This window comes from Petromyzon marinus, unplaced genomic scaffold (assembly GCF_048934315.1).
Source record: "Petromyzon marinus isolate PM22_M1 ecotype Great Lakes invasive population unplaced genomic scaffold, UKy_Petmar_22M1.pri1.0 PM_G_Scaffold_15, whole genome shotgun sequence".
NCBI classification, from domain to species: Eukaryota; Metazoa; Chordata; class Hyperoartia; order Petromyzontiformes; family Petromyzontidae; genus Petromyzon; species Petromyzon marinus.
Window position 1 is genome coordinate 472,899 of NW_027422706.1, and position 71,160 is coordinate 544,058.

At 51.8% G+C, this 71,160-nt stretch overlaps 1 protein-coding gene, 1 long non-coding RNA gene and 1 pseudogene across 3 annotated transcripts; 2 read left to right on the forward strand and 1 right to left on the reverse strand.

Moving 5' to 3' along the window:
* Positions 1 to 1,082, forward strand: part of LOC142910735 (putative RNA-binding protein 46 pseudogene) — a 5,278-nt pseudogene extending 4,196 nt beyond the window's left edge.
* Positions 1,083 to 27,353: 26,271 nt separating this feature from the next.
* LOC142910656 (uncharacterized) lies at positions 27,354 to 40,652 on the reverse strand. 2 transcript variants are annotated; one of them, XM_076060015.1, is made up of 7 exons: positions 40,501 to 40,652; positions 39,614 to 39,734; positions 39,045 to 39,235; positions 36,577 to 36,959; positions 34,521 to 34,683; positions 29,734 to 30,159; positions 27,354 to 28,417 (listed from the first exon to the last, which is right to left on the reverse strand). In XM_076060015.1, exons 1-7 carry the CDS (start codon positions 40,589 to 40,591, stop codon positions 28,170 to 28,172), a joined length of 1,623 nt encoding a protein of 540 aa, XP_075916130.1. In that variant the 5' UTR covers positions 40,592 to 40,652; the 3' UTR covers positions 27,354 to 28,169. The 2 variants fall into 2 exon arrangements, with proteins under 2 accessions (XP_075916130.1, XP_075916131.1); XM_076060016.1 differs by having other exon boundaries at positions 29,734 to 29,892; positions 40,501 to 40,649.
* Positions 40,653 to 53,882: 13,230 nt separating this feature from the next.
* On the forward strand, positions 53,883 to 59,048 carry LOC142910657 (uncharacterized). The gene is made up of 3 exons (XR_012933056.1): positions 53,883 to 54,444; positions 55,378 to 55,719; positions 58,344 to 59,048. It is a non-coding gene; the product is annotated as an uncharacterized LOC142910657 (long non-coding RNA).
* Positions 59,049 to 71,160: the final 12,112 nt, after the last annotated feature.

The window sequence follows — 71,160 nt, forward strand, 5'->3', positions numbered from 1 at the left end:
CCTCTACGAGGATGAGCTGGTGCCCGTGCTGGAGACGGTGGGGAATCTCTACCAGCTCCACCTCATGATGGAGCATAGCGGAGAGAACCACGGCTATGCGTTCGCTACCTACGCCACGCGCGCCGAAGCCACGGATGCCGTCAAGAAACTCAACAAGTTCGAGATCCGTCCCGGACGCCGCATTGGAGTCCGCTTCAGCGTGGACAATCGCCACCTCTTCATTGGGGGGCTGCCAGAGGACAAGAAGCTAGCGGAGGTGATGATGGCGATGAGCGGTGCCACGGAGGGCGTGGTGGATGTCACGATGAGCGTCTGTTGCTGGGACAAAACCCTCAACCGAGGCTACGCGTTCATCGAGTACGGGAGCCATCACGCGGCCGCCATGGCCAGGAAGAAGCTCCTTCGAATCAACTTGCAGCTATGGGGCCGGACCATCAAGGTGGACTGGGCCATCCCGGAACGGGTGGCTCCGGCCCCGGCGGTGGAGATGGAGGCGGCCGTGCCAGACCTGCTGCAGCCGGAGTGCACGGGCACCGGCAAAGCCGCACACAGCCTGTTTGAGGGCTGGGGGGCACGCACGTGGCTGTGGTGGGTACCTCACCAGCTGCGGCCCATGCCCGTAGCTCTCGAGGCGCTGCCGGAGGCGGCCATGCTGTCGTGGGAGGTGCGGCTGCGGATGCTGTGCCGGACCGCCGGCATCAGCTACCCAATCTTCGAGCTGCACGCTCACTCGGAGCCCGGGATACCCGCGGGCCTCCTCTATAAGATGTCGATTCCCGGGGTGGGAGAAGGCGCCGACATCTTCCCCGAATTTCTGAGCTCCAGCGAGGAGGGAGCACGGGAGGTTGCATGTCAGCTCGCCTACAACATCCTCAGCAAGGCGAATCCTCTGAGAATGTGGCCAGAGGCGTGGCTAGGCCCCGCCTCCGGCCACACCCTCTCGTGGAACCTTTCGCAAAGGTTACCGGAGTAACTCGGCTAGCCCCACCTGTTGCCTTTGCCCCAGATGCGCCTCCTTCCCTGATTGGTTGTTACCTCTGTGGCCGTACCCGTGAAGCCCTTGCCAGGCCAGCGGGTGTCACCCTGTCATGTCAGCAGGTGTCACCCTGTGATGTCAGCAGGTGTCACCCTGTGATGTCAGCAGGTGTCACCCTGTGATGTCAGCAGGTGTCACCCTGTGATGTCAGCAGGTGTCACCCTGTGATGTCAGCAGGTGTCACCCTGTGATGTCAGCAGGTGTCACCCTGTCATTGCACTTTAATGAAAACCGACAACAGAATCCTTGAAGAAAAAAACGAATTCAGGTGTTTGACATGTCGACGCCATTTCGTTTTGAAAATGTAGCGGAGAAAAATATATATTGTTCACATCGCATTCTGTTTTGTCAATAATCTCTGTAACGTGCGCCTGCTCTGCAAGGCATGCATTAACCCCTTTCTGTCTCAATTTAATTCCCAGCATGCAATTCTCCCAGCCTCAGATTTACTAACATATTTCGCACAACTTTAATCCTGGTAAATATATTATTTTCTTTAAAAACACAAGCATTATATTTAGTCTATTGCATGGCTAAAGTCTTCTAAGTAAAAATATAAATTGTATTAAACCAATATTAGATCATCGCTATGATAAATATATTTCTAACCTACAATATACAAATCTACATTGTGCTAATTTTTCAATTCTACTTTTATTAACTTACAAATATAGTGTCTAGGACACATTTTCAAAGAAATATTTTCATGTACCCAGACAATATTTGCACGTGGCCACATAAAAAACTTGCAGACTGCATACGTAGCTACGACAACAGAATCCTTGAAGAAATAACGAATTCAGGTGTTTGACATGTCAACGCCATTTCGTTTTGAAAATGTAGGGGAGAAAAATATATATTGTGCACATCGCATTCTGATGTCAAAACATTTGATTCTTTATAAAATTGAAAAACCCTTGAACAACTTTGCTGCACACGGAGATGTCCGTGCACCGCCTCGTTTCCACAGCCTCTATCCCGGTGCCATTTGTATTTCATGCACATACCGCTGTTAAGAGTTTGATGTTTTATTGATTTTGAATTTAGGTGTTTTTTTCCCGTAATGTTTTTTTGTTACTTTTTTAGTGGAAATAAAGTCCTGAAAAGTCTCTTCCTCTCTCTCTCTCTCTCCACTCTCTCGGCCGAGTCTCTACCACTTTTGGTTCTGAGTGTCGCATGCTTGGGATCCTTCTTTCCCTCCTCTTTGGATTTAATTTGATGAATTACACGCCAACATATTTCAGACTTCCCTGTTTTGTTAGGGCATTTTCCTGATCATTACCAACGTTCCCAATGTCTCAATTTAATTCCCAGCATGCAATTCTCCAAGCCTCAGATTTTATTACATATTTCGCTCAACTTTAATCCTGGTAAATATATTATTTTCTGATTTGAAGCTTTCGTGACTGCAGTAATTCAACATGACTTTACCGAAAGAGCTAAGAATATATATTATTTTCTTTAAAAACACAAGCATTATATTTAGTCTATTGCATTGCAAAGTATTCTAATTAAAAATATAAATTGTATTAAACCAATATTAGATCATAAAGACATTTCTACCCTACAATATACAAATCTACATTGTGCTAATGTTTAAATTCTACTTTTATTAACCCACACACTTACAAATATACTATCTAGGACACATTTTCAAAGAAATATTTTCATGTACCCAGACAATATTTGCACGTGCCCACATTAAAAAAAACTTGCAGACTGCATACGTAGCTACGACAATGCAAAGCAGCACACACAGCCATGCATTCAATAGCTTTTTACGTTTTGCGGGTTTCTCTCTAAGTTTATTCGGTTTCTATTTCAGCTTATTGGGGTTTTCTCCTAGCGAATGGGCAGTGATGAGTCTATGGGCAGTGCTGATTCTACGGGCATTGCTTATCAGTTCTACGGAATCTGAGCCTCGCTCGCCCCACGTGATCGCCTATCCGCGCTACGTTTTCTGAAAGCGTCAAGCTAAGGCCTTTGACGGCACGCGCGCAAGTCACCCGTCCGTGGCAGTGACACGGAACGTCGGACATAAGCGACCTCCTCTTCCACCAGCGCACTAGGAAACAGTTTCGTGTGTAACCTCATCAAGACCCCCTCCCCCAGACACCTACAGGAGCTTTGCGCCGGTAAGTGCCGTAGTGAGGCCTGGTCCCCGGGAGTGTCGCCGGTCTCGGCTAGATTGCTCACCCGGCCCAGGGTGGCGATGTTGGCCGCCTGGGGCTCGCTGGGGAGACAAAGGCGGCCGCGCGCTCAGGCGCTTGGTCACCCCATCGTGCGCCACACGGCGGCTGCTGCTGCTGCTGCTGGAGACTGAACAGCGGCTCGCCCCCCAAGGGTCTCGTTCCAGGGCTCGTACGGTGGTGGGGGGGGGAACTCTATAGTTTGTCTTTGATGGTGGTGGTGGTGTTGGTGGTGATGTTGGTGGTGCTGTTGGTGGTGTTGTTGTTGGTGATGGTGATGTTGGTGGTGGTGGTGATGGTGGTGGTGATGTTGGTAGTGGTGGTGTTGTTGGTGGTGGTGGTGATGTTGGTGGTGGTGATGTTGGTGGTGGTGTTGGTGATGGTGGTGATGTTGGTGGTGGTGATGTTGGTGGTGGTGGTGATGGTGGTGGTGATGTTGGTGGTGGTGGTGATGTTGGTGGTGGTGATGTTGGTGGTGGTGTTGGTGGTGGTGATGTTGGTGGTGGTGGTGATGTTGGTGGTGGTGGTGATGTTGGTGGTGGTGATGTTGTTAGTGATGGTGATGTTGGTGGTGGTGGTGATGTTGGTGGTGGTGATGGTGGTAGTGATGGTGGTGGTGATGTTGGTGATGGTGGTGGTGGTGATGGTGGTGATGTTGGTGGTGATGTTGGTGGTAGTGGTGATGGTGGTGGTGATGTTGGTGGTGGTGATGTTGGTGGTGGTGATGTTGGTAGTGGTGATGTTGGTGGTGGTGGTGATGTTGGGGGTGGTGATGTTGGTGGTGGTGATGTTGGTGGTGATGTTGGTGGTGGTGATGTTGGTGGTGGTGGGGATGTTGGTGGTAATGTTGGTGGTGGTGATGGTGGTGGTGATGTTGGTGGTTGTGGTGGTGGTGTTGGTGGTGGTGGTGATGTTCGTGGTGGTGGTGGTGATGTTGGTGGTGATGTTGGTGGTGGTGATGGTGGTGGTGATGGTGGTGATGTTGGTGGTGATGTTGGTGGTGGTGGTGATGTTGGTGGTGGTGCGGATGTTAGTGGTGGTGATGTTGGTGGTGGTGGTGAGTTTGGTGGTGGTGATGGTGATGTTGGTGGTGGTGATGGTGCTCTTGGTGGTGGTGGTGATGTTGGTGGTGGTGATGTTGGTGGTGGTGATGTTGGTGGTGATGGTGATGTTTGTGGTGGTGATGTTGGTGGTGGTGGTGATGTTGGTGGTGGTGATGTTGTTGGTGGTGGTGATGCCGGTGGTGGTGATGGTGGTGGTGATGTTGGTGGTGATGGTGGTGGATGGAGCGTTTGCGTGAACTAAATATAAATGACGGTGTCAAAAATCATTACATGAAAGTATTTGGCCTTTAACAGGTAGCAAAGCGTTTATTTGCAAGTCAATTTAACAAATTGCACGAACGTGAACGACACAAAAACGTGTCGTAACGTGACTGATCAAACATCACGAAACGTCTGAGGCCTGCGCCAAAAACAATGTCCACACTCCCGGTCAATGTGCGCCGTCTAATCTGGGAAACGGGGGCATTACAGGAGAAAGGTAAAATTTAATTTAACAACAACAACAATAATAATATATGGACAAGTTCGGCAGGCCGGATTAAGAAGCCCAACGGGCCGTCCTTTTCCCACGTCTGGCCCAGCCCGTGTAGAGACGGAGCTACGGGATCGCTTCGTGACGCAGGAGTGAAGTGTAACGTGGCCCTGGCAGTACCGAGAGCGACTAACGAGGGGGGTGCCCTTCACCCCGCAGCGGATAGACCACGGCTGAGGCTGATGACGGACCGGTTGAGGCTCACGGCATTCCTCTGAGGCCGAATGAATCAGCCTCACCCCCCTCCGCTGCACTCCGGGCTCTCACGTAATGTATCCTGTACACGTGAGACTGTGCACAATATCGAATCGAACGTCTCTGAATGTGGATTCAACTGTTGCCGGTTCCAACGTGCAAGCCTCATCTCCCCTCTTACACCAGGCACTGCCTCCGTGCGCTCTGCGCCGCAGGAGCCGAAGCTTTCTGATCGAAGCAGCGAGTTGACCTTCTCCTTGTGTAGAGGTCAACCCTCGATTCGTCATTTGCTTCGCCTTCTCCTCTTGCTGCCTCCAAGATCTGGAACTTACTTCCCTCAACCATCTGTCCACGTCCAAGCTAAATATATTTCCTCCTCTTCTCTGCCTATGGCCGTCTCTCTCTTAAAATACCGGACAAATATCACGCCTCGTTGTTACCGGTTAGGTGCACGCGTCTGTTGTGGTATAGCGTCGTGAGATTCGGTTGCATGTAGATGCTCTCTAAATTAAAAATCGTGTTAACTTATTCTGTACAAGCTACACCACTGTCGTCATGTATAATTATCACACACACACACCACTCGCGCTATTCGCCACGGCAGAGTTAATCGTGTAGGCAATGTCACAACAGTAGCGCAGCTACCGACCTACTCACCTACAAAGAGTGCAATATAGCTAGGAGCTGATATGATTAGTCGATTAAGTGAATTGACTAAACTTATAACTTTTGTGTGCATGTATGTTGTTGAACTTCTTTCACGCTGTACGGTAGTTAACCGTGCCAATCAGAGGTGTGGGGGAAGGACAAAAGACTAAACACAAAAAGCAGTTAAATTTTGATTTAAAGCTTCCGTGACTGCAGTAATTCATATTCTTAGCTCTTTCGGTAAAGTCACGTTGAAGGGAAACAATAAAATAATAAAATATAGCTAGGAGCTGATATGCAACGGTCGTTGGTTTTTCACACCTGATGATGACCGTTTGCGTTATGGTCGAAATGTCGTGAGAATTTTTATTGTTTTATATATATTTTATTATTTTATTGTTTCCCTTCAACGTGACTTTACCGAAAGAGCTAAGAATACGAAAAGCAGTTCTAAAGAAATGAGTTTTAAATCTATATTTGATTAAAAAACAGCGACCATTTCAGCATCACGCTTCCCGAAGGTAGGAAACCCCCTACAAGCCACGCCCAGCATGATACAACAGATTATGCCGCGCCCATAACCTCCCATCCAGTGGCACATATGCGGACAATTTTTAAAAAAACTAATTGCTATCCAATTTGTCGAGTAATGAAACCGATATATTTGGTTGAGTGATCGACGACTTGAGAAATATGATGATATCCCAGCTCATTATAACTGCGGTCATTTAAGAGATGGTCAAAGCAAAATTCATCACCAATTCATGACACAAATTTATAAATTCTTATATATATGAAATATTTTACTTAATTAAAACCATGCGATATTATTTCTTTCGTTATTGAGCTGCGTGAATTGTAAAACATGCACTCCATTGATTTAAAATATCCGTTTAAAAATTGTATCCTTTTAGCAACTTGATCAAAACCTATTTACGATTTCGCATCTTCATGAGATCAAAGATGAATCGGCCCACTCTGAAACACAAGCAAAATGAATATCTGAATATGAATGGCGTGACCAAATAAAACATATGCTGGATCGTTTTGGTGAATGCTACACTAACAACAATAATAATTTCTATACAACGTCTGGCTCGCGTAATTACTCTGTGTGGTTCATAAGGTGGGGCGTGTGCTGCTTTGATGATGGCAATTCAACCCCCGACCCACCACCCTCCCCAACAACTCGCTCCAACCATTCTGCGGTCATGATTTGGGACTGTGATTCCATTTGCAAGTAAACTCACATTTCAACAATGAGGATTTGAAAGCATTAAGCATTAGATCTGTCTGCATGTTTGCTCTGTTGTAAAGATGATCCAATATGAACACAATTGTAGTACAACAGCTCTGTTGCTGTTAGGGACCTAACAATGTTGAAAACTGGCCAAAATTGATTAAACGGCCCACTCATGGTCCAGAGTAGAACTCGGTACCACCTAAGGTAGCAAGACTTCAGTCGTACCCATTTATTTGGATGGAAAATGAAAGTAAATTACTTGATAGTCTCACTCATTGCATTTGTTTATCACTGGCCACGTAGAGAAATTGAAACTGCTCAATGTAGGCCACCTCACGTGGTACCGACAAAGGAGACATCTCATGGGCTATGAAAAAATAAGAATAGGTTGTATCCTTTCTGGCAATAAAACAGATCTTAAGATTCATTGAAGAAGGTTTCTGTTTGGTGTTTGAACATCTAAACACTCGTTTTGTTGCCAAAAAAGGATCAAATCTATTCTTATTTTGTCATACTTTGATACCGACAAAACGGTCTCATTTTGAAGCGTCTCATGGACTATTGGATGGGGAGTAAAAAACCGGCGCTAAAAGTCAGTGCCGACCTCTCCTGTCGTGCCCAGTGACGTCATCACGGGCGAAGTTCACCGCGCGAAGTCAAACGCCGCTCGAAACGCAAAATCATCGCTCGGTGAACATTTCCGAGGACAAACAAACGCATGCCGGGAACCGTGTGGGTTTGTGTTTCTTGTCTCCTCTGTGCAATGTGGGGGAGGGCTTGATCCAGGAGTGGATTGACAAAAGCGCTGTATGCATACTGCACAGGCTACGCTAACGTCACATTTAGGCCCATGGACCGAACAAACGCGTCTCTCCTTCTCCATCCGTCTCCACTCTCTCTCTCTTCCTCTCTTCACTGCTGGCCTGTAGGTTTGGGCCGAGCGAGTTCCTGCCGGGGATTTGGCTTTTCAGGAGCTGATTCCCCCCGTGGCTTTGTCGGCACGAGGCGACCGCGCGGAGTGTCAAGGGCTCCACCGGGCCCCAAGCCGCTGCCCCAGCACCACGGTAGTAGCCAAACCACCGGTGCTCGGCATGGCCTGCATGAAGGTCCTGCTGGACCTCATGTTGCGCACGGGGTACAACTTTGTGCAGGAGAACGGACAGAGGAAGTTCGGACCACCGCCCGACTGGCAGGGGCCCCCTCCCGCCCATGGCTGCGAGGTGTTTCTGGGGAGGATCCCGCACGACCTCTACGAGGATGAGCTGGTGCCCGTGCTTGAGACGGTGGGGAAGCTCTACCAGCTCCGCCTCATGATGGGTTATAGCGGAGAGACCCGCGGCTATGCGTTCGCTACCTACGCGACGCTCGCCCAAGCCACGGATGCCATCAAGAAACTCGACAAGGTAGAGATCCGTCCCGGACGCCGCATTGCAGTCTGCATCAGCGTGGACAATCGCCGCCTCTTCATTGGGGGGCTGCCAATGGACAAGAAGCGAGCGGAGGTGATGATGGCGATGAGCGGTGCCACGAAGGGCGTGGTGGACGTCAAAATGAGCGTTTGTCGCTGGGACAAAACCCTCAACCGAGGCTACGCGTTCATCGAGTACGGGAGCCATCGCGCAGCCGCCATGGCCCGGAAGAAGCTCCTTCGAATCAACTTCCGGCCATGGGGCCGGACCATCAAGGCGGAGTGGGACACGGCGGCTGCGGCCGCGGCGGCGGCAATGGAAGACGAGGACGAGATGGAGGCGGCGGTGCCAGACCTGCTGCAGCCGGAGTGCACGGGCACCGGCAAAGCCGCACACAGCCAATTTGAGGGCTGGGGGGCACGCACGCGGCTGTGGTGGGTACCTTTTCCACCTGCGGCCCATGCCCATTGCTCTCGAGGCGCTGCCGGAGGCGGCCATGCTGTCGTGGGAGGTGCGGCTGCGGATGCTGTGCCGGACCGCTGGCGTCAGCTACCCAATCTTCGAGCTGCACGCTCACTCGGAGCCCGGGATGCCCGTGGGCCTCCTCTATAAGGTGTCGGTTCCCGGGGTGGGAGAAGGCGCCATCATCTTCCCCAAATTTCTGAGCTCAAGCGTGGAGGGAGCACGGGAGGTGGCGTGCCAGCTCGCCTACAACATCCTCACCAAGGCGAATCCTCCTGGCGGTGGTGGTGATTGGCGGTGGTGGTGATGGTGGTGGTGGTGATGGCGGTGGTGCCGGGCTGCACTGTGGTCACCGGACAACGTCGAGCGGCGGCAGCATCAGCGGCGTCGTCGTCCCACGGCCGCTGCTGTCCCGTGAGCGACAGGGCGCTTCCGTGGCCGCTGGCGGTGGCGGCACCATAAAGGGCGAGGAGGAGGAGGTGGTGGTGATGGAGGGGGAGGGCGATGAAAAGGAGGAGGTGGATGAGAAGGAGGAGGTGGATGAGAAGATGGATGAGAAGGAGGCGGTGGATGAAAAGGAGGAGGTGGATGAGAAGGAGGAGGTTGATGAGAAGGTGGATGAGAATGTGGATGAGGAGGCGGTGGATGAGAAGGATGAGGGGAAGGTGGTTGAGTAGAAGGACGAGGTGGAGGGTGACTTTGTGTGGTGGTTTATAACCACCACCCCCTGCTCCGATGCCATTCCCACACGGGAGGGGGGCAGCCGTGGCTCCCCCTCACACTTGGAACCAGGTACATACACAAATACATACACACATACACAATATACATGCACACATATAAACACATACACAAATACATGCACACATAAACACATACACAATATACATACACACATATAAACACAAACACAAATACATACACACAAACACATACACAATATACATACACACACATAAACACATACACAAATACATACACACATAAACACATACACAATATACATACACACATATAAACACATACACAAATACATACACATATAAACATACACACATATACATACACATATATACATACACACATATACATACACACATATATACATACGCATATATACATACACACATATACATACACACACAAATACATACACACATAAACACATACACAATATACATACACACATATAAACACACATATACATACATATACATACACATATATACATACGCACATATATACATACACACATATATACATACACAACAACAACCGCCATTCGCCACTAAGTGGCGGTGACGTCACCACGACGCTTGTGCCAGGCTATGTGCACCCTGAGGCCACGTGAAGTGTCGAACGCCCGCTGGCAGGAGGTCATGGGGCAGACCCAGGTGCCACGGGTCGACTGACTGAGATGACTGGCTGATGCACCACCTGTGCCCCCTACTGTGCCAACCTGCTGTGCTTTAGCCACCCGGCACTCCGCTCGTTGTTCTGAGCGTCGCTCCTCCGTCCTCCGTTGTTGTTGGAGGGCGACTGCCTCCAACTGCCCAGTAGCATCCTTCACGAACCTCCTCCACAGAGGCCGATCTTGACACCGCTGGTACCAGTCATCGGCAAGTCCACTCAGCTCCACGTCCTCCTGTACCGCATCACTCCATCTCTTCTCTAGCCCGTGCCGCGCCCGCTTAGCCCCCTCAATCCGGCCAAACAAAAGCTGTTTTGGCATGCGGTGGCTGGGCATGCGGGCTACATGACCCAGCCATCGCAGCCTTGCCTGCCGGAGGAGCTCACCGATGGGACCCTGCCCAGATCTTTCAAGGATTTGTGAGCTCCTCACACAATCCAGTCTGGTTAAACCCAGGATGGATCGTAGGCAGGCCAGCCTAAATGTTTCTAACCGGCGAAGATGTTCCATTAGAGGGGTCCATGTTTCGCAAGCGTAGAGAAGGGAGGGAATGACCGTGGCCGAGAAGACCTGAAGCTTAGTGCGGAGCGACAGACCAGGTAGCTTCCACACAGCGTTACGCAACCGATGAAAAGATATTGCCGCTCGACTGATTCGGAGTGAGACCTCTGCTGTTAAACTGGAGCCAGTCATAAGCACACTGCCCAGGTATGGGAAACTCTCCACTCTCTCCACAACTGCCCCATCATCGATTGGGAGTTGTGGGGATGGAGTGTCCGATGGTACAAAATACCCAGGCAGGTGCTTAGTTTTGGTGGGGCTGATGGTAAGGCCCCACCTCTTAGTGGCACGTTCCAGTCTCAGCAGCAGCGTCTCCAACTCCTCCTCTGACTGTGCAGCTATTACCAAATCATCAGCATACATAACGTGGTTGAGCAATAGGGAGCCATCCCTTGACCGCACCCGGGCATCGATTAGCCTCCCATTATATCTGTACCATATGGAGATTCCCCCGGTACAGCTATTGAAGGCTTCACGAACTACGTGGTCAAAATAGATGTTAAATAATGTGGGAGCCAGAGGACATCCCTGTCGCACCCCAAGGTGTACAGGGAATGGCTCTGACTCCCGGCCACGTAGTTTTACCCGAGCCCGCTCACCATCATTAAGGTCCTTAATGATCGTGAGCAGAGGGTCAGGTACTCCAAAAGCACGAAGAACGACCCAGAGCGCAGGCCTACTGATGGTATCATAGGCCTTGACCAGGTCAATAAAGCAGTGATGTAGGTCTTGTTGGAATTCCCTACACCTCTGCTGTAGCAGACGGACAGAAAATCTGGCATCCGTGCAGGACCGCCCTTTCCTGAAACCGCATTGGGGCTCCGCAAGCCTCTCCTCAGCATGCCTGGCAAGGCGATGCTGAATAATCCTTGCCAGGACCTTTCCCGGCACACTGAGGAGTGAGATGCCCCTGTAGTTGTTACAGTCTGTGCGGTCCCCCTTCTTAAAAAGGGGGACCACCAGGGCATCCTTCCAATCCTGCGGAACCCGTCCAGTGGTCCAGACTGTTGTTATGATGTCATATAGGGCAGTATGTGCACAAACGCCACCCTCCCTCAGCATTTCGCTTGGGAGATCATCTCTGCCCGCTGCCTTTCCTGGTTTCAGACTCCGGATCGCCTTCAATACTTCCTCAGCAGATGGCACCTCAGCCAGCCACTCACAGGGGGTGACTTCTTCCAATATTTGAGGCACCGCAGCCTCAGCAGGGTCATCCTCACCTTGTGCCACGATGTTTTCCTGGCTGTGGGATTTTCCCTCCCCCAGGACCTCACAGAAATGCTCAGCAAATCTGCGAACCTGTTCCTGGGGGTCGGAGATTGGATCACCGTTTTTTCCCCTAATGATGGTAATAGGTGTGGCACTGCAGGTTACTTTTTTGATGGAGTTAAATAGAGATTTGTGATCACGGGCCACTGAGGCAGACTCCATCTCCTCAGCAACCCGCGACCACCACCCATCCTTGCAGCGCCTCACGGCTCTCCGAACCTCCGAGCGAAGGCTGCGGTAAGCCTCCTCATTCTCTGACGTGGGATTCTGTAGCCGATGACAGTGGGCCTGTCGCTTTTTCTCAACCATCCTGAACACCTCCTCTGTCAGCCAGGGTCTCTGGGGAGGTCTGGACCGCGTACCCAAAGCAGCCATTGCAGCTGCATGAGTCACAGTCCTAAACCTTGCCCATTTACCCTCGACATCAGGAGGAGTCGGGGACGATGCCAATCCCAGCCGCAAGCGATGATGAAATTCTCACTTGCAACTTTCATCAGATAATTGAGACCAGGCCACTTTATGTTGGAATGGGGTCCTGGGTGTACACCCACCACCGGAGTGGAAGAATGGCAGGGGCATCTTACAGATGACTAGTCGATGGTCAGAGGCCAGATCAGCTCCACGGTAGGTCCTGGTGTCAAGGACATGGGCTCGCATTTGCTGGTCCGTCACTATGTAGTCCAGCAGATGTTCTTGCTTGGACCCGGCATGCATCCATGATGTTGTGTGGATGCGCCGATGCCGGAACAGCGTGTTGGTAATTACAAGCCCATGGGCTGCACAAAAATCTAGCAGCCTCCCTCCACGGATGTTCGTCTTCGGTGGGGGCATAAGTAACGACCACCACTCCTCGCCTCCAGTTGATGGGAAGGCGAGCCCAAAGTAGCCTGGGGCTTAGAGCTTCCCACACCTCACCCGCACGCTCCCACGCCCCCTTCATTCTTTTGTTCAAAAGAAGAGCCACACCCTGTTGTTTGGCAGTCTCCACCCCTCATGGTGGCAGGAGCCAGAGCCGGTCCACCGGACCTCCTGAATGCCACAGAAATCCAGGTGGTACTGGTCCAACTCCCGATAGAGGAGTGGCAGCCTCTCCTCCACAGTGAGCATTCGAACATGCCACGTGGCCACACGTAGTGGCTTTACGTTGTTTCTGGAGGAACCCCGAGGGTAGAGATTCAATCTCCTGGCTGGCCACGTGGAATGTTCGAACATTCGCTGCGGAGGAGATGCTGCCACTCCCCTATCGCAAGGTGGCCCGGCACTGCCTGCATCTCTGCCGTATTTGGGAGGTCCGGTAGACTGGCGCTGGCTCCTGCCACCATGAGGGGTGGCAGCATCAGTTGTCTTGGGCTCTGGCTTTGTTCTTCGTGCTATTGGACTCTCTGCTCACGATCATTAAGCACCTTCATGATGGTGGGCTGGCCCGGGTAAAACTACGCGGCTGGGAGTTAGAGCCATTCCCTATTCACCTTGGGGTGCGACAGGGATGTCCTCTGGTTCCCACATTATTTAACATCTATTTCAGCCACGTAGTTCGTGAAACCTTCAATGGCTGTACCGGAGGAATTACCATCAGCCCGACCAAAACTAAGCACCTGCCTGGGTTCATTCTTTGGTTCTTTCGGTAAAGTCACGTAGAATGAGAACAAAATAATAAATTGATAAAATAAAATAACGCAATAAAATTCTCATGACGTTTTGGCCACAACACAAGCGGCCTTCATCAGGTGAAGGGACGAGACTGTCTGGAGGACAGCGCTGGAGCGAACACAGCCAAGCTCAGACCGCGACCTTTAAGCTGTGTGAGAAGAAACAGAGTGCCTTGACAAAGGAATTAGCATAGAATTTAGCATTGAAATAGCTGAGTGATTAGCTTGTGAGTTGTCACAGAAATGGCTATGTTAAAGTCAAAGCATACACATTCACAGAGGCACCTAGTGCAAATCAAACAGGAGAATTTAGTATTGAAATAACTGAGGGATTAGCTTGTGACTGGTCAAAGAAATAGTTATGTTAAAGTCAAAGCCTACACATGTACAGATGCACCTAGTACAAATCAAACAGGAGAATTTAGCATTGAAATAACTGAGTGATTAGCTTGTGACTGGTCACAGAAATGGCTATGTTAAAGTCAAAGCCTACACATCTGAACTATTAACAGTAACTTGGTATACACTACACTATATAATGAATACTACATAGTAAACCAATAAAAAACTAAAATATAAATTACCTCAATGTTATCAATAAACTCTATATATTCTCCAATCAGCTAAGCTACCAACAATAAGTCGTTATATATCACAATGCTATATGGCGAAAAAATGGGTGGATTCTTACCCTCAACTTTAGCACCACGGATAGCTACGAGCCCCGTTCAGACGGACGAGTTCATCCATGGTCGGAACGGAGGAGGGGGAGAGAGACAGCTGCGAGGCGCTGTTATACTCCATGTTGTAAACCATACCATTTACCGTGGTGTGAGAGGTATTAAGAGTCAATGCCAGCGAAAGAGCTGCGGTCTGAAGGTCATCGTAAAATACAATTAATTAAGAACGGAAATGGTTTAAAACATCTTTCCAATGGTTACTAAGCCAGAATCCATCTTCTCGGTTGAAATTGTCTCTGTGCTTGTATATGTGAATGGCTTCATGAACGAATCTCTCATGGTAGCCGGTTGGTTTGCAAAGAACCTCCGTCTTGGAAAAGTCAATGTCATGTGAGCCCACTGAATTATAACAGTGATCTGCCACGGCAGAGGAGTTCGTTCTACCGTGTTTCAATTCTGCTTTATGTTCGCGGATGCGGTCCGAGATATGTCGTTTGGTTTCTCCAATGTAGCTACTACCACAGAGGCACTTTAGTTTGTAAACGCCCGGGTACTGTATGTCTGGAACAGCATCTTTTACAGATGGAACCAGATCACGGATTTTATGTACTGTGTTGAATCGGACCTGGATCTTGTGTTTATTCAGGATTTTGGAGATCTTTTTAGTGACCACTGCAATGTAGGGTAAGGTGATGGTTTTGAGTGGCTCCACAAGAGGATCCTTCTTCATGACTGGAGTGATGGCTTTGCGGATTGTGTAGTCGGAGCAACCATTAGCCCTGCGAGTCTGGTGTGCGTGCTTGAATTCACTGGTAATGTGTTCCTGGACGGAAATGCATTGGGCTCTATGGTATAGAGTCTTGATGAGGGAGTTCTTCTGGGATGGATGGTAGTGGGAATCCGGTTTCAAGTAAGCATCTGTATTTACACTAACCTCTGCTGCTGCAACTTCTCTCAATGCAAAACAAATTCTAGCTAGAACTTGCTTCGCTCTTATCTCGGAAAAAATCAGACTTACACGCACCGAACTCGATCAGTTAGACAAGACACTCTACAAATCACACTTAACATTGACAGCAACAATGTCTACATCGGATTGGAAACATGTAGACAATATGACTACCTCTTCAGCTGCCACTATGTCGACCAAATGTAGGGACAATTTGATTTGCAAATTCAATTACCTCCAGCAAAAATCGGATCCACACACCGAAAAGATAGACGTCAACAAAGTCGTAATTAATCGCATAGAGTCTTGATGAGGGAGTTCTTCTGGGATGGATGGTGGTGAGAATCCGGTTTCAAGTAAGCATCTGTATGGGTAGCTTTCCTGTAGACAGAGGGGCTCATTGAACCATCATGTCTCCTTTTAATTAAGACATCCAAAAAGGGTAGTTTGCCATCTTTTTCGACTTCCATGGTAAATCTGATGGCTGGGTGTATGGAATTGATGTGGTCGCGGAATTGGTCTAGAGCAGGCTGGCCATGTGGCCAGATGAAAAAAGTGTCATCCACGTACCTCTTCCATAAGATCGGGCGTAGAGTGGCAGTCTGGATGGCGTCAGTTTCAAATTTTTCCATGAATACGTTGGCTACAACCGGAGATAGGGGGGAGCCCATTGGGGTGCCCTCAGTTTGTTTGTAGAAAGTTCTATTCCAGGTGAAGTATGTGTTGGTTAAGCAATGTCTCACCAGAGAGGGTACATCAGTATGCAGTCCTTGATGAACCAGGTCCTCAATGATAGCGATGGTGTCAGGTACCGAGACTTTGGTGAACAAGGACATCACATCAAAACTGACAAGCAGGTCGTCTGGGGACAGGGAAATGCCTTTGATTGTCGATACCAGGTGAGTAGCATTTAGTACCGCAGAGGTGTTTTTTTCCAGTGAAAGGTCGCAGTATATCAGCAAGAAAACGTGGCAGTTTATAGGTGGGGGAGTTGATAGTAGAGACGATGGGACGAAGGGGTGCATCTTCTTTGTGTATCTTTGGAAGGCCATATAATCTTCGTGGTCTGGCAGCAGAGGGTTTCAACGAGAACTGTTTGGTCTGATCAATTAATGCTGTTGAATCAGAGATGATTTTGTTCGTTTTGGTAACCAGGCTGTTGGTGGGATCTCTTTATTTTTGCATAGCTGCCATCGTTGAGTGGTTCTTGAATTTTGTTGTTATATGCTGTTTTGTCCATGATGACAGTGCCATTGCCCTTGTCGGCTGAGAGGATGACAATATCATCTCTCTTTTTTAATTGAGATAATTCAAAGCGTTCATCTTTGCTGATGTTGCTGGGTGGCAACTTAGCGTTTTGGAGGGTTGCAGCGATTTCAGATCTTGCTATGTCTGCAGAGATGTGACTCAAGCCCTTGAGTGCAACGTCAACATGGACAATCATATCATTAACCGGTATGTGTCTCGGTGTCACAGCAAAGTTTAAACCTTTAGCTAAAACGGATTTCAGACCATCAGAAATGGAACTGTTACTGTGATTAATTACGACTTTGTTGACGTCTATCTTTTCGGTGTGTGGATCCGATTTTTTGTTGGAGAGGTGATTGAATTTGGAAATCTAATTGTCCCTACATTTGGTCGACATAGTGGCAGCCGAAGAGGTAGTCATATTGTCTACATGTTCCCAATCCGATGTAGACATTGTTGCTGTCAATGTTAAGTGTGATTTGTAGAGTGTCTTGTCTAACTGATCGAGTTCGGTGCGTGTAAGTCTGATTTTTTCCGAGATAAGAGCGAAGCAAGTTCTAGCTAGAATTCGTTTTGCATTGAGAGAAGTTGCAGCAGCAGAGGTTAGTGTAAATACAGATGCTTACTTGAAACCGAATTCCCACCACCATCCATCCCAGAAGAACTCCCTCATCAAGACTCTATACCATAGAGCCCAATGCATTTCCGTCCAGGAACACATTACCAGTGAACTCAAGCACGTACACCAGGCTCGCAGGGCTAATGGTTGCTCCGACTACACAATCCGCAAAGCCATCACTCCAGTCATGAAGAAGGATCCTCTTGTGGAGCCACTCAAAACCATCACCTTACCCTACATTGCAGGGGTCACTAAAAAGATCTCCAAAATCCTGAATAAACACAAGATCCAGGTCCGATTCAACACAGTACATAAAATCCATGATCTGGTTCCATCTGTAAAAGTTGCTGTTCCAGACATACAGTACCCGGGCGTTTACAAACTAAAGTGCCTCTGTGGTAGTAGCTACATTGGAGAAACCAAACGACATATCTTTGACCGCATCCACGAACATAAAGCAGACTTCAAACACGGTAGAACGAACTCCTCTGCCGTGGCATATCACTGTTATAATTCAGTGGGCTCACATGACATTGACTTTTCCAAGACGGAGGTTCTTTGCAAACCAACCGGCTACCATGAGAGATTCGTTCATGAGGCCATTCACATATACAAGCACAGAGACAATTTCAACCGAGAAGATGGATTCTGGCTTAGTAACCATTGGAAAGATGTTTTAAACCATTTCCGTTCTTAATTAATTGTATTTTATGATGACCTTCAGACCGCAGCTCTTTCGCTGGCATTGACTCTTAATACCTCTCACACCACGGTAAATGGTATGGTTTACAACATGGAGTATAACAGCGCCTCGCAGCTGTCTCTCTCCCCCTCCTCCATTCCGACCATGGATGAACTCGTCCGTCTGAACGGGGCTCGTAGCTATGCGTGGTGCTAAACTTGAGGGTAAGAATCCACCCATTTTTTCGCCATATAGCATTGTGATATATAACGACTTATTGTTGGTAGCTTAGCTGATTGGAGAATCTATAGAGTTTATTGATAACATTGAGGTAAATTTTGATTTAAAGCTTTCGTGACTGCAGTAATTCATATTCTTAGTTTTTTCGGTAAAGTCACGTTGAAGAGAAACAACAAAATAACAATATATATAAAACAATAAAAAATTCTCACGACGTTTCGACCATAACTCAAACGGTCATCATCAGGTATGTTGGTTTGCATAAATTTATTTTTAAACGGCACATTTATTTATTTATAAAAAACGTTGGCGTCACGCGTAGCGATTTGGCAGTTTGCCCAGGACTAGTCCATCTATTTTTTTTTTGAAAAGAGGAGGGGGGAGACGAAATTTTTTATAATGTATGCTGTCTGAAAGCCACTGTAAGCGTGAACAATCAATTAAGAACTGAAATGGTTTATCAAATCTTTCCAATGATTGCTAAGATAGAATCCATCTTCTCGGTTGAAATTGTCTCTGTGTTTGTATATGTGGATAGCCTCATGAACGAATCTCTCATGGAAGCCAGATGGCTTACAAAGAACCTCCGTTTTGGAAAAGTCAATGGCATGTGAGCCTACTGAATTAGAACAATGATCTGCTACGGCCGAGGTGTTGGTCCTACCGTGTTTAAGGTCTGCTTTATGTTCACGAATGCGGTCCGAGACATGGCGTTTGGTTTCTCCAATGTAACTACTACCACAGAGGCAACTTAGTTTGTAGACACCAGGGTATTGTATGTCCGGAATCACATCTTTTACAGACGGAACCAGATCACGGATTTTATGTAATGTGTTGAAACGGACCTGGATCTTGTGTTTATTCAAGATTTTGGAGATCTTTTTTGTGATCCCAGCAATGTAGGGTAAAGTGATGGTTTTGAAAGGCTCCTCAAGAGGGTTCTTCTTCATGGTTTGAGTGATAGCTTTGCGGATTGTATAGTCGGAGTAACCATTAGCCCTAAGAGCTTGGTGTACGTGCTTGAGTTCACTGCTTATGTGTTCCTGGTCGGATATGCATTGGGCTCTATGATACAGAGTCTTGATGAGAGAATTCTTCTGTGATGGATGGTGGTGGGAATCCGGTTTCAGATAAGCATCCGTATGGGTAGCTTTCCTGTAGACAGAGTGGCTCATTGAACCATCAGGTCTCTTTTTAATTAGGACATCCAAAAAAGGTATCTTGCCATCTATTTCGACTTCCATGGTAAATCTGATGGCTGGGTGTATGGAATTGATGTGGTCGAAGAATTGGTCTAGAGCAGGCCGGCCATGTGGCCAGATGACAAAAGTGTCATCCACGTACCTCTTCCATAAGGTTGGGCGCAGAGTGGCAGTCTGGATGGCGTCAGTCTCAAATTTCTCCATGAAAATGTTAGCTATAACTGGAGAAAGGGGGGAGCCCATTGGGGTGCCCTCAGTTTGTTTGTAGAAAGTTCCATTCCAAGTGAAGTATGTATTGGTTAAACAGTGTCTCACCAAGGGGGGTACCTCAGTGTTTAGTCCTTGATGAACCAAGTCTTCAATGATTGCAATGGTGTCAGGTACAGGAACCTTGGTGAATAAGGAAACTACATCAAAACTGACAAGCAGGTCGTCTGGGGACAGGGAAATACCCTTGATTGTCGATACCAGGTGAGTAGAATTTTGTACCGCAGAGGTGGTCTTTCCAGTGAAAGGACGCAGGATTTCAGACAAAAAACGAGCTAGTTTGTAGGTGGGGGAGCTGATAGTAGAGACTATGGGACGAAGAGGTGTATCAACTTTATGTATTTTTGGTAAGCCGTATAATCTTGGTGGCCTGGCAGCAGAAGGTTTCAACGAAAACTGTTTAGATTGATCAATTAATGCGGTTGAATCAGAAATTATTTTGTTGGTTTGTGTGACGAGGCTGTTGGTGGGATCTCTTTTTATTTTTGTATAACTACCATCGTCGAGTAATTCTTTAATTTTGTTGTTGTATTCTATTTTATCCATGATGACAGTAGCATTGCCTTTGTCAGCTGAGAGGACTACAATATCATTCCTCTTTTTTAATTTATATAATTCAAAACACTCATCTTTGCTGAGGTTGCTAGCTGGCATCTTAGCGTTTTTGAGGGTTGCAGCGATTTCAGATCTTGCTACGTCTGCAGCGATGTGACCCAGGCCCCTGAGAGCAACGTCTACTTGGGCAATTATATCATTAACTGGTATGTGTTTAGGTGTGACTGCAAAGTTTAGACCTTTAGCTAAAACGGATTTCAGACCATCGGAAATAGAACTGTTACTGCGATTAATTACGACTTTATTAACGTCTAACTTTTTGGTATGTGGGTCCGGTCTTTTGTTGAAGAGGAGGTTAAATTTGGAAATCAGGTTTTCCTTACATTTGGTCGACATAGTAGCAGCTGAAGAGGCAGTCATATTGTCTACATGTTCCCAATCCGATGTGGACATTATTGCCGTCAATGATAAGTGTGATTTGTAGAGTGTCTTGTCTAACTGATCTAGTTCTGTGCGTATAAGTCTGATTTTTTCTGAGATAAGAGCTAAGCTAGTTTTGAAAAGAATTCGTTTCGCATTAGAAGAAGTTACAGCAGCAGAGGTCAGTGTAAATGCGATTGGTATTACCCCAGAGTTGCGGCATCTCTTCAGGAAGGTGAGAGACTCGATCAGCTGAGCTTTCTTATCCCGGAGTTTGTTGAAGGATCTTAAAGTTATTCAGTAGGCTCACATGCCATTGACTTTTCCAAGACGGAGGTTCTTTGTAAGCCATCTGGCTTCCTTGAGAGATTCGTTCATGAGGCTATCCACATATACAAACACAGAGACAATTTCAACCGAGAAGATGGATTCTATCTTAGCAATCATTGGAAAGATTTGATAAACCATTTCAGTTCTTAATTGATTGTTCACGCTTACAGTGGCTTTCAGACAGCATACATTATAAAAAATTTCGTCTCCCCCCTCCTCTTTTAAAAAAAAAATAGATGGACTAGTCCTGGGCAAACTGCCAAATCGCTGCGCGTGACGCCAACGTTTTTTTATAAATAAATAAATGTGCCGTTTAAAAATAAATTTATGCAAACCAACATACCTGATGATGACCATTTGAGTTATGGTCGAAACGTCGTGAGAATTTTTTTATTGTTTTATATATATTGTTATTTTGTTGTTTCTCTTCAACGTGACTTTACCGAAAAAACTAAGAATATGAATTACTGCAGTCACGAAAGCTTTAAATCAAAATTTAATCGCCTCTACGGGGAGGGTTTTCACATAACTTTAAGATTCTTCAACAAACTCCGGGATAAGAAAGCTCAGCTGATCGAGTCTCTCACCTTCCTGAAGAGATGCCGCGACTCTGGGGTAATACCAATCGCATTTACACTGACCTCTGCTGCTGTAACTTCTTCTAATGTGAAACGAATTCTTTTCAAAACTAGCTTAGCTCTTATCTCAGAAAAAATCAGACTTATACGCACAGAACTAGATCAGTTAGACAAGACACTCTACAAATCACACTTATCATTGACGGCAATAATGTCCACATCGGATTGGGAACATGTAGACAATATGACTGCCTCTTCAGCTGCTACTATGTCGACCAAATGTAAGGAAAACCTGATTTCCAAATTTAACCTCCTCTTCAACAAAAGACCGGACCCACATACCAAAAAGTTAGACGTTAATAAAGTCGTAATTAATCGCAGTAACAGTTCTATTTCCGATGGTCTGAAATCCGTTTTAGCTAAAGGTCTAAACTTTGCAGTCACACCTAAACACATACCAGTTAATTATATAATTGCCCAAGTAGACGTTGCTCTCAGGGGCCTGGGTCACATCGCTGCAGACGTAGCAAGATCTGAAATCGCTGCAACCCTCAAAAACGCTAAGATGCCAGCTAGCAACCTCAGCAAAGATGAGCGTTTTGAATTATATAAATTAAAAAAGAGGAATGATATTGTAGTCCTCTCAGCTGACAAAGGCAATGCTACTGTCATCATGGATAAAATAGAATACAACAACAAAATTAAAGAATTACTCGACGATGGTAGTTATACAAAAATAAAAAGAGATCCCACCAACAGCCTCGTCACACAAACCAACAAAATAATTTCTGATTCAACCGCATTAATTGATCAATCTAAACAGTTTTCGTTGAAACCTTCTGCTGCCAGGCCACCAAGATTATACGGCTTACCAAAAATACATAAAGTTGATACACCTCTTCGTCCCATAGTCTCTACTATCAGCTCCCCCACCTACAAACTAGCTCGTTTTTTGTCTGAAATCCTGCGTCCTTTCACTGGAAAGACCACCTCTGCGGTACAAAATGCTACTCACCTGGTATCGACAATCAAGGGTATTTCCCTGTCCCCAGACGACCTGCTTGTCAGTTTTGATGTAGTTTCCTTATTCACCAAGGTTCCTGTACCTGACACCATTGCAATCATTGAAGACTTGGTTCATCAAGGACTAAACACTGAGGTACCCCCCCTGGTGAGACACTGTTTAACCAATACATACTTCACTTGGAATGGAACTTTCTACAAACAGACTGAGGGCACCCCAATGGGCTCCCCCCTTTCTCCAGTTATAGCTAACATTTTCATGGAGAAATTTGAGACTGACGCCATCCAGACTGCCACTCTGCGCCCAACCTTATGGAAGAGGTACGTGGATGACACTTTTGTCATCTGGCCACATGGCCGGCCTGATCTAGACCAATTCTTCGACCACATCAATTCCATACACCCAGCCATCAGATTTACCATGGAAGTCGAAATAGATGGCAAGATACCTTTTTTGGATGTCCTAATTAAAAAGAGACCTGATGGTTCAATGAGCCACTCTGTCTACAGGAAAGCTACCCATACAGATGCTTATCTGAAACCGGATTCCCACCACCATCCATCACAGAAGAATTATCTCATCAAGACTCTGTATCATAGAGCCCAATGCATATCCGACCAGGAACACATAAGCAGTGAACTCAAGCACGTACACCAAGCTCTTAGGGCTAATGGTTACTCCAACTATACAATCCGCAAAGCTATCACTCAAACCATGAAGAAGAACCCTCTTGAGGAGCCTTTCAAAACCATCACTTTACCCTACATTGCTGGGATCACAAAAAAGATCTCCAAAATCTTGAATAAACACAAGATCCAGGTCCGTTTCAACACATTACATAAAATCCGTGATCTGGTTCCATCTGTAAAAGATGTGATTCCGGACATACAATACCCTGGTGTCTACAAACTAAGTTGCCTCTGTGGTAGTAGTTACATTGGAGAAACCAAACGCCATGTCTCGGACCGCATTCGTGAACATAAAGCAGACCTTAAACACGGTAGGACCAACACCTCGGCCGTAGCAGATCATTGTTCTAATTCAGTAGGCTCACATGCCATTGACTTTTCCAAGACGGAGGTTCTTTGTAAGCCATCTGGCTTCTATGAGAGATTCGTTCATGAGGCTATCCACATATACAAACACAGAGACAATTTCAACCGAGAAGATGGATTCTATCTTAGCAATCATTGGAAAGATTTGATAAACCATTTCAGTTCTTAATTGATTGTTCACGCTTACAGTGGCTTTCAGACAGCATACATTATAAAAAAATTCGTCTCCCCCCTCCTCTTTTAAAAAAAAAATAGATGGACTAGTCCTGGGCAAACTGCCAAATCGCTGCGCGTGACGCCAACGTTTTTTATAAATAAATAAATGTGCCGTTTAAAAATAAATTTATGCAAACCAACATACCTGATGATGACCGTTTGAGTTATGGTCGAAACGTCGTGAGAATTTTTTATTGTTTTATATATATTGTTATTTTGTTGTTTCTCTTCAACGTGACTTTACCGAAAAAAACTAAGAATATAACATTGAGGTAGTTTATATTTTAGTTTTTTTATTGGTTTACTATATAGCATTCATTATATAGTGTAGTGTATACTCAGTTACTGTTAATAGCTCAGATGTGTAGGCTTTGACTTTAACATAGCCATTTCTGTGACCAGTCACAAGCTAATCACTCAGTTATTTCAATGCTTAATTCTCCTGTTTGATTTGTACTAGGTGCCTCTCTGAATGTGTATGCTTTGACTTTAACATAGCCATTTCTGTGACCAGTCACAAGCTAATCACTCAGCTATTTCAATGCTAAATTCTATGCTAATTCCTTTGTCAAGGGGTGCCTCTGTGGATGTGTATGCTTTGACTTTAACATAGCCATTTCTGTGACCAGTCACAAGCTAATCACTCAGCTATTTCAATGCTAAATTCTATGCTAATTCCTTTGTCAAGGGGTGCCTCTGTGGATGTGTATGCTTTGACTTTAACATAGCCATTTCTGTGACCAGTCACAAGCTAATCACTCAGCTATTTCAATGCTAAATTCTATGCTAATTCCTTTGTCAAGGCGCTCTGTTTCTTCTCACACAGCTTAAAGGTCACGGTCTGAGCTTGGCAGTGTTCGCTCCAGCGCTGTCCTCCAGACAGTCTCGTCCCTTCACCTGATGAAGGCCGCTTGTGTTGTGGCCGAAACGTCGTGAGAATTTTATTGTGTTATTTTATTTTATCAATTTATTATTATGTTCTCATTCTATGTGACTTTACCGAAAGAACCAAAGAAGAGGAATCCTTGCAGTCACGAAAGCTTTAAATCAAAACCTGCATGGGTATTTTGTGCCACCAAACACTCCACCCCCCGTTGTTGATGAAGCAGATGTTGAGAGAGTGGAGAGTTTTCCATACCTGGGCAGTGTGCTCATGACCGGCTCTGGTTTGACAGCAGAGGTCTCGCTCAGAATCGGTCGACCGGCATTACGAGAAGAGACGGAGTGCTGTTGGATTTGGAGCTGAGTGTCTCAATCGGTCTCTGTGGAGGAGGCTCGTGTAGGAATCTGCTACTGGGCAGTTGGAGGCAGGCGCCCTCCGTAAGTTCCGTTCGGCACTTCACGTGGCCTTAACGTGCACACAGCCTGGCACAATCGCCGTGGTAACGTCACGGCCACTTAGTGGCGAATGGCGGTTGTGTTTGGAGATCTGAAGTGTAGCAGTTAGCGCTACGCTGCACCACGAACCTGACGACCCAAGTTCGATTCCCACTCGCATCCAACATCGGTGACGATTATTTGAACCGGTCTAGGGCCTCCCCTAGGTCGACTCCGCCTCAAATGAGTTCCTGGTGCGGTGTGTAAACATCGCCACTGGGGAGACAAAGGCGGCTGGGCGTTGTGTTGGCCACCCACCCCCTTCGTGTGCCATGCCGGCCTTCATAGGTGCTCGCTAACAGCACTTGCCCCAACGGTCTGTTAAGGCTACACGGGGGATCTTTGTCTTTTTGCGACCCGGTGAGTGTGTGCAGCAAGTGTCTCTGCTGGGCGTATCAGAAGGCAACGAAAATAAGGACAACTTGGCAGTCACACAGACACAGTGACACACATGCGCAGAGACAGACACACATGCAGAGACACAGACACACACGCAGAGACACATAAACACACACGCAGAGACATAGACACACACAGACACATGCAGAGACAGACACCGATACAGACACATAAACACAGATACATGCAGACACACGCAGAGACACACACACACCGATACAGACACACACAGACACACACATAGACACACGCAGAGACAGGCGTGTGTTTGTTGGGATGGTTAAAACAAAGCATTGTTGTTGTGTTTGTTGTTGTTGTTGGGGAGTTTTTGGTGTTTTCACTTTGGGAGTTCATAGATGAGAGATGTAAACATCTCTAATAAATACATCAGTCAGTGGGTTCATAATGGCCATGTCAGAGACACTGACACCCTGGGTTCAAGCCCTGGGTCTGGGTGTCTCTCTCTCTCAGTGGGTTCATAATGGCCGTGTCAGAGACACTGACACCCTGGGTTCAAGCCCTGGGTCTGGGTGTCTCTCTCTCAGTGGGTTCATAATGGCCGTGTCAGAGACACTGAGACCCTGGGTTCAAGCCCTGGGTCTGGGTGTCTCTCTCTCAGTGGGTTCATAATGGCCATGTCAGAGACACTGACACCCTGGGTTCAAGCCCTGGGTCTGGGTGTCTCTCTCTCAGTGGGTTCATAATGTCAGAGGCACTGAGACCCTGGGTTCAAGCCCTGGGTCTGGGTGTCTCTCTCAGTGGGTTCATAATGGCCGTATCAGAGACACTGACACCCTGGGTTCAAGCCCTGGGTCTGGGTGTCTCTCTCTCTCAGTGGGTTCATAATGTCAGAGGCACTGAGACCCTGGGTTCAAGCCCTGGGTCTGGGTGTCTCTCTCAGTGGGTTCATAATGGCCGTATCAGAGACACTGACACCCTGGGTTCAAGCCCTGGGTCTGGGTGTCTCTCTCTCTCAGTGGGTTCATAATGTCAGAGGCACTGAGACCCTGGGTTCAAGCCCTGGGTCTGGGTGTCTCTCTCACTCAGTGGGTTCATAATGGCCGTGTCAGAGACACTGACACCCTGGGTTCAAGCCCTGGGTCTGGGTGTCTCTCTCTCTCAGTGGGTTCATAATGGCCGTGTCAGAGACACTGACACCCTGGGTTCAAGCCCTGGGTCTGGGTGTCTCTCTCAGTGGGTTCATAATGGCCGTGTCAGAGACACTGACACTCTGGGTTCAAGCCCTGGGTCTGGGTGTCTCTCTCAGTGGGTTCATAATGGCCGTCTCAGAGACACTGACACCCTGGGTTCAAGCCCTGGGTCTGGGTGTCTCTCTCTCTCAGTGGGTTCATAATGGCCGTGTCAGAGACACTGAGACCCTGGGTTCAAGCCCTGGGTCTGGGTGTCTCTCAGTGGGTTCATAATGGCCGTGTCAGAGACACTGACACCCTGCATTCAAGCCCTGGGTCTGGGTGTCGTGGGTTCCATGCCGACCCTGATGCCCGCTGCTGCTGCTGCTGTATAGACTTTGTCTCTGTCCCTTTTGTCGCGTGGATTTTTTTCCGGGCCCTCTGGTTTTCCCCTCCACATTTGAGAAACGTGAGTTGTCGAGTATTTGTCAACTGCTCTAAAGGTCCACGTGATGATGACGACGACGATGATAATAAACCGAATTGCTAGAGCTATGATTTGTAACGGCCAGGTCAGGGCCTTCTGAAAGAGAGCTACGCCGCATCTCAATGAGGGCCTTACCCGGCAAAAATAAAACGTTCCGTTTATAGTTCAAGTCCCGTGCACAACATCACGCGTCCACCTGTATAGAGGAGGAGGAGTTCCAGCCCAGGTAAGTGAACTCGCCACCTTTATTATCGTCACCACCACCACCACCGCGATGTCTCCAGCAAACAACGAAACAGCTGCCATGCCCCCTTCAGTCTGGGGGCAGGCAGGCAGGGAGAGAGGGGACGTTGCCACGACAGACCACGTGACCCACAACCAACGCTGGGCCACGTGGCGACGTCAAACAGAACCGTGACGCGCAAAGCGCCCCCACCCACCCCACCCCCCCCCCCCCCCTGGGTGGGGGCAAGTCGAACGGACGATGATTCTCTGTCGACTCTCTCGGATCGTTCTGGAAGATGCATCGTGCACGCGCCCCAACAACGCACACAGCCTCACCACCACCACCACCCACCGGGCCATGGATAAAGTTGTGCGAGTCTGGTGAGTCTTTGGGTCTCTGTGTGGTGAGTCTATGGGTCTCTGTGTGATGAGTCTGTGGGTCTCTGTGTGGTGAGTCTTTGGGTCTCTGTGTGGTGAGTCTATGGGTCTCTGTGTGATGAGTCTGTGGGTCTCTGTGTGGTGAGTCTGTGGGTCTCTGTGTGGTGAGTCTATGGGTCTCTGTGTGGTGAGTCTGGGTGTCTATGTGTGGTGAGTCTATGAGTCTCTGTGTGGTGAGTCTTTGGGTCTGTGTGGTGAGTCTATGGGTCTCTGTGTAATGAGTCTGTGGGTCTCTGTGTGGTGAGTCTGTGGGTCTCTGTGTGGTGAGTCTGTGGGTCTCTGTGTGATGAGTCTGTGGGTCTCTGTGTGGTGAGTCTATGGGTCTCTGTGTGGTGAGTCTATGGGACAAACTCAGAAATATCCAGCGGCGGCAGGCATCGTCAGGGGTCGGGATGGAACCCACGACCTCCCGCGTGCCAGGCGAGGTGGTCGACATCTCCTAACCACCGCGCGGTGTGATTGGTGTGGCGACGACTTGGGGAGCGGCTTTCATCCGGCGGTGTCAACCGGGGGCGGGGACGAGGTCCTAAAGTTCCGATTTCTGCTCCATCGCGGCGGTGGCGGCGGCGGTGGCAGCGGTGGCAGCGGTGTCGGCGGTGGTGGCGGTGGCGACAGCGGCGGTGGCTACCTGCACTCGGCAGAGACAATATCAGGCTTGGGGACCAGGCCTGGGGCGTTCCCCCCTCGCTCGTTCGCCGGGGAACGAGAATATCACGCAGGGTGGGGAGAAAACACTCAGGAGGCACGGAACTCGAAACAACAGCCAGCAGCAGCAGCATCATCAGGCCCGATGATGATGTTGATGATGCCGGTTGTGGTTGTTGTAATTACCGGTGAGGTGTCACCAGGTACTTGAATTGTGAACGTTGTCGTGGGTTTACTCTACAACACACTACCGGTTAGTACTGAACAAGTATACTACACTGTACACTACACTGTACACTACACTGGACAGTACACTGCACTGTCCACTACACTATACACTACACTGTACACTACACTATAAACTCGTAACTAATTGGCACGTTTTGTTTACGTGACACTAAACCTGACTAATTGGCTGCGTCAGGTGGTGGCGGGTTTTACGACACAGCGTTTATATATTGACGCCACTTAACACAAAAACAAATTCGACTTTGAACACAATGGGAATATTGTGTTCATGTTGTAGCAGCAGGAGGAGGCGGAATCCACAAATGTACGGTCGGGGGTACGGGGGTCAGAACGTTACAACAGCAAACACGTCACGCAAACTCGTCACGCTGACATGTCACGCGCCGTCGGCACATGCCAGGTATAGCAAAGGTTAACAAATCAATAAAAATAAATATAGACAAATATTGTGTATCTTACCAGGTAAGCCCCCCGCTGTGCTACTACGTCACTTGTTTTGTAGAAGCTACACCGGCTACCACAAGTGACAGCTCAACTCAGTGGCTTATCGTCATCATCGTCATCATTATCGTCATCATCGTCATCATTATCGTCATCATCGTTATCGTCGTCATCATTATCGTCATCATCATCGTCATCATCGTTGTCATCGTCATCATCATCGTCATCATTATCATCGTCGTCATCATCATCGTCATCATCGTTGTCGGGTGGCAAATAAGGAGCAGCAGCCAAATGGCTCTGAACGCGTAGAGACACAGGAAGTGTCAGGGTCGGGATAGGACCCACGACCTCCTGCGTACCAGGCGAGGTAATAATAATAGGGTTTTTCCCCTTTTTGGTACTGGCAAAGGAGGTCTAATGATGTAGATGATCCAGGCGAGGTAGTTACCATCTCATAGCCACCGTGATGACGATGATGATGATGAGGGAGACACCGCAAACTCCAAATATACGGGTGTCAGGGGCGGGGAAGTAGCCCACGCCCTCCCGTGTACCAAGCGAGGCAGTCAACATCTACGTAGCCACCGCAACGCCACCGCCGCTCACCGGGACGCTTGCCGGCGTTCCGTCTGCCCTGCACGGCGCACACCAGCAAGGGGAACAGCACCAGCACCGCCAGCACCAGCACCGTCATGGCCACCGTCAAGCTGATGGGGTAGATAGTGCTGCTGCTGGCGTGGAGCGTCGCCTCGTCTCCCGTAGGCACTGTGGACGAGGGTGAGGAGGAGCGGGAGGTGGATGGGGTGGTGGTGATGGTGGTGGTGGCGGCGGTGGTGGTGGTGGCGGCGGTGGCGGCGGTGGTGGCGGCGGCGGTGGTGGTGGCGGCGGTGGTGGTGGCGGCGGTGGTGGTGGTGGCGGCGGTGGTGGTGGTGGCGGTGGTGGTGGCATTGGTGGTGGTGGCGGTGGTGGTGGTGGCATTGGTGGTGGTGGTGGCGGTGGTGGTGGTGGTGGCGGCGGTGGTGGTGGTGATGGCTACGGGATTGGGGACACGAGGAGATTCGGTGAGACGCGGGGAGATAACGGGGAGATACGGGTAGACATGGGTAGGCAGACACGGGGAAACAGAGAGACACAGTGAGACAGATACAGACAGAGAGACAGATACAGACAGAGAAACAGAGAGAGACTGACAGAGAGACACAGACAGAGTGGGATGCTGAGCAGTGTTGTTGGATGAGGTTAGTGAGGAGGAGGAGGTTTTGGTCTTAATCACTTCTCTGTGTATGTGTGTGTGTCTGTGTGTGTGTCTGTATGCTGGGCTGGCTGAGTCATGTAGCCCGCATGCCCAGCCACCGCATGCCGAAACAGCTTTTGTTCGGCCGTATCGAGGGGGCTAAACGGGCGCAGCATGGACTGGAGAAGAGATGGAGTGATGTGGTACAGGAGGACGTGGAGCTGAGTGGACTTGCCGATGACTGGTACCAGCGGTGTCAAGATCAGCCTCTGTGGAGGAGGCTCGTGAAGGACGCTACTGGGCAGTTGGAGGTAGTCGCCCTCGAACAACAACGGAGGGCGGAGGAGCGACGCTCACAACAACGAGCGGAGCGCCGGGTGGCTAAAGCACAGCAGGTTGGCACAGTAGGGGGCACAGGTGGTGCATTAGCCAGTCATCTCAGTCAGTCGACCCGTGGTACCTGGGTCTGCCCCGTGACCTGCCAGCGGGCGTTTGACACTCCACGTGGCCTCAAGGTGCACATGTCCTGGCACAAGCATCTTGGTGACGTCACCGCCACTTAGTGGCAAATGGCGGTTGTTGTTGTCTGTGTGTGGCTATCTGTCTGTGTGTCTGTGTGTGTCTGTCTGTGTGTCTATTCAACACCGCCTTGCCAGGCATGCTGAGGAGAGGCTTGCGGAGCCCCAATGTGGTTTCAGGAAAGGGCGGTCCTGCACAGATGCCATATTTTCTGTCCGTCTGCTACAGCAGAGGTGTAGGGAATTCCAACAAGACCTACATCTCTGCTTTATTGACCTAGTCAAGGCCTATGATACCATCAGTAGGCCTGGGCTCTGGGTTGTTCTTCGTGCTTTTGCAGTCCCTGACCCTCTGCTCACGATCATTAAGGACCTTCATGATGGTGAGCGGGCCCGGGTAAAACTACGTGGCCGGGAGTCGGAGCCATTCCCTGTCCACCTTGGGGTGTGACAGGGATGTCCTCTGGCTCCCACATTATTTAACATCTATTTCGACCACGCAGTTCGTGAAGCCTTCGATGGCCGTACCAGACCAGAGGAATTTCCATCTGGTACAGACGTAGCGCCATAGATGTGACGGCGGTGCATCGAACCGTCAGGGGAGGGGCTGCAGCGGCAGCCCAAGAGGGGAGGGGCTGCTGGGGGCTCAGGACCCCAGACAGCCCCACCCCTCGGTGGGCAGGAGGCACCAGAGGGGATCTCCCCAGCCGATCTGGAGCCAGGCGCAGCCGAAGAACGAAGACTGGCGGCAGCTTGATAGGACCCTGGACCCCCTCGCCCCGCCGTCCTTGTGCAAGGCGGTAGTTGGTGACGTCACGTCGCGCTCGCCCTCCGGCACGGACAGGGGACCGGGACGGTGACGTCATGTCCCCCTGGGATATTTAGGCTGGGACCCCGTGACGTGTTCCGAGGTCGTTGGCGGGGAGCCAGGAACGTGTGAAGTTGGGAGTTGGGACCCAGGGTAGGGGGAAATTAGCACCAGGCTAGAGTAGCCTGTGGGTGTGCTAGGGACCTCCCCAGTACCCTTCCCCTGGGGGAGCGATGGGACCCAGGGTAGGGGGAGATTAGCACCGGGCTAGGGTAGCCTGTGGGTGTGCTAGGGACCTCCCCAGTACCCTTCCCCTGGGGTGTGGAGTGTAGGCAGTGAGCGTGCAGTACACGGAGTCGTGGTGTGTGAAGAGAAGTCTTTAATAAAACAACTGGCGCAAGCCCCTACATGAAGATCTTCCTCCGAGTCGTCATTTACGCCTCAACACTTGTAAGGGCCGGGACGCCGTGCGGGCCGTTGGTGGGACTCTGGGCCAGTGGTGGGACTCTGGGTCAGTGGTGGGACTCTGGGCCGGTGGTGGTGGGACTCTGGGCCAGTGGTGGTGGGACTCTGGGCTGGTGGTGGGACTCTGGGCCAGTGGTGGGACTCTGGGCCAGTGGTGGGACTCTGGGCCAGTGGTGGTTAGACTCTTGGCCGGTGGTGGGACTCTGGGCCAGTGGTGGGACTCTGGGTCAGTGGTGGGACTCTGGGACTGTGGTGAGACTCTGGGCCAGTGGTGGGACTCTGGGCCAGTGGTGGGACTCTGGGCCAGTGGTGGGACTCTGGGCCAGTGGTGGGACTCTGGGTCAGTGGTGGGACTCCGGGACTGTGGTGAGACTCTGGGCCAGTGGTGGGACTCTGGGCCAGTGGTGGGACTCTGGGCCAGTGGTGGGACTCTGGGCCAGTGGTGGGACTCTGGGCCAGTGGTGGGACTCTGGGCCGGTGGTGGGACTCTGGGCCAGTGGTGGGACTCTGGGTCAGTGGTGGGACTCTGGGCCGGTGGTGGTGGGACTCTGGGCCAGTGGTGGTGGGACTCTGGGCCGGTGGTGGGACTCTGGGCCAGTGGTGGGACTCTGGGCCAGTGGTGGGACTCTGGGCCAGTGGTGGTTGGACTCTTCGCCGGTGGTGGAACTCTGGGCCAGTGGTGGGACTCTGGGCCAGTGGTGGGACTCTGGGCCAGTGGTGGGACTCTGGGCCGGTGGTGGGACTCTGGGCCAGTGGTGGGACTCTGGGCCAGTGGTGGGACTCTGGGCCGGTGGTGTGACTCTGGGACTCCCGGCCCCACGCCCTTGTAAGGGTGAGGTCCGAGGCAGCCAGAGTCTGGACCCGCACCTTGGCTGGGTGGGGTCAGGGGTCGCCTCCCTTAGGGTGGTCACCTTGGCTGGCTGGGGTCAGGGGTCGCCTCCCCTAGGGTGGTCACCTTGGCTGGGTGGGGTCAGGGTAGCCTCCCCTAGGGTGGTCACAGCGGAGGAGCCCACGGCGTAGGCAGTGTCACGGCACGCTAGGAGCAGGCCGTGTGCCTAGGCTGTAGCAGTGTATCAGAAGGACTGTGGGAGTGCTGTGTTGTAATAAAGGAGTTTCCTATCCGAAGTGTCTCCGGAACCCATTACACAGATAAAATGGGAGGCTGATCGATGCCCAGGTGGGGTTGAGGGATGGCTCTCTATTGCTCAACCACGTTGCGTATGCCGATGATCTGGTAATAGCTGCTCATTCAGAGGAGGAGTTGGAGGCGCTGCTGCTAAACCTGGAGCTTGCCACTGAGAGGTGGGGCCTTAACCATCAGTTCCACCAAAACTAAGCACCTGCCTGGGTATTTTGTACCATTGGACAATCCACTCCCACAACTCCCAATCGGTGATTGAGTTGTGGAGAGAGTGGAGAGTTTCCCATACCTGGGCAGTGTGCTCATGACTGGCTCCGGTTGGACAGCAAAGGTCTCACTCTGAATCAGTCGAGCGGCATTATCTATTCATCGGTTGCGTAACGCTGTGTGGAAGCTACCTGGTCTGTCACTCTGCACGAATCTTCAGGTCTTCTCGGCCACAGTCATTCCCTCCCTTCTCTACGCTTGCGAAAAGTGGACTCCCCTAATGGAACATCTTCGCCGGTTGGAAACATTTACGCTGGCCTGCCTACAATCCATCCTGGGTTTAACCAGGCTGGATTGTGTGAGCTCACAAATCCCAGAAAAATCTGGACAAAGTCCCATCGGTGAGCTCCTCCGGCAGGCAAGGCTGTGTTGGCTGGGTCATGTAGCCCGCATGCCCAGCCACCGCATGCCTAAACAGCTTTTGTTAGGCCGGATAGAGGGGGCTAAACGGGTGCGGCACTCGCCCACCCACTCACTCACCCTCCTACCCACTCAACCACTCACGCACCCACTCACTCAACCACTAACCCACCCACTCACCCACCGACTCACCCACCCACTCACTCACCCACCTACCCACTCAACCACTCACGCACCCACTCACTCAACCACTTACCCACCCACTCAGTCAACTACTCACCCACCCACTAACGCACCAACTCACTCAACTACTCACCCAATCACTCACCCACCCACTCACTCACCCACCCAATCACTCGCCCACCCAATCACTCACCCACCCACTCACTCAACCACTCACGCACCCACTCACTCAACCACTTACCCACCCACTCACCCACTGACCCACTCAACTACTCACCCAATCACTCACCCACCCACTCACCCACCCACTCACCCACCCACTCACTCACTTACTCGCCCACTCACTCAGCCACTCACCCACCCACCCACTCATCCACCCACTCACTCAGCCACTCACCCACCCACCCACCCACTCACCTACGGCGCTGTGCGGTGGAGGGACGGAGACACACGACGGTGGAGACCACTCCCCTGTCTTCCACCGTGGGTAGCGAGCTACGACTCTCACGCGGACGCAGTACTCATCCTTGCCGCCAGGCGGAGGCACCGGGTGGCGGTAGCGGCACCCAACAAAGCGCTCCTGGCAGTGGCAAGCAGAAGGCTTTAGTGTGCCTGGTTATGTGGATGACACATTGGTGGTCTGGGCACACAGCAAAGATACACTGAACGCATTTCTAAATCGTCTCACCATGAAGCTGACAGAGGCTGACAGAACTCCAACATTTCTTTACCCAAACAACCAAAGAGTTGGCATTTCTGGACATTCGGCTCAGACGGGGTAGAAGTGACACAATAACACTCAGTATTTACCAAAATAAAACTCGTACTGACGCCTATCTGAATGCAGAGTCACAACCTTCACCCCGCAACAGAAATCTGCTCTTGTCAAGTCGCTCATTCATCGAGCTAAGAAAGTGTCAGATGGTGACAGTCTGAGAAGTGAAATTGAACATGTTAAAGAAGCGCTGCAAATGAACGGTTACGATGATGCACAAATAAAGAGGGCATTGAATACCAAAACCACATCAAATAACAAGAGCATTGAAACCGCCCAAGTAATTAAAACTATCAAAATACCGTACATTGCGGGAGTAGCTGATGAACCCGCCACATGTTTGGGAAAACAAAACATCCGAGTCAGATTTGGCACGGTACATAAAATACAGAATTTAATATCTGCTACAAAACATGTATTACCGAAGCTATCAACAGAAGGTGTGGTACAGGATTAACTGCACGTGTGGTAAATGTTATGTTGGGCAAACAGGACGAATGATCAGCACGAGACTAAAAGAACACCAGAGAAACATTAAATTCTCCCAAACACAACTGTCAGCAGTAGCAGAACACGCGTGCCAACAATGACACACTCCATTGATGTTGAAGTTTTGTGCAAAACTAGCTCCTACTGGCCAAGACTAATTAGAGAATCTATCGAAATTGAAAGAAATCGAAATAATTCTAGATTTAAAGCTTTCGTGACTGCTAGGATCCATACTCTCGTCCTTTCACCTGATGAAGGCCGCTTGTGTTGTGGCCGAAACGTTGTGATTTTTTGTTATTTTATTTTCACCTACGTGACTTTACCCAATAGAACCAAATCGAAATAACTTTAACCGTTCGGATAGCTACCGCCTTAGTGCTGCGTGTAAGCGAATCATCAAATAATACATTAGTTAAATGCATGCCTACAAAGGGCGGCGTACTTCAGCAGGGATTATTGTTGGTAGGGCTATTTTATTCAACACAATAGACAGGAAAGACAAGTGCAAAGGGCTTGCATAATGCACATGCCTCATGTGCCTTGCCTCAGTAATCACTCCACCCCCCCCCCACCCATGATTGTGCAAGAGCGCAGAAGGGTGGTCACCACATCTAGGCCTCTATATAAGGAACGAAACAGGAAGACTTCACAAATCTGTCTGTCGCCTGATGAAGCTTGTTGTAATTACCGGCGAAACGTCACGGTACTCAGACTGTAAATGTTGTGGCTTGGCTCTCCAACACACAACTGGTGTGCTGTACTAGTACACTACACTATACACTACACACTAGTGTTGCACTAGTGACGAATTGGCACGTTCTGTTTACGTGACAACCCTTACTAGTTGGCTGTGTCGGGTGGTGGCGGGTTTTAACGACACAACATTTATATATTTACGCGACCTAACCCAAAAACCTCTTATGGATATTGGTCGCGTACGCCAACTACGTGTTAACCTGAGCATCATCATCATCATCAGTAGTACTAGTAGCATCACCACTCACCCACTCAACCACCCACTCACCCACTCAACCACTCACCCACTCACCCACCCACCCGCTCACCCGCTCAATCACCCACCCACTCACTCACCACTCACTCACCCACCCACCCACCCGCTCACTCAGCAGCTCAATCACCCACTCACCCACCCACCCACCCACTCACTCACCTACCCACCCACTCACCTACCAACCCACCCACTCTCACCATGCTCGTCACGCCCCTCCGTGTGGAGACCTCTGCCTGCAGGTGGTACAGCACGTCACACTGCGCCATCCTCCTCCTCCACCCACTCCTCATGGAGACCCCCACGGAGAGCTCCCACGCCTTCGGCTCTCCCTCGTCGTCATCGTCGTCATAGTACCCATCGTCGTCGCCATCGCCGTCAGCCCCATCACCGTCGGCGCCAACACCCTCATCATCATCATCGTAGTCGTCATCGTCGTAGCCATCGTCGTCATCTTTGTAGACCTCATCCTCACCCTCACTACCACACTCCTCCTTCTCCTCACCACCATCACCACCCTCCTCCTCCTCCACCGTCGCGTTCTTGTGGAGCATCATGGTGACCGTAGGAGCGCTGAGCACAGCTGAGACACGGGGGGGGGGGGGAGATGACGTCTCACTCACACAGAGACACTCAGAGACACACAGAGACACTCAGAGACAGAGACACTCACACAGAGACACACAGAGACACACACAGAGACACACAGAGACACTCAGAGACACTCACACAGAGACACTCACACAGAGACACTCACACAGAGACACTCAGAGACACACAGAGACACACAGAGAGACACTCACACAGAGACACTCAGAGACACTCACAGAGACACTCACACAGAGACACTCAGAGACACACAGAGACACACAGAGACACTCACACAGAGACACTCAGAGACACACAGAGACACACAGAGAGACACTCACACAGAGACACTCAGAGACACTCACAGAGACACTCACACAGAGACACTCAGAGACACACAGAGACACACACAGACAGAGACACACACACACAGAGACACTCACACAGAGACACTGACACACAGAGACACACACAGACACACATACACAAAGGCAAACACACACAGAGACATAGACACACACACAGAGACACAGAGACACTCACATACAGACACTCTACACACAGACATATACACACACAGAGACAGAGACACACAGACACACACACAGACACACACACACAGACACACACACACACAGACACACATACACACAGACAGAGACACACAGAGACACTCACACAGAGACACTCACACAGAGACACACACACACATAGAGACACATAAAGAGACACTCACACACAGAGACACTCACAGACACACAGAGACACACAGAGACACACTCACACAGAGACACTCACACACAGACACATACACACAGAGACACACACAGAGAGACACACAAAGAGACACTCACACATAGAGACACACAGACACACAGAGACACACACAGACATACACACAAAGAGACTCTCCCACAGAGACAATACACAGAGACATTCACACACAGAGACACTCACACAGAGACACGCACAGAGACACTCACACAGAGACACTCACACACAGAGACACACTCACACAGAGACACTCACACACAGACACATACACACAGGCAGACACACACAGAGACATAGACACACACACAGAGACACAGAGACACTCACATACAGACACTCTACACACAGACATACACACACAGAGACACTCGCACAGAGAGACTCATACACACAGACATACAGAGACAGACACACAGACAAATACACAGACATACACACACAGAGACAGAGACACACAGACACACACACAGACACACCCACACACAGACACACACACACAGACACACACACACAGACACACATACACACAGACAGACACACACAGAGACACTCGCACAGAGAGACTCATACACACAGACATACAGAGACAGACACACAGACAAATACACAGACATACACACAGACACACACACAGACACACACAGAGACACACACACACAGACACACATACACACAGACAGAGACACTCACACAGAGACACTCACACAGAGACACACACACACATAGAGACACACAAAGAGACACTCACACACAGAGACACTCACAGACACACAGAGACACACTCACACAGAGACACTCACACACAGACACATACACACAGAGACACACACAGAGAGACACACAAAGAGACACTCACACATAGAGACACACATAGACACACAGAGACACACACAGACACACACACAGAGACTCTCCCACAGAGACAATACACAGAGACATTCACACACAGAGACACTCACACAGAGACACGCACAGAGACACTCACACAGAGACACTCACACACAGAGACACACTCACACAGAGACACTCACACACAGACACATACACACATACACACAGGCAGACACACACAGAGACATAGACACACACACAGAGACACAGAGACACTCACATACAGACACTTTACACACAGACATACACACAGAGACACTCGCACAGAGAGACTCATACACACAGACATACAGAGACAGACACACAGACAAATACACAGACATACACACAGACAGAGACAGACACACAGACACACACAAACACACAGACACACACACACAGACACACACACACACACATAGACAAAGCCACTGACTTGTCTTCAAGGGTAAGACCTCAACCACGACCCAGGGCAAGGAGATTGGTGAGGCCACCGGTGATGACGATGAAACGGTGGCTCTGACGCGCAGGTGATAGCGGTCACCGGGATGCCGCAGAGCTGAGGAGACATCGCACCGAGTCTCTGTTGTGGCAGCGCAGACGGTCCGCCAGTGGGCTCGTCCATAGCTGCACAGACAGAGACACGGGGAGGAGGTAGTGAGGAGTGGGTGAGTGAGTGGGTGGGTGAGTGAGTGAGAGAGTGGGCGAGTGAGAGAGTGGGTGAGTAAGTGGATGCGTGAGTGGGTGAGTGGGCGAGTGAGTCAGTGAGTGAGTGGGTGGATGAGTGAGTGAGTTGGTGAGTGGCTGGGTGAGTGAGTGAGTCAGTGAGTGAGTGGGTGAGTGAGTAGGTGGGTGAGTGAGTGGGTGAGTCAGTGAGTGAGTGGGTGGTTGAGTGTGTGAGTGAGTGAGTGGGTGGTTGAGTGTGTGAGTGAGTGAGTGGGTGAGTGACTGAGTGAGTGGGTGAGTGGGTGAGTGAGTGGGTGAGTGAGTGAGCGAGCATCTCACCGTTTGCTCTCCACTCTGTAGGTGACGCTGCTGGTGGCGGGGTTCACGTTAGCTGGTTCCCAGCGGAGTTGTGTCAGCAGGTCTCGAGACTCCACGCGCACATTCAGTGGGGAAGCCGGGGCTGGGGAGATGGGCAAACGGCACTCAGTGTGCGCTAACCACTGCACCACCGCTCCCCACACTCACACACAGTGCGCTAACCACTGCACCACCGCTCCCCATACACTCACAGTGCGCTAACCACTGCACCACCGCTCCCCACACTCACATACAGTGCGCTAACCACTGCACCACCGCTCCCCACACAAACACAGTGCGCTAACCACTGCACCACCGCTCCCCACACTCACACACAGTGCGCTAACCACTGCACCACCGCTCCCCACACAAACACAGTGTGCTAACCACTGCACCACCGCTCCCCACACTCACACACAGTGCGCTAACCACTGTACCACCGCTCCCCACACTCACTCACACAGTGCGCTAACCACTGCACCACCGCTCCCCACACACACACAGCGCGTTAACCACTGCACCACCGCTCCCCACACACTCACACAGTGCGCTAACCACTGCACCACCGCTCCCCACACTCACTCACACAGTGCGCTAACCACTGCACCACCGCTCCCCACACACACAGTGCGCTAACCACTGCACCACCGCTCCCCACACACACACAGTGCACTAACCACTGCACCACCGCTCCCCACACACACAGTGCGCTAACCACTGCACCACCGCTTCCCACTCACTCACACAGTGCGCTAACCACTGCACCACCGCTCCCCACACACTCACTCACACAGTGCGCTAACCACTGCACCACCGCTCCCCACGTCCACCACAACCTGGCACCCGATGTATCGACCGGCCCGGCTCACCGTGGCTGCTGCACCACGTGACGAGGTGGAGGAGGAGCAGGAGGAAGAGGAAGAGTAGGCCAAGTCTAGAGACGAGTTGACGCATCGCCATGGAGCGATATTTAGTCACGTGCAGAGAAATTCGATTCCCGGTTCGATTAACTATACTCGCATCGATTCTTAATGGGATAACATTAGGAATCGATTATTGTAGAGTAATGGATGTATAGAGTCGATTTTTATTGGGATAACATGGGAATCGATATACAGTTGATTAAGCTAATTAAATCGATTTCCGTTCGGATAACATGAGAATTAAGTGGTCGAAAATGAATCTTAATGAATCGATTCCTACTTGTATTACATGAGAATTGAACATGATCGACTATCGTGTGTGGGTGTGATGCTCACCTGTATGTGTACGTGTGTGTACCTGTGTGTGTGTACCTGTTTGTGTGTGTACCTGTGTGTGTGTGCCTGTGTGTGTACCTGTGTGTGTACCTGTGTGTGTGTCTACCTGTGTGTGGGCCTGTGTGTGTGTGTACCTGTGTGTGTACCTGTGTGTGTGTACCTGTGTGTGTACCTGTGTGTGTACCTGTGTATGTGTGTACCTGTGTGTGTGTGTACCTGTGTGTGTGTACCTGTGTGTGTACCTGTGTGTGTGTACCTGTGTGTGTGTACCTGTGTGTGTACACTATGTGTGTGTGTGTTGTGGGGGCTACCGTCCCCCGCTTTACCCACCGACTCCCCCGTTTCACTCACACCGCTACCCCCCCGGCTGCTGTCAGGTCCAGACTACCGACCCCTAATGCCTCGCCCCCCTGTACCTCTGCCTGGGATGTCGACCGCGTTTGCGTAGCTTAATTAGCGGCTCGTATGCTTTGCGCTCGCGATGCGCTACCCTGTTCAACGGCGGCGTGTCGCGGTGAGCGCGCTCGCAAAGTAAAACCCCGTCCTGCACGGGAATAAACAGGCGCGGCGCGCCCCCGTGGGATTCCCTCCCACCCACGCTCCACGCGCTTAAGCCAAAACAAACACGCCGCGATTACTTTGCTCCGATTTAACGGGCTGTTTACACAGCTGCGTATTCGCACACGCCAGGCGCTTAATTCGCTATTAGACAATTGCGCGAGTGCGCGCCCGCCACCCCGTCACACAGGCGCGCAAGCGTAAAGCGCTACTGTAGGCTATTGCGCAGGTACACGAGCGCTGGGCACCGCCGAAGATATTCGTGTAGGTACGCGCGCGCTGAACAATACTGTAAACGATCGTACAGGTACGGACACTAAGCACGTTCTACTCCCTTATTCGCTGCAAACAGCCGCGTATGCGCGCGAACACACAACACTCTGTACACACTCGTACCGATATGCGAACACCAAACACTTCGTCTCCCTCCTCGCACTCACAGTGACCACGAAACAGCTTTATCCTATTAGTGGTTTTATTCCCCGCGAGTATCGAACTAGACTGTGTGTGTCAGTACGGACCAGCAGGACCGGTCTAACCTATTTCGCTACTCCCTGATACTTAATGGACCTGTCTGCCCTCTATTTTCTCTCCGAATTTCGTCCCTTTGTCTTACCTCTCTCCCTCGTACTTACGGTCCGACCTCGCAGCGATGGAGGTCGCGGATAGATGATGCTGTAAACAGAATCTGGCTGTTCTCTGCCCCGTCTCACGGACGTGCGAGTAACAGTCAGGTGACGGCTCCCCGATCCCTCCCTCCTGTTGATCTCCAGTCAAATAAAAATGGCCCCGTGCCTCCCCAAAGCGTCCCTTTTTATGCTCCTTTCAAAGCCCTCGCACCGTCCATCCGCGGTGCATCGCGGGTCAGGCCGTTAATCCGCGGTGCATCATGGGTAGGGCCATTATTCCGCGGTGCATCATGGGTAGGGCCGTTAATCCGCGGTGCATCATGGGTAGAGACGCTAGCCCGCGGTGCACCATGGGTAGAGACGCTTAACCCACGCTGCCCCGCTCCCCACCTGTCTGCTGGTCCGTGTGTGTCTTGGGCATCTCCTCACTGCAGTTCTCAGTGGGTTCGCCGTGGTCATTTAATTCTAAGTTAAGCCACGGCGCCAAGTGCCATTTGGCCTGGGGGGGGGGGGTGCCTGCCAATTCCCTGACCCTGAGAAACCGTGGAGCACCCCCACGAGGGGGCCTCTCGGGTAAAAACTCAGGGCAGGTGCCCCCCTCCCCTCCCCATGAGGCCCTACTTGAGTGTGTGTGTGTTTAGGTGGGGGGGGGGGGAGGGTGGCAGGGGAAGTGCTGTGATGGGAGCCGGGTGGCTTCTCGTCGCAGCAGCACAGCGACGGGCCCGGTTTCGACGGAGCGGCTTCGCTGTTGTGGCACCACATAGCCCCCCGAGGTGCCAGTCCCCGTCCCGGGTTGACTGGAGCACCTCGCCTGGGTTGCTCCCACGAGGTAGCGCCGCGGGGTCCGCGGGACTCGTCCAGTCCTCGTGGCCGGCCTCGGGGGTGGTGGCTCCGTCTCCCGGAGTTCGGGCGGCGGTCTCCTCCTCCGCTCCAGCGGTTTTCCTTGGTCCTTGGCACCTGCGGGCTGGGAGACAAACTCGGGGGCGGTAGGGTTTAGGGGCCGTCGTCCCCGTCCTCCCTGGCCCGGGTCAGGACCCCCCGGGGCCCGGGGCTCCGTGGGGCCCATATACCGTGCGAGGCCCCCGGGTATGGGGGGTGTGGGGACCCAGGGGTTTCGGGGTACTCGAGCGGCGGGGTTCTCCTTCGCTGGGGACGCCCTCCATGGTTTTAGTTGCCGGACGTTGACCACCATCTCCCGGCCTCTCTCCCCCCCCTGAATCAGTACCGTCCAGGGGGAGATCTGTCGTCCCACGGTCCAGGGTCCCCGCCAGTAGGTGGTTAGCTTCCCCGCCTGCCCGGCCCCGACGCGAGGGGTGTGCAGCCATACCTTAGAGCCCGCCGAGTAGAAAGGGGGCTCCATTCGGGGTCGGGTCCCCTGCTCCTGCCTCTGGTGTGCGGCCTCGCCTTGCGGGTAGGCCCGGCCCCTCGCTCCTCGTAGGGTCTCCATCAGATGCTCCACGGGGCGGCTCCCTTCCTCCCATTGCGGTGGAGGGACACCGAACAGCAGATCTGTGGGTAGGCGAGACTGACGACCAAACATCATTAGGAACGGGGTCTGTCCCGTAGATGTGTGTACCGTGGTGGTGTAGGCGAACAGAGCATAGGGGAGGTGTTCGTCCCAGTCCCGTTGATTCGCGGCCGCCATGCGTTTAAGCTTCCTGGCTAGAGTCTGGTTCATCCTCTCTACCATCACATTTGCATGGGGGTGGTACGCCGTAGTTCGGTCCTTCTGGATCCCGAACTCCCGGCACAGCGCCTGGAATAGCTCTGCCTCGAACTCACTACCCTGGTCGGTAATGACTCGTTCGGGGATCCCGTGCTTCAGTACGCAGTGTTCCACGAACGCTCGGGCCACTACGAGGTCTGTCTCATCGGGGATGGCCACCGCTATGGGATAGCGTGTGAAGTACTCCACCGCTACGAGAATATATCGGTTGCCCCGGTGGGATCGCGGGAATGGCCCTTGCAGGTCAATCCCAACCAGTTGATTCGTTCGACTGATGCGGAACGATCTCAGGGGTACCTGGTATCGCGCTGGTTTCGGCCCGCATTGCTGGCACGCGCGGCAGCCCTGTACCCAGGCGGCCACGTCTTGTGCTAACTTGGGCCAGAGATACTGGCGACGCAGGGTTTCACGAGTGCGCCGTTCCCCGTCATGGCCCCCGAGCGGGTGGTCGTGCACCAGTCTTAGCAGCTGGGGTCGCACCTGGGCGGAAACACAGTTGCACCCCGGCTGGCCGGCCTCGGTTAACTCCCGTACCACCCCGTTCTGCACACACAACCGGGCATACAAACCGCTCCAGGGCCCTGGTAGGGTGCTCTTCTCCTCCCGCAGGGCCGCTTCCACCGCCGCCAGATCCGGATCCGGCTGCTGGGTCTGCCTCAGCTGCTCGTCGTTCAGGCTCGGGAAGGCGCAGCCGACGTCCTCCTGGATCCGTCCGATCGGGGCGGATAGGTCCGCTGGGTCCTGAGTCGTGGGCCCTGCGCTTGCCGGGCGGTCGACTGGGTCCGCGCCTCCACCTGTGGGGGTCTGTGGCGCATACCGCACTCTCTCTCGCCGGGGGGGGGTTAGGCTCAGCGGGTTCCCGGGGGTCCGTTGCCTGTCGGCAACGTCCCCCCGTGAAGCACGGGCAGGCCTCCTCCGCCCTCGTCTCGGCACACACCGCGGGTCGCCGTGATAAGGCGTCCGCGTTTGCATGCGTCCGTCCCGCCCGGTACTCGATTTGCAGGTTGTACTCCTGCAGCTGCGCCAGCCATCGGGCCATCTGCCCCCGCGGTTCCTTGAAGGTGAGGAGGAACTGCAGAGCATAATGGTCCGTGTGCACCCGACATTTCCTGCCGTACAAATACGGCCGAAACTGTTTACACGCGAAGATCACAGCGTACAATTCCTGACGGGTCACACAGTAGTTCAGCTCGGCCCCGCTCAGGGTCTGGCTGGCGTACGCAATAACCCATTCCATCCCTTCGTGCACCTGCGACAACACCGCACCCAGCCCGCTGCTGCAGGTGTCAGTGTCCAAAATAAAGTCGGTGGTAAAATCGGGGAAAGCCAGGGTGGGGGTGTGGGTGAGGTGGTCTTTGAGGGTGGTGAAGGCCGTCTGGCAGGCCTCCGTCCACTGATAGGGGTTCTTAGGGGAAGTGAGTTGGGTGAGGGGGCGTGCAATCTCGCTGAATCCCTTTACAAATCGACGATAATAGGTGGCGAGCCCCAAAAATGATCTTATCTCTGTCAGGTTCCTTGGCTGTGGCCAATCCACTACGGCGCGTACCTTGTCCGGATCGGTGCGCACCCCTGCCTCGCTGACGCGATGTCCGAGGTACCCCACCTCGTGCTGTGCGATGTAGCACTTACGGGGCTTGAGCTTGAGATGAGCCGCTCGCAGTCGCTGGAACACCTCCCGTAACCTGGACCAGTGCTCAGACAGAGATCTACTGAAAACGATCACATCATCCAGGTAAATCAGGCATTGTTCCCACTGCAAGCCCCGCATCACCAACTCCATCAGCTACTGGAACATCGCGGGCGCGTTGGTGAGCCCGAACAGGAGTACTCGAAACTCGAATAGTCCCATCGGGGTGGTGAATGCGGTTTTCGGCCGATCCTCCTCCGTCATCTCCACCTGCCAGTACCCGGACGCGAGATCGAGGGTGGAAAAATACCGCGCTCCGGCGAGGCTGTCAAAGGTGTCGTCGATGCGCGGTATGGGAAAGGCGTCGCCGAGGGTGACTGCGTTTAATTTGCGGTAATCGACGCAAAACCGGGTTGACCCGTCCTTTTTCATTACTAGTACCACCGGGGCAGACCAGGGGCTCGCCGAGGGCTGAATTATGTTATCGCGGAGCATGTCCCCGACCGCCTCTTTGATCTGGGTGCGTTCGGGTGCGCCCACGCGGTACGCGGGGAGTTTTATGGGTCGGGCGGCACCGGTGTCGATTTGGTGCTTAACGAGATCTGTGCGACCCACGTCCGAATCGTGTTCGCTGAACACGTCGGCGTACTCCCGCAGTAACCCGCGTAGCTGATCGGCCTCTCCCTTAGGTAAATCTGCCCAAGGTACGTGTAACGCGTCAAGCAGGGGAACGACCTCGGCGTGGGGAGTCGGGCCGACTCGCCAGGCCAGGTCCTGGTGGTCTTCGGGGCGACCGGGGTCCTCCGCCCAGAGTGCGAATACCGAGTCGCTGGAGTGGCGCGCGTGTAGGGGGTGCACGGTGGCTACTGTGGTGCGCCATCGCAGTATTGCCGGGGTGCCGTGGGGGTTAAACACACGCAATCGGCCCCCATCGGCGTTTACCAACGTGGCTGATCCCACAACCCCATATCGTTTTGCCAACTCCGGGTGAGGAGTTAGCATTACCTCCCCCGATGGTCGGTGCGCGGGGTCGGTGGAGGGTGTCGCCACAGGCACCAGCATCTCGGCGAGCGGCCCGATGGTGACGGCCGTCGTCAGGGTAGCGGCCACGGGTGTGAAGCGGGGGCGATTCAGCTCCCGTCCCAGGCATGGAATCTGTTCCCTGCTGCCTTCCATGGTGGCGCATCGCTGGCGGGGCTGCACGTTGAGCCCCAGCTTTTCCAGGAGGTCGGTACCTGCGATACACTTGTGCCACAGCACACTCGAGACGTAGAACTCCTGGGTGCACACCTGGTGGCCTATGCGGACCTCCAGGGTGGCCCTCCCCAGGAGCCCCATTCCGGCTCCGCTCGCCGTGTGCAGTGTGCGGTCCGGGGCCTGCAGGTGGCTCACGTCGACCCCGATCGCGCTGCAGTGTGCCGCGCTCACAAGCGAGGCCACCACCCCCGTGTCCAGCAGGATCCGGGTACACATTCCGTTGACCTGCCCTTCCACCAGCGACGTGGCCCCCGTGATTCCTGCCACCAGCTCCCGTAGCCAGTCGCCAGGAGTCACCGCGTCCACGGGCGTTGTCGCTGGAACCTGTGTGAAGATCACTCGCTCGCCATTATTCCCATTGTCGTCGATATGTGTTGGGACCGCGTCGATTGCACCCCTAGGTGGTCCATTCTCTAGGGGGGCGTTGGCGTTTAACCCTTCGGCATATCTAGCGCGGGCGATCTGAGGGCAGTCTCTCACGAGATGCCCCTGACGGCCGCACATATAACATGCCCGGGGGGGGGGGGGGGGGGGTGGTGGCTCCGTAGTGGGCACCCTGCCCGCTCCCTCTACCCCCAGTGCGCCGCTGCCCAGACTCTGCTTCTAGTCGGGATACCCTCCCAGCTAGCCCCCCCACCGTGGAGCGCAGCTCCCCCATCTCGAACTGGATGGTCTCGACGGAGGCCTGCAGCTTGGTCTCAACGGAGGACTGCAGCTTGGTCATATCTCGGCCCATTTTGTGCTCCATCCCCCCGATGCTGGCCTGTATATCCCATCCGGGTACTGTCTCCCGGGGTCTCGGGGGCTCCCTTGCCCATCCCCTTGTCGCGATGGCGAGCTCCTCCTCCTCCTCGTCGGAGAGTAAGCTCGCCACGGCGCACTCCCGTCCCCGCCCTCGGGGCTGCGTGCGCTCACCGGAGAGCTTCTCACATTTACGCGCGCGCTCGACAAGGGTGTCGAAGGGGAGGTGCGCCCCGTCTACATTTGGTTTCCACCACGGGGTACGCACCAAATATCGCTGTACCTTCCCGGCGGCGAGGTCATCAATTATTTTCGCCTCATACTCCGGGTGCGCGATCTGGGTTAGCGCGCGCACGTCCTCGGCATAATCTCGCAAATCCTCACCGGGTTGGCGGCGGCGCGCCTCTAAGGCCGCCTGCGCCTCCTCCTCATCATACGTGCCGAAGCGTAGTTCAAGCCGGCGCATTAATTCCCCCCACTGGGTTTGTGCGCTTGCAGGCAAAGCCTCTACAAAGTCGGCTGCCCGCCCATCCAAGTGCATCTCCAGCTGCTGCAACGCCTCCGCGTCCGTCCAGCCATTAAAATTCTTTGCACCTCTGATGCTGCGGGCAAACGATTTCCATGACGGAATCCCCTTGCCCGTGAACGTGCATTTTATCTTAGCCTGGGGTGGGGCGCCTCTCTCCCTTGGAGGTGCGGGGGATCGTACCACCTCTGACACCATTATGTGGGGGTCGTCGGCCCCCGGGATCTCCCCTGCCTGCGACCCTGCCCGCGAAGTACCGACGCCCCCAGACTCTCCACTAGTGTGGGAGCTGCCGCCGCTGCGCTCCTCACAGGGCGGGGAAGGATCGCCGCACTCCTGTTCCCCTTCCTGGGCTGTCCCCCCCCCGAGTCCGGGTTTCCTGCCGGTGAGGCATCACCCTCGACCGCCCTGAGACCTGCTAGCGCTTCGCCGGCACTCGAACGCGACGCTCCCCACCCGCGCAGTCCCACGCACCAATCACACGCGGGTAACAGGGGGTTAGAGGTCGGAGGGCAAGCGACGCCACTCGTACCCACGCCGCCGATTGGGGGGATTGGATTAAATGGATTTAAAGGGGCTAAGCGATGGGCACGCGTGCGGGATGGGTATCCGCTCGCAACGTGGGAGTCCGCAGCCGAGGGTTTTTAGCGCACACACCCCACGCGGCGCCGCTCCACACACGCGGCGACCACCGCTAACAGCAAGCGCACCCACCCTTCCACTCTCTTTCCACACACTCACGAGACCCACACTAGGCTGATATTCACTCGCGGGCCCCAACCATACGCGACACTGCAAGCAGACACACCCTCCCACGCTCTTCCCACACATCCGCAAAAACCACACCAGTCCGTTATTGGATCGCCGACGATTTATTCCACCGGGTCAGCGAGCCCTTATTTAACTGAGTCAGTCGGGATTAGCGGGGCAGGAACAATCTATCTCTCGATAGTCGGCACTATACTCTACATATCCTTCTCCACTTAACCCTCTCAGGCTTTTTAAGCTAAGACCCAACTCCCTCTTTCTCTCTCACTCTTACTCACGGTTCGTCGTTACTGTCGGCTGGTCCTCGCGGCACGTCGACACGTCTCACGGACGTTCGAGTGGCTGGACTGGGGAGTTGACGGGCCGGGAGTTGACTCGAGCAGCAAGAGAGCTCTTGCCCTCGCCCTGACCCGCTTTATTCTTTCTACATCAAAGGGGCTACCTAGTGCCGACTCGCTGGCCAATCAGCTCGCTGGGATCCCTCGCCAATTGGTACGCCCACCTGTATTCCAGCATCCCCGGGCCGCTGCTTTCAGCGACGTCCGCATCTAAATTTACCTGCTCAGCGGCCATCCAACCAGAGGGCGACCCTACTTTCCCGCCGCTCGAGGCTCCGCCCTCCCCCTACCTGCCCTGCCGACCCGTGTGCGTGAGGTGCGTACTAACCGCGGTGGCGGGGCAGCCCCGCCATGAACATGTCATTTCCACTCAAGTCACGGCGCCACGGTGTGTGTTAGCGTCGGAGGAGACCGTCTAATTCCCTGGCCGCAGGAAACCGTGAAAATTATCCCTTTACGAGGGCTTCTGGGTGAAAACCTGTCAGCCAGGGTGTCTCCCCATGCGCTCTAATTGTGGGGGGAATGCGTACGTGTGTGTTTCGGTGGGGGGGTGGTGAGGTGGAAGCAGCGTCGGCCTCGCTGCTCGGGGGCGGCGAGATCGCAGGTGGGCCACCCGCCGATCGGCTCCGTGGCGGCGGCATCACATTAGTACCACCACTAGTACTACCACTACTACCACTACTACTACTCACACCACCACTACCACCACCACCACTACTCATCACAAGACTCTTCATTCTACTCATCATTCCCTCACCACCTCCTTCATTCGCTCCTCCTCCTTCCCTCGCCACTGCTGCGAGCGAAGGAACGAACGGAAGCAACAACAACAACAACGCAGCCACCACCACCACCACTCTGGCCCCTGACGTTCTCTCCATTTCATTCCTTCCCTCGTTCCTCCTTGTTTCCTTCCCCCTCCCTCCTTCCTTCCCCTTCCGTCCTTCGTTCCCTCGTTCCCTCCTTCCCTCGTTCCTTCTTTCGTTCCCTCCCTCCTTCCCCCTCCGTTCCCTCGTTCCTCCTTCTTTCGTTCCCTCCCTCCCTCCTTCCCCTGTCCCTCCTTCCCTCCTGTTTTCGTTCCCCCGTTGACTCGCTAAGAATGAAAGATAAATTATCCAGGCGGAGCGAGGCGGCCGCTGTCAAAGAACAAACCGCGGAAGTCGACTCCAGGTGGGGCGGGGCTGTCGATGTTCATTGTATGACGTCATTAACACTCGAGCGGGGCGGGGGTGTCGACAGTAATTGTATGACGTCATTAATCCGCGCTCGGAAGGGTTGGTGTCAATGTTTATTTACGGGGCGTCGTGACGTCATCTTTAGTAGAGGAGTTGTCAATGTTTATTGGCAGGCGTCATGACGTCATCTTCACTAGAGGAAGTCTGAATGTTTATTGACAGGGGTCATGACGTCATGTTTAGTAGGGGAGGTGTCATTGCTCGGAGTGTCGTGACGTCATTAAGCCCGACTCAATGTGTGGACGGCCGTGACGTAATTCTAGGTAATAGGGGAGGTGCCGCTGCTGGCTGTATGACGTCACGAAGCCATCTTGGTAAGGAGTGAGTCCCAGTGTTAATTACCTTGCAGAGGCCATCCTGGTGAATCACAATGTGAATAAGCTTGGAGAGGTGAGTCCCAATGTTATTTACCTTGCAGAGGCCATCCTGGTGAATCACAATGTGAATTAGCTTGGAGAGGCCATCTTGGTAAGGGGTGAGTCCCAATGTTAATGAGTTTGTAGAGGCCATCTTGGTAAGTGGTGAATCCCAATGTTAATTACGTTGCAGAGGCCATCCTGGTGAATCACAATGTTAATTAGTTTGGAGAGGCCATCTTAGTAAGGGGTGAGTCCCAATGTTAATGAGTTTGTAGAGGCCATCTTGGTAAGTGGTGAGTCCCAATGTTAATTACCTTGCAGAGACCATCCTGGTGAATCACAATGTTAATTAGCTTGGAGAGGCCATCTTAGTAAGGGGTGAGTCCCAATGTTAATTAGCTTGTAGAGGCCATCTTGGTATTTGAGTGAGTCCCAATGTTAATTAGCTTGGAGAGGACATCTTAGTAAGGGGTGAGTCCCAATGTTAATGAGTTTGTAGAGGCTATCTTGGTAAGTGGTGAGTCCCAATGTTAATTAGCTTGGAGAGGCCATCTTGGTAAGGGGTGAGTGCCAATGTTAATTAGCTTGGAGAGGCCATATTGGTAAGGGGTGAGTCCCAATGTTAATTAGCTTGAGAGGCCATAGATTCATCACACAAAGATCCATAGAATAATCACACAGAGACCCATAGAATCGTCACACGAAGACCCATAGACTCATCACACAGAGACCCATAGACTCATCACACAGAGACCCATAGACTCATCACACAGAGACCCATAGACTCATCACACAGAGACCCATAAACCCAGCACACACCACACACTCACCACACACAGCACACACACCACTCACTCACCACACACTCACCACCCTCACCCCACACTCACCACACTCACCACCATCACTCACCTCCCTCACCCTCCGTGCCAGGGTCTGGTAGTTGCCAGGTCCATCTCTCAGTCCGTAGACTATCACCGCAGGCCGCCTCACACCACTACTCACACTACTATTACCACTACTACCACTAGTACCACTACTATTACTAGTACTACTACCACTACTACTACCACCACTACTACCACCACCACTACCACCACCACTACTACCACTAGTACCACCACTACTATCACCACTACTACTACCACTAGTACCACCACTACTACCACCACTACTACTACTCACACCACTACTACTCCCACTACTCACACTACCACCACTACTCACACTATCACCACTACTAATCACACCACCACCACTACTACTAATCACACCACCACCACTACTACTTACACTACCACCACTACTACTAATCACACCACCACTACTCACACTATCACTACTACTAATCACACCACCACTACTACTAATCACACTACCACTACTACTCACACCACCACCACTAATCACACCACCACCACTACTACTAATCACACTACCACTACTACTCACACCACCACCACTACTACTAATCACACCACCACCACTACTACTAATCACACCACCACTACTCACACTACCACTACTACTAATCACACCACCACTACTCACACTACCACTACTACTAATCACACCACCACTACTACTAATCACACCACCACCACTACTACTAATCACACCACCACCACTACTACTAATCACACCACCACTACTCACACTACCACTACTACTAATCACACCACCACTACTCACACTACCACTACTACTACTCGCACCACCACTGCTACTCACACCACCACCACCACTACTAATACCACTACTACTACTCACACTACTACTACTCACACTACCACCACTACTACTACTCACACTACCACCACCACTACTCATCACAAGACTCTTCATTCTACTCATCATTCCCTCACCACCTCCTTCATTCGCTCCTTTATTTCCAACTGTAATTGGTCTTTATTTGGAACACATGAAAAGAAAAAGCGGGAGACAATATATGCACATTTGGAAGTATAATTGTATAAATGAGAAGTTGCCACATCAGGGAAGAGAGAAAGAGTCAGTTGGCTGGGCTGGTAAAGGAGGGAGGACAAAAAAATACCCCAACAAAATATTAATCCATTACGCAAGCGTGTTGTTAACAAGACAAATACATCGATTAAAGATTTGCACCATCTTACAGGTACGTATTCCAATATTTGTGCTTTAGACAACAAATATGTACCAATGCATTCAACTCGGCCGCACAGCAAGAAGCAGACCGCGCTATTTCTTGGCGCGCTGCCTCTGTACCTAGCCTGGCACAGCAGTCAACCCATGGCACTTTGTGGGTCTGTCCCGTGACCTGTACCTAGCCTGGCACAGAAGTCAACCCATGGCACCTGCTGGGTCTGTCCCGTGACCTGTACCTTGCCTGGCACAGCAGTCAACCCATGGCACCTGCTGGGTCTGTCCCGTGACCTGTACCTAGCCTGGCACAGCAGTCAACCCATGGCACCTGCTGGGTCTGTCCCGTGACCTGTACCTAGCCTGGCACAGCAGTCAACCCATGGCACCTACTGGGTCTGTCCCGTGACCTGTACCTAGCCTGGCACAGCAGTCAACCCATGGCACCTGCTGGGTCTATCCCGTGACCTGTACCTAGCCTGGCACAGCAGTCAACCCATGGCACTAGCTGGGTCTGTCCCGTGACCTGTACCTAGCCTGGCACAGCAGTCAACCCATGGCACTTGCTGGGTCTGTCCCGTGACCTGTACGTAGCCTGGCACAGCAGTCAACCCATGGCACCTGCTGGGTCTGTTGTTGGAATTGAATCGATTCAAAGGCAATGTGCCGAGTGGGTGTTGGAATCGTATCGATTCAGAGGCAACGTGTCGGCGGGTGGATGTTTGAATCGAATCGATTCAGAGGCAATGTACAGGAGGGTGAATGTTGGAATCGAATCGATTCAGAGGCAATGTGCAGGCGGGGTGGGTGTTGGAATCGAAAAACGTTTATTCGTGACTACGAATCGAATCGTCCATGAACGTTTCAATAAAACGCGGGAACACGAACTGCCCCGAGACCCAATCAGCGGCGAGTTTTGTGTCGCTTAGATGCAGCCAATCAGAGATAAGAATACTCCCCTCCCTCTTCGGCCCACAGCCAATCAGATGCGAGCATCACCCCTCCCCCTGACCACCCCTCTCGGCCCACAACCAATCAAAGGCGAGCATTACCCCCTTCCCCTCACTCCCCCTCCCTCCTCGGCCCACAGCCAATCAAAGGCGAGCATCATCACCCCTCCCCTCACCTCCCTTGGGCCTACAGCCAATCAGAGGCGAGCATCACCCCTCCCGCAGCCATCGGAGGCGAGTTCAGGGGGCAAGGGTCGCGAAATTTCAGAATTTGTCGATGGCCGCCTCGAAGGCCTCCACTTAGGCTGCGACTTTAACCATTTAACTTTACGACTTTAAACATTAAAGTACAAATAAACAACGACTATACAACAGCTATACAGCGACGACTAAACAACAGCACAACAACGACTATACAACAGCACAACAACGACTATACAACAGCTATACAACGACGACTAAACAGCACAACAACGACTATACAACAGCTATACAACAACGACTATACTACAGCTATACAACAACGACTATACAACAGCTATACAACGACGACTAAACAACAGCACAACAACGACTATACAACAGCTATACAACGACGACTATACAACAGCACAACAACGACTATACAACAGCTATACAACGACGACTAAACAACAGCACAACAACTTCTCCGGCGATGTCTACGATGGACAAAGAGAACTCGCGCGCCTCAGCTGCCCAAGGTTTGAGTGCTTTTGAGGGCGAATTTTTTTAAAATTTGTTTTAATTTATTTAAGTCGAAAAATGTTTTAAGTTTTTAATTTAATTTAGTCGAAATTTTTTTTAATTTAAAGTCGAACATTTTTTATTTAAAGTTTTCGTGACTGCAGCCGCCCACACCTCCTGCACCACCACCACCCCAGCCGCCCACACCTCCTGCACCACCACCACCCCAGCCGCCCACACCTCCTGCACCACCACCACCCCAGCCGCCCACATCTCCTGCACCACCACCCCAGCCGCCCACACCTGCACCACCACCACCACCACCCCAGCCGCCCACATCTCCTGCACCACCACCCCAGCCGCCCACACCTGCACCACCACCACCACCACCCCAGCTGCCCACACCTCCTGCACCACCACCACCCCAGCTGCCCACACCTCCTGCACCACCACCCCAGCCGCCCACACCTCCTGCACCACCACCACCCCAGCCGCCCACATCTCCTGCACCACCACCCCAGCCGCCCACACCTGCACCACCACCACCCCAGCCGCCCACATCTCCTGCACCACCACCCCAGCTGCCCACACCTGCACCACCACCACCCCAGCTGCCCACACCTCCTGCACCACCACCACCCCAGCCGCCCACACCTCCTGCACCACCACCCCAGCCGCCCACATCTCCTGCACCACCACCACCCCAGCCGCCCACACCTCCTGCACCACCACCACCACCCCAGCCGCCCACACCTGCACCACCACCACCCCAGTCGCCCACACCTCCTGCACCACCACCACCACCCCAGCCGCCCACACCTGCACCACCACCACCCCAGTCGCCCACATCTCCTGCACCACCACCACCACCCCAGCCGCCCACATCTCCTGCACCACCACCACCACCCTGGCTGCCCCCCCTAACATCACGGCCCCCCCTTCCACCGCAGCGCCGGCGGCCCCCCCCTTGCGGCCGCGGTTCGTGACGCCGGTGCGCCGCTCGGCGCGGATCCACGCGGCGGGGGGGGCGGTGGGGGGGGGGGGCGACCCCCCCGGGGAGGGCCCTGAGGGACGGCGACACGGTGGGAGGCATTGCGGAGCTGCTGCTGGCAGCGGCCTACGCGGAGGAGGAGGAGGCGGACGAGGTGGTGGTGCAGGAGGGCGCTGCTGGCAGGGGAGGGGGGGGGGAGAGGCGGCGTCACCGCACGAGGTTCCTGCTGAGGGCCAACGCGGCGCTGGGGGACAACGCCCCCCAGCAGCAGCAGCAGCTCGGGCTACTGGGGGGCTGGGCGGTGAGCGGAGTGAGATGAGTGGTGGGGTGAGCGGAGGGGAGAGTGGAGGGGTGAGCGGAGGGGTGAGCGGAGGGGTGAGTGAGATGAGTGGAGGGGTGAGCGGAGGGGTGAGCGGAGGGGTGAGTGGGTGAGTGAGATGAGTGGAGGGGTGAGTGGGGTGAGTGGAGGGGTGAGTGGGGTGAGTGGAGGGGTGAGTGGGTGACTGGGTGAGTGAGATGAATGGAGGGGTGAGTGGGGTGAGTGGAGGGGTGAGTGAGTGAGATGAGTGGAGGGGTGAGTGGTGGGGTGAGTGGAGGGGTGAGTGGGTGAGTGAGATGAGTGGAGGGGTGAGTGGGGTGAGTGGAGGGGTGAGTGGGATAAGTGGAGGGGTGAGTGGGTGACTGGGTGAGTGAGATGAGTGGAGGGGTGAGTGGGGTGAGTGGAGGGGTGAGTGAGATGAGCGGAGGGGTGAGTGGGTGAGTGGAGGGGTGAGTGAGATGAGTGGAGGGGTGAGCGGAGGGGTGAGCGGAGGGGTGAGTGGAGGGGTGAGTGAGATGAGTGGAGGGGTGAGTGGAGGGGTGAGTGAGATGAGTGGAGGGGTGAGCGGAGGGGTGAGCGGAGGGGTGAGTGGACGGGTGAGTGAGATGAGTGGAGGGGTGAGTGGGGTGAGTGGAGGGGTGAGCGGAGTGGTGAGTGGAGGGGTGAGTGAGATGAGTGGAGGGGTGAGCGGAGGGGTGAGCGGAGGGGTGAGTGGAGGGGTGAGTGGGTAACTGGATGAGTGAGATGAGTGGAGGGGTGAGCGGAGGGGTGAGTGGAGGGGTGAGTGGAGGGGTGAGTGGATGGGTGAGTGAGATGAGTGGAGGAGTGAGTGGAGGGGTGAGCGGAGGGGTGAGTGAGATGAGTGGAGGGGTGAGTGGAGGGGTGAGTGAGATGAGTGGAGGGGTGAGTGGGGTGAGTGGAGGGGTGAGTGGGGGGGGTGAATGGGGTGACTGGGTGAGTGAGATGAATGGAGGGGTGAGTGAGATGAGTGGTGGGGTGAGTGGAGGGGTGAGTGGAGGGGTGAGTGGGTGACTGGGTGAGTGAGATGAATGGAGGGGTGAGTGGGGTGAGTGGAGGGGTGAGTGAGTGAGATGAGTGGAGGGGTGAGTGGTGGGGTGAGTGGAGGGGTGAGTGGGTGAGTGAGATGAGTGGAGGGGTGAGTGGGGTGAGTGGAGGGGTGAGTGGGATAAGTGGAGGGGTGAGTGGGTGACTGGGTGAGTGAGGTGAGTGGAGGGGTGAGTGGGGTGAGTGGAGGGGTGAGTGAGATGAGCGGAGGGGTGAGTGGGTGAGTGGAGGGGTGAGTGAGATGAGTGGAGGGGTGAGCGGAGGGGTGAGCGGAGGGGTGAGTGGAGGGGTGAGTGGAGGGGTGAGTGAGATGAGTGGAGGGGTGAGTGGAGGGGTGAGTGAGATGAGTGGAGGGGTGAGCGGAGGGGTGAGTGGACGGGTGAGTGAGATGAGTGGAGGGGTGAGTGGGGTGAGTGGAGGGGTGAGCGGAGGGGTGAGCAGAGTGGTGAGTGGAGGGGTGAGTGAGATGAGTGGAGGGGTGAGCGGAGGGGTGAGCGGAGGGGTGAGTGGAGGGGTGAGTGGGTAACTGGATGAGTGAGATGAGTGGAGGGGTGAGCGGAGGGGTGAGTGGAGGGGTGAGTGGAGGGGTGAGTGGATGGGTGAGTGAGATGAGTGGAGGAGTGAGTGGAGGGGTGAGCGGAGGGGTGAGTGAGATGAGTGGAGGGGTGAGTGAGATGAGTGGAGGGGTGAGTGGGGTGAGTGGAGGGGTGAGTGGGGGGGTGAATGGGGTGACTGGGTGAGTGAGATGAATGGAGGGGTGAGTGAGATGAGTGGTGGGGTGAGTGGAGGGGTGAGTGGAGGGGTGACTGGGTGAGTGGGGTGAGTGGAGGAGGGGAATGTTTCTGCAGCTGGCTGATGGCCTGTGGTGCTGTCCACCCCCCTATCTCCCCACCCCGGAGTGCCCTACAGTGCTGCCCTTAATTGCTACTCCCAACAGAACTTGCCACAAAAGTGTGCTGAGGCTACTGGGGGTGCCTTTGTCTTTGTATAGGCTGCCTGTCCTCCTCGCATCGCGTGTCACCAAATAAATCAGAGGCCACGTGGTTTGCTGTGCGTTTCAAGCTTCATTATCCAGCCACTCCGAGCGTAGCTGCCGTCACTACACACGCCACGTGATGGGGGCACGGCCACGCCCACTGGTGGGGCACGGCCACGCCCACTGGTGGGGCACGGCCACGCCCACTGGTGGGGCACGGCCACGCCCACTGGTGGGGCCCCTCGGCGCGAGGGTTTCCCGACGTTCAATTGCTGACCAGGATCGGAGGTCAGAATGAAACTGATGTTTATTTCTGCATTCACAAACGATGAGGATCATCAACCTCGTCAACCTCGTCATCCTCCCCTAGGAGGGAGCTCGAGAGCGATGGGTGACAGGGTGAGCTCGGAGCGACCCCACAAACTTTCACCGCTTTTGCTCGACTCACCATTACCGCCACCACATGGACAAACCCCGCACGCACGCAACAATATTTACACGCCGCAAGACAAAGGTCTACCACCACCACCCCCCCCCTCTCTATCTCGCTCCCCCTACCCCATAGCTTGGAACAGACTGGCGAGCGACGTTTAGCGGCGTAGGTGGGCAGGGGGGCGCCCAGCAATCATCGCCAGCACCCGCAGCCACCTTAATCTCCCCTGTGGCGATGTTTACGATACGCACGGCGTGAAAGAAGTTCGACACGCACCACACGGCCGCCACCACTACCGCCACCGCGTGTCACTGTAGACACACATACACATAGACACAGACACACACACACAGACACATAGACACACGCAGACACATAGACACAGAGACACATAGGCACACGCAGAGACAGACACACACAGAGACACAGACACATAGACAAACACACAAAGACAGACACGCAGAGATACATAGACACAGACACACAAGACACATAGACACACGCAGAGACACAGACACACACAGAGACACAGGCACACGCAGAGACACATAGACACACACGCAGAGACACATAGACACACACAGACACACACATAGAAATACACAAACAGACACACACAGACATACTCACAGACACAGTCACACACACAGAGACACAGACACACACACAGACAGAGGCGTGTGTGTGTGTCTGCCAGGATGAGTAAAAAAAAGGTGTCGTCTGTCGACTTGGAAATAATCCCACGGGAACGCTGTCTCGAGTAAAAGATGACCGATAAAAGTGTTTTGAAGTTATATCCGTTGACTTGTGAACCGAATAAATCCCGTGTTCTTCACACACTGAGTCTCGTCATCGTTTTTTCTTTTCTTACCTATAAAAGGCATTTTTTTCTGTGTGTCCGTCTGTCTCTGTGTGGACGCACACTTGCTCGCGAATCGTGGAGTTTACTTTTAAAAAAAGTAGCCGGGTACCACGCCGTAAGCCCCGTGGTGAGCCAGCACCATTCCGTTTTCCCATCCGTAAACTTTAAAAGTTGTTAAATTAACAATTTAGTGCTATTTCGCATTATTTAAGTATTTCCTTGCTCCGCTAAAGCTGCCCGGGGGTTGCCCCTAGCAACGCTCGCGCGTCATCGGTGGAGGGTGGGGGGGGATTTCTCATTCGCGTTCAAAATGTTTTTACTTAACTTGATTCCTCTGTTTGTCGTGGTCAAATGTTGTGATAAAAATTTCGTCCACTTCCCGTCATCCAATCAATTCCACATTTTGCACACGGTACTCAGATCCGGTGAAAATGCATGCCTATATCAAAATCGGCATCAATTAATTGGCTCCCTTAAAACTATTAACATTTTGTATGGACGCCTTATTATTCATATATATTTGTGTGTAGGTCAAAAACGCCGCGGTCCCTAAACTGTGGAATCGCCTCGCCTGCTCCGTGTGAACGAGTTACGGGCACCCTCACTCCACACAAACAAAATTTGTACATTGAAGATTGATTTATAAAATAACCAATTAATTCAAGTAAGCGTTGATGTGTGAGCAGGCGCCGCATCATTGACCTACTTCTCGACGGTCAGTTGGACGAAGTTGTGACAAAAAAGTTATTAAACTTCATTCCTCTGTTTGATGTCGTGGTCAAATCTTGTACTCAAGATGTCGTCCACTTCCCGTTATCCAATCGGGTTCTTTACTTTTTAGTGCACTTTAAAATAAAACCGTTTTTAAAAGGAGTTTTTCACTATTCAAAAGCCACCACAACCATTTCACTGCTTCGACGTTTGGGCAATTATAATTGAGTTAATAAACATTCTTGTCATAACCATTTTTGTATTACTATCCGAGTGTCTACCCTTAATTAACTCCTGTCTGGTTCTCGTGAATTAACCAAAGCAGCATTACATTTTTGTGAACAGGGCTGAGGGTTCAGAGCATATACATTCTAATCTCAAATCATCAGTGACGTCGATAACTGGAACAGATGAGTATTCTTGGTTTTTTCGGTAAAGTCACCTCGTAGAAGGGAAACAATAAAATAATAGAAATATAAAACAATAAAATTCTCACGACGTTTCGACTGCAACACAAGAAGCAATCATCATCAGGTGTGAAAACCACAGCAATATTTTTTTTCATATTTTCTTGCTGTGGTTTTCACACCTGATGATGATTGCTTGTGTTGCAGTCGAAACGTTGTGAGAATTTTATTGTTTATTATTTTTTTTATTTTATTGTTTCCCTTCTACGTGGTGGTGACTTTACCGAAAGAACCAAGAATATGAATCCCTGCAGTCACGAAAGCTTTAAATAAAAAAATGGAACAGACGTGTTATATTATCTTGGCTTTGTGAAACAGATAAAAAGAGGCCTTCAACATTGATTGTGCCTTGTACCGACAGTTGCTGAGTGGTCCAGTGCCATCACCATCAGAATCCATGGTCAATCCACTGCTGGATGAGGTTCTCAAAAAGCTCTCACCATCTCCCGAGATCCCGAAAAGTATTAATCCACCCAGTACCTGCAGGTGATACTCATCAGCTGATATCATCCCGTCGTCTCGATGGGCATCCTATTGGCCGCATTCCATTCCTTGGCTGTCATTCCATCACTATCCTCAACCAACCATCGACCAACATTCCATAACAGAATTCAACTAAGGGGAGAGTATTTGAAAGGATGCGACACCCACCCATGGGATACGGGTCCATAATAGCAAATCATTACGGTTGCAGGCGCACGGCGAATTGTAACGATGGAGACACTACAGCACACCGTCGATTTGCGGTGCGACGAAATTAACTGAGCTCGATTTTTTTATTTGAAGCTTTCGTGACTGCAAGGATTCATCTTCTTTGGTTCTTTCGGTAAAGTCACCACGTAGGATGAGAATAAAATAATAAAATAACACAATAAAATTCTCACGACGTTTCGGCCACAACACAAGTGGCCTTCTTCAGGTGAAAGGAACATACCTGTCGGCACGACAGAGCTTCAATGAACATTGTGTTATTTTATTATTTTATTCTCATTCTACGTGGTGACTTTACCGAAAGAACCAAAGAAGATGAATCCTTGCAGTCACGAAAGCTTTAAATCGAAACTCTTCCAGGCTTCACGCGGGCCGGACGAGCGGCATGCAGGAAAAAAAAACCCATCACAACCATTATTAGCGCGGACGTCCAGAATAAAAAAAAACTCGTTCAAAAACCCCAAAACACGGCAACCTCCCTGGCTTTGGCGTTCCTCGGAAGACACCTGTTTCATCGACAACCGCATCAGAACACCACCAGGCCGATGCGCACCAGAATTGATACATCAGCGATTGACACGGGGACTGCGTCGCGATCGTCACGTGGACGGTTCAATCGTCGCGGTCAACGATCGCCTCGGCGCGTCGTCTCCGCGGCGTCGATACAAAAAAAACGACTTGGTGAGAGGTCAACGGCGTTTGTCCTTTTTGAAACACTCGTCCCTGCCGCGCGAGTGTGGAATTTCCACTTAGGTGTGAGAGGGCGCACCGACTGCCTGCCAGTGGTTTCACATTCAGTCCGCCAGGGGGCGAACACGAATTGGGCATCAGACAAAGCGGTGCCTTCAATAGTAGGTTCAGTTCATATTCTTAGCTCTTTCGGTAAAGTCACGTTGAAGGGAAACAATAAAATAATAAAATATATATAAAACTATAAAAATTCTCACGACGTTTCGACCGTAACACAAACGGTCGTCATCAGTTCAGTTTTATTCAATTTCAGTTTATTTTGGTATAGCCCTGTGAATTCTAGATTTGAAGCTTTCGTGACTGCAAGGATCCATACTCTTTGGTTCTATTCGGTAAAGTCACGTAGGTAAAAAAATAAAACAACAAAAATCACGACGTTTCGGCCACACCTGATGAAGGCCGCTTGTGTTGTGGCCGAAACGTCGTGATTTTTGTTGTTTTATTTTTTACCTACGTGGTGACTTTACCGAATAGAACCAAAGAGTGTAGTCCTGTGAGCCATCCGGCTCTTGAATCGGAGTGCAACCACAACAAACAAAAAAACTAAAACACGAACAATAAAAACATCTTACAGTGACTTTGTGTTGACTGTGCAAAACAGAAAATCCATGGAAAAAAAAAACAGCAAAAATATTCCTGAGATAGCACCGTACACCACCAAGGCTGTGTGCAAAAAATCCCAGTGGGATGCAAGTCAAACAACAACCACAACAACAACGACCACAAAAACTTAGATTAAGGCCATCAGTACTACAACAAAACAAACATGTCCAACGAGGTTGTTGTTGTGTGTGTGTATGCAGGGGTATATTACCACTCGGGAGACAAAGGCGGCCGGGCGTGGTGCTGGCCACCCACCCCCTCGTGTGATGTGCCGGCCTTCATCGGCGCCACTCGATAACGGCACTTCCCCCTAGAGTCTGTTAATGCTGTACAAGGGATACTTGTGTGTATCTATTATGGGGGGAGTGGTGGGTGCAGTAGCGAGACAACAGCACGATATACCCCAGCGACCCCAGTTCCATTCCCGGCTACGGCTAACACGAGTGAGGGATTCTGTTCGTCCCAGTCCTGGGTCTCCCCTGGGTCTACTCGGCTTGGGGAGACAAAGGCGGCAACCGGGAATGGAGTTGGCCACGCCACCCTTCCGTGTGCCGCGCGGGCCTTGAGATTCGCCGCCCACCCAGCAGCACGTCCCACCGGCCAATCAAGTCTGGGCCTGCAGGCGGGGGAGACGCGGTGGCTATGGTAAGGGCTGACCCCGGTGTCTTGTGCGCATGGCCAGGATTTGCATATACCACGATCCAGAGGTGGAGCCAGGGGCTGACAGGGGGGGTGACATTCTGCGTGTAAGTGCACGACACTCGGTCTGGCGAACTCCGTGCAACTGCAATGTCAGAGCGTGTCGCCAACCGATGGCGTCCGGTTCAACAGCCCGACTCTCTCTAAATCATTCTTGAAATTAACATTTGTTGAATGTCACCCCGGGCTGAAAATCCTGGCTCCGCCCCTGCCACGATCGCCACCCGCCGAGCTTAAAGGTCAAGAAGGAATTGGCTGGAGGCCCTGTCAGGACGGGAAGATTGTGTAGCACGACGGGAGGGTGGGGTGGCTGTGGGGGATGGCAGGGTGCAAGTGGTCGCGTCACCGCCCCCGTTGGGTCGTCAAAGACATAATCACGTGACATTCTCTCCTGGTTTGTTTAAGTTTCATTTATTTTGGTGTAGCCCTGTGAGCCATTTGGCTCTTGAATCGGGTGCAACCGCAACAAACAAAAAACCAAAACATGAACAAGAAAACATCTTAAAGTGACTTTGTGTGACTGTGCAAACAGAAAATCCAGGAAAAAAAAAACATCAAAATATTCCTGAGATAGCACCGTACACCACCAACGCTGTGTGCTTTAATCCCAGTGGGATGCAAGTCAAACAACAACAACAACAAGAAAACTAAGATTAAGGCCATCAGTCTAACAAGGCACGCGTGTCATTGGAACACACGGGCCGTCACGGATACGCGATTGTGTTGCCGTCACGTGACACGTCCAGCACAGTCACGTTGCAGCCCCGTGTCGAGCCATTAACAAGAAAGCAACACGTCACACGATTATGTCACTACCACACTGCCAATGCAGTAGCACCAAATAACGAGCAATTACATGCCGTAGAATCCATTGTTGTAGCGTGATCCCTGGACGAATTGCGCATTATAAATGTCAATTATTTTTTATTACAATTCCCCCATTGTAATAAGATGGTTTTTTGGGTTCTTATTTTTGTTTTTGTGTTTGTTGTGGTTGCACCCGATTCAAGAGCCGGATGGCTCACAGGGCTATACCAAAATAAACTAAACTGAACCCACGTCTACGCTCCTGGCCTTCAACACAGCGACACGAACCCTACAAGTCTTGTGGGGGGGGGGGGGGACCTCCCTTGCAGTTTGCAGTGGCACGGCTGAGACGCTTGACTGAAAGGTACTCACTTGATGACTCCCACTAGCAAAGAAACCTCGTGTGCAATGTCTCTGAAGCATCGGGAATTAACGTAGCGTTAGCCCGGCCAACAAAAGACACAGATCCCCCCCGTGGTAATCTTTAACAGACTGTTGGGGCAAGTGCCCGTTAGCGAGCACCTCGGAAGCAGAATGTTTATTTACACTGGAGAAATCCGATGAGCTATGAAGCTCTTTTTCACAGATGTCCAGTAGGCGCACGGGGTGAGAACGTTAAAACAACACAAAGTAGAACACGTGATGGTAGTGCAAAGTACAACAATGGTCAATAAATCGCCCACACACACGCAACTAAACCATCCCCGTCCTACCAGGCAAAGCCCACTGAACTGCTATTCACTTATTTTACAGACGCGATTTGGCCTATGAGGGTCGACTGACTGAGATGACTGGCCAATGCACCGCCATTGCCCCCCACTACACACACACACAGTGTGTACACACACACACACAGTATACAGAACAATGTCCACGTTGTTGTTGCTGAGTTCACGCACCCAAGGAAGGGGGCAATGGAAAATGATGCTAAATCAACTTAAACTCCATCCCCGCTCTGTGACGTCACCACTCAACATGACCTCATCGGCAAGAAGTGCCAGCGGGAGGTGTACCTCGCTAGTGACGTCATGTCACCAAGGTATTCACGCTCCCCCAACCCCGTCAACAGCGCTCTTGTGCGTGATGTCACTTCCGCTTGGGTCACTGCCGATATCAATCCAGTGGCAATCCTTATTTGGGCAAAGCTACGCCCAGTGACTGCGGTTCATAAACATAATGTATTCGTTGTAGCCGTCGAGTTCAGCAGCCACGCCCCATCCCTCGACATATGGCCAGTTAACATTAACATAATTTATTCAGTTACAGAGCCGCTCTTTACGGGAGGGGCGTGTCTCTTACCCCGGAAGTGACGTTTGTTACCTGCTTACACGCGTGACGTCACGAGGTAACAGGAGGCTGCCGATCCACGCTTGCACTGAAATCCGAGGTGAGAAATTCTCATGGTGGTGGTTGTTGTTGTTTACCAAGGTAGAGCCTCTCTCTCTCGTAGGGATGTCAGTTGAGTAGCAGCGAGCATGGGAATCGATGTCCAGGTTGGAACTTTACAACGCGGGGCCTAGCCACGCGGGGCCTTGCCTCCTGCCCTCGCCTGATTGCATTCAATTTTCGATTTAAAGCTTTCGTGACTGCAATGATTCATCTTCTTTGGTTCTTTCGGTAAAGTCACGTAGAATGATAATAAAATAATAAATTGATAAAATAAAATAACACAATAATATTCTCACGACGTTTCGGCCACAACACAAGCGGCCTTCATCAGGTGAAGGGGGCGAGACTGTCTGGTAGGACAGCGCTGGAGTGAAAGAGCCACGAAAGAGCCACGTTCAGATACGGCCTTTAAGCCTGGTGCTGAAATTTGAGGCTTAAAGGCCGTATCTGAACGTGGCTCTTTCACTCCAGCGCTGTCCTACCAGACAGTCTCGCCCCCTTCACCTGATGAAGGCCGCTTGTGTTGTGGCCGAAACGTCGTGAGAATATTGTGTTATTTTATTTTATCAATTTATTATTTTATTATCATTCTACGTGACTTTACCGAAAGAACCAAAGAAGATGATTGCATTCACTTTCATTATCTCGCTTAAGTTTAATTTGTCTTCACCCGGCTCGCCACTTTGTAACTTTGTTTTATTGTAAATATTCACGCAGTTTTTATTTTCGTTCTTTTGTTACCAGGCCAAGCCCGCTTGAGCTGCTATACCGCTCTTGTTATCAGAAGCGACCTGCCCACAACAACACAAGGTGAGGCTTTGTCAACGTGTGTGAATGTTTTGACTTAAAACTTTGGTGACTGCAGGCATTAATATTCTTGGTTCTTTCGGTAAAGTCACGTAGATAGAAAATAAAATAATAAAAATAAATGAAAAATAAAAATTTTAAAATAAAGCAAAAAAACCCACGACGTTTCGATCGCAACACAAGTGGTCTTTATCTTATTAAATTTAATCTGTTATTTTTATTTTCTATCTACGTGACTTTACTGAAAGAACCAACAATACGTGCGTCAATGTATCTATCGGTCAAAGACGCTAAGCGCGTGCCGCTGTTGACTCTGAATGTGTGGAGGGGAACACCTTCACCACGGGGAGAGAGAGACAGAGACACGGATAGCCTCGGCTATGTTGATTGATCCTCGATTCATTACTTGGTGGAGTGAGGAAGAATTAATGCTGAGCAGATGAAGGTAGCCAGGCATGGTTCTGGTCACACCGCCACCTGTTTACTCATGGCAGTGTGTGACAGTGTCAAGTTTGTGTTTGCAGTAAAGTCTATTAACTATTGCACACGGAGGTTATATCAAAACAATAATTTATTTTTGTTTTCCTCTGGGACTCTTTATAAGAATGGAAACAGGAGGTGAACACAGCACACACATGCAGCTGAAGTCGGAACTGTTCATCCCAGCATTCAAGGACATCTGAGCCTGGATTCACACCTCTAACTTGCGATTGAACATTCATTTCTGCATTTCTGCATAACACAAATAGTATTGTTTTCAACACCCTTTGCTATGTCAGCTGAATTTAGCTCTCATAAATATTCATTTTGTAGTCAGACAGCCGAAATTGTGTGCTCGGAGTTTTGAGTTAACATTCATCTTGGAAGATATGAATGCTTCCAGGCATATTTATGACATTTGCCCTTTCATTGTGTGCCATAACAGCCCGTGGAGAGAAACCCTTCAGGTGCACTCTGTGCGAGAAGGCATTTGCACGTTCATCAAATCTGATGAATTTGAGAAAATTTTTCACTACATCATGAATATATTAATAAGTATAGACGTGTAAGTCACGTGTGCATTCCTCTGTGCCTGACGTGTAGATGGTGTGGATATGGCTCCCTATTGCTCAACCACGTTATGTATGCTGATGATTTGGTAATAGCTGCTCAGTCAGAGGAGGAGTTGGAGACGCTGCTGCTGGGACTGGAGCGTGCCACTAAGCGGTGGGGCCTTACCATCAGCCCCACCAAAACTAAGCACCTGCCTGGGTATTTTGTACCATCGGACACTATCACCCCCACAACTCCCAATCGGTGATGGGGCAGTTGTGGAGAGAGTGGAGAGTTTCCCATACCTGGGCAGTGTGCTTATGACTGGCTCCAGTTTAACAGCAGAGGTCTCACTCCGAATCAGTCGCGCGGCAATATCTTTTCATCGGTTGCGTAACACTGTGTGGAAGCTACCTGGTCTGTCGCTCCGCACTAAGCTTCAGGTCTTCTCGGCCACGGTCATTCCCTCCCTTCTCTACGCTTGCGAAACGTGGACCCCCCTAATGGAACACCTTCGCCGGTTAGAAACATTTAGGCTGGCCTGCCTGCGATCCATCCTGGGTTTAACCAGACTGGATTGTGTGAGGAGCTCACAAATCCTTGAAAGATCTGGGCAAGGTCCCATCGGTGAGCTCCTCCGGCGGGCAAGGCTGCGATGGCTGGGTCATGTAGCCCGCATGCCCAGCCACTGCATGCCGAAACAGCTTCTGTTCGGCCGGATTGAGGGGGCTAAGCGGGCGCGGCACGGGCTAGAGAAGAGATGGAGTGATGTGGTACAGGAGGACGTGGAGCTGAGTGGACTTGCCGATGACCGGTACCAGCGGTGTCAAGATCGGCCTCTGTGGAGGAGGCTCGTGAAGGACGCTACTGGGCAGTTGGAGGCAGTCGCCCTCCAACAACAACGGAGGGCGGAGGAGCGACGCTCACAACAACGAGCGGAGCGCCGGGTGGCTAAAGCACAGCGGGTTGACACAGTAGGGGGCACAGGTGGTGCATCAGCCAGTCATCTCAGTCAGTCGACCCGTGGCACCTGGGTCTGCCCCGTGACCTCCTGCCAGCGGGCGTTCGACACTTCACGTGGCCTCAGGGTGTACATTGCCTGGCACAAGCGTCGTGGTGACATCACCGCCACTTAGTGGTGAATGGCGGTTATTGTTATATGTGTTTGTCTGCGTGTGTATCTGTGTGTGTGTCTGTGTGTGTGTATGTATCTGCATGTGTATCTGTGTGTGTACGTGTGTTTTGACGATGATGGCGATGTTTGTGACGGTACGGGAAGCGTGTGTGGGCCGAAGCAGCATCCAGAGGAGCGCCATGGAGAGGGGAGGGGGAGCGAGGAGAGGACGCGGCAGGGAGGAGGAAGCGAGGCGAGGGGGAGAGAGGGGGGTCGAGAGGGAGCCGAGGAGAGAGCCGGCTGCTGCGGGCGTGCGGGCCCGACAGGGGCTCATCGCAGACAGGGACCAGTGGCGGAGAGAGATGCCCGTGAGGAGGCTGGTGAACCGGTCGGTGCCCCGCGGGGAGGACGTGGAGATGGCGATGCCCAACGCGGAGAGAGCCAGGCTGCTGACGGCGTGGGTGAGACGAGCCATTGGCGAAGAGAGGACGCTCAACAGGGAGGAGGCGGGGAGAGAGAGGCTGGAGGCGGAGAGGGCTGCGTGGGACAGACAGGCAGACGCGAGGAGGCGAGTGGATCAGAGGGTCGGCGACTCGCGGCCAAGGACTGAGGCGCAGCAAGCTCAGTTTGATATTGCCGCGAGGGAGAACGAGAGGACGGTCGACAGACTGGTGGAGAGGGCGGTGGAGGCGACGAGGCGAGAGGTGGGGAGAGCGAGAGAGGGAGGCCGCCGGGACGTGGAGGGGGGGCGGCCGCAGACGGGGGCGGCGGCGGAGCAGAGACGGACGCTGCGGCAGATCGCCGCGATGCCGGGATGTTTAATTGTATTTACTTAATGTTCATTGTAAAAAAAAAAATGTTTTATCATTTCCACCGCCCTCTGCGGGACATCGACCGCTCAAACCAAAAGCGAGATAGACACAGACAGGGAGACAGAGAGAGACATGGAGAGACAGAGAGAGAGAGAGTTGGAGACGGAGAGACATGGGGAAAGAGATGGGGAGAAATAGAGAGAGAGACACAGTGACAGCGGAGACACAGAGAGACAGAGAGATACATGGCCACACAGAGAGACGGATAGGGAGAGGCATGGGGAAAGAGACGGGGAGAAATACAGAGACACAGAGACAGCGGAGACACAGAGAGACAGAGAGATACATGGCCACACAGAGAGATGGATAGGGAGAGGCATGGGGAAAGAGACGGGGAGATATACACAGAGAGACACAAAGAGACAGAGAGAGAGATGATGTTGATGATGTTGAAGATGGTGTTAATGATTTTGATGTCGATGATGTTTTGAATGTTGTTAGTGATGTTGATGATGGTGTTGATGCAAGGTAAATCAACACCCGTTCATAATAAAAATTCATCCATCCACCACTACCACTGCTGCTTGTTGCCTGCTCCTGGTGGTGCGATTCCAACCTTCTGCAGTCCGAACCAGAAATTGCCATTGGCCTGCGAGAGTGCCGAGGCGAGTGGGGGGAGTTGAACACCCGGTCAGCCTATCCCTTGGACAATAAGTTAATGCGCACTTGTTATCGGTGTGCGACTCAAGTCTCCATTTGTCACGAGTCTTAACTTTATCACAAACTCTTAGCTTAGTGCAGTACACCTTCTTGAGGTCCTTGACTCTGCAAGTGACTCGAAATATTAAGAAAAAAAATAAAATAAAACTTTCAGTGATACTTCATGTGCTTGAGCAATAACTGAACTCTTAATTGATCAGAGCTTTTGCTTCTGCAAATCTCAACTTAAGGCTGATTGCGAGTACTACTCGGAATCTGTGCAGGACTGACGAATGTGAAGTTTGTACACGGTACCTGTTATGTAGGAATTTCTACCTTGCTTCATTAATTCTCTTAGACGCATCAAAAGCTCAAAGCTCCTGCCACTTTCACGCCTCCTGAGGATTCATGGGGCCAGCCTTGGGTCATCTTTGCTTCTGGCTCCACGGACCTCCTGGCGTTTAATGTCATCAACCCCCCCCTCCCCGCTAGTATTCTCCCTCCGGAGGTCGTCCCAAAAAACTTGTGTAGATACAGGGCCACTGAATTGCCCCTTGGAATGTTTTTCAACTCATTAGAGCGAGCCCCCGGATGTGGTGTGTTTGTGTATGATGTCACAAAGCAGTCCTTATAAGGGCCTCAATGCACGTTGGTGTATGACGTCACAAAGCAGTCCTTACAAGGGCCTCAATGCACGTTGGTGTATGACGTCACAAAGCAGTCCTTACAAGGGCCTCAATGCACGTTGGTGTATGACGTCACAAAGCAGTCCTTACAAGGGCCTCAATGCACGTTGGTGTATGACGTCACAAAGCAGTCCTTATAAGGGCCTCAATGCACGTTGGTTTATGACGTCACAAAGCAGTCCTTACAAGGGCCTCAATGCACGTTGGTGTATGACGTCACAAAGCAGTCCTTACAAGGGCCTCAATGCACGTTGGTGTATGACGTCACAAAGCAGTCCTTACAAGGGCCTCAATGCACGTTGGTGTATGACATCACAAAGCAGTCACGAGGCCGTCCCCCGGCGCGACAAACGAGGTTTCCTCCTCCTCCACCCCCCCCCCCCCACCGAAATCTTTGGCCTTTTCGCGGTGAGAGCGTGGAGCGGTTTGCAATTTTTGCAAAATTTGGGCACAAAGCGGCGGTAATACGACAAATCTGCAAACGTCACCCACCGACGTGGGGGTTGGCCATGTTGCGCACGCACGCAGTTTTGTTGGGGTCCGTGGCTATCCCCGGACTCGCTGACGACGCGCCCCAAGTAGCGAACCGATGTCTGCAGGAGGTGACACTTGACTGTGGTTTAAACGTAAGATTGGCCGCCCGAACTTTGAACAAACACCGATCGCGGCCGCTGCAGCTGCTCCTGGAACGTGCGTCCGAAGACGATCACGTCGTCCAAATAAACGAGGCGCGAGTCCCATTGGAGGCCTGCTAGGACCAGCTGCGTGAGTCGCTGGAACGTGACAGGAGCCGAGTGGAG

Coding starts and splice junctions, on each gene's coding strand:
- LOC142910656 (XM_076060015.1), bottom strand. CDS start 40,591: ATGGCGATGCGTCAACTCGTCTCTAGACTTGGCCTACTCTTCCTCTTC. Junction 34,684..36,576: donor GGAGGGGCGTGACGAGCATG/GTGAGAGTGGGT, acceptor TGCCACTGCCAG/GAGCGCTTTGTTGGGTGCCG. Junction 28,418..29,733: donor GAACGCCGGCAAGCGTCCCG/GTGAGCGGCGGT, acceptor TGCCGAGTGCAG/GTAGCCACCGCCGCTGTCGC.